We start from the raw sequence: 72,089 nt of genomic DNA, 5'->3' as shown, positions 1-72,089 counted from the left end.
CAAAATAAAAGAGAAACTAGAAATAAAACAGAAAAGAAAAATAAATAAAAGGTAAAAAGAAAGCAAAAGGAAAGAAAACCCCCCCGGCTCCCCAAGGGCCTTGGCCCAGCCGGCCGAATCGGTCCAGCGGCCCAGCACCTCCCCCCTCCCCTTGTCGTCTTCCCCCTCCTCGTCTGTTCAACCGACCGAGGGCGCACGCCCCTCGCCGTCCCCGCGGACCTGCTCGCCGCCCCACGCCGCCACATCGCCGAGGGGATAAGGACGCCAGCGACGGCCCCCCTGCCTCCTCCGAGAGATCTTTCCCCCCCCCCTTCCCCACGAGCTGCTGCTTGCCCTCGCCGCCTCTCCCATTCCCCACCGCATCCGAGCGCTGCCGTGGCCATGCCGGCGTAACACACGCGGTCCCCGACACCGCCTCGCCTCTCCTCCGAGCCAAGAAGGACCGCCTCGACCTCCTCTTCCTCCCCGACGAATCACCCGAGCAGGAGCGCCTCTGCATCATCCCCTACGTTGCCGTCTTCCTCCTCTTCTCCGACGAGCTTCGCCGTCGATTCCGCCGCACCGAGCCCTCCTCGAGCAGGCTTGAGCACATCTGCAGGAGCACTGTGAGCCTGCGCTTCTTTCCCCTCTCTCTCCCGAGCTTTCCGACGCCCGTAGCCCCGTTCCCGTAGCTCGCCCGAAGAACCTCGCCGCCGACGAGCTCGGCGCCGTGGCCATGGTCGCCTTCACCTGCGGCCGAGCGCCGCATCGTGCTCCTGGGGTTCCTAGTGGCCCAACGCGCGCGTCTGCTGCTCTCGCCGTGCCCCGTAGCCCCCTGTTCGCCACTCACCGGAAACCCACCACCACCTGCCTCGCCGCCGGCGACGTTACCGGCCGTCCCCAGCCACGCCACCACCTCCATTCGACGCGGTGTGGACTGGCCGTTCGAATGGGCCAAACCACAGCCCCGGGGATGCCCTGTGGGCGAAACCCGAAGCTCACCCGCGCCGCGCCGCCGCATTGGAGCTCGCCGGAGCCCCTCTCCGGTGCCCTGCCGACGTGGCCGGCCGGGCCCCACCCCTGGCTCACTGCCAGTGGCCCCCACGGGCCCCAGTTGACTGGGTTGACCCAGTCAACTGCTGACTGGGCAGCCCAGTGCCACTGACATGCGGGCCCCGCCGCAAAAATTAAAAAAAAGAAAGAAAAGAAAAAAGAAAAGTGTTTTATAAATAAAAATAATTAGATTAACTAATCTCTCACTGACATATGGGGCCCACCCCTCTAATTAGACTGTTAGTTTAGTTTAAATAAATATTAGACTAACAGAGGCTGACATGTGGGTCCCACTGGACCCACCTGTCTGGTTTGACTGGTCAGCCGACCTGTTGACCTGCTGACGTCAGCATTGCCTCATGCTGACGTCATAATTCATTTTTGCTTAATATAAATAATTCCAGAAATTCAAATAAACTTTGAAAATTCATATCTTTTAAACCGTAACTCGGATGAAAATGTTTTCTATATGAAAGTTGCTCAGAACGACGAGACGAATCCAAATACGCAGTCCGTTCGTCCACCACACCTCCCTAACATATCGAACTAGCAACTTTCCCCCTCCGGCCCGTTTGTCCGAAAACGCGAAACATCGGGAATACCTCCCGGATGTTCCCCCCCCTTCACCGGTACCACCTACTGTCGCGTTAGGACACCCCTAGCACCGCTCATTGTCATGTCACGCATCGTCGTGCTTATGTTTGCATTGTATTTACTGTTTCTTCCCCCTCTTCTCTCCGGTAGACTACGAGACCGACACTGCTGCTGCCCAGTTCGACTACGGAGTCGACGACCCCTCCTACTTGCCAGAGCAACCAGGCAAGCCCCCCCCCTTGATCACCAGATATCGCCTACTCTACTCTCTACTACTTGCATTAGAGTAGTGTAGTATGTTACTGCTTTCGATTAATCCTATTCTGTTGCATAGCCTGTCATTGTTGCTACAGCTGTTACCCTTACCTGCTATCCTACTGCTTAGTATAGGATGCTAGTGTCCATCAGTGGCCCTACACTCTTGTCCGTCTGCCATGCTATACTACTGGGCCGTGATCACTTTGGGAGGTGATCACGGGTATATGCTATATACATTTATACATGACACATGTGGTGACTAAAGCCGGGTCGGCTCGTTGAGTACCCGCAGGTGATTCTGATGAGGGGGCTGAAAGGACAGGTGGCTCCACCCCGGTAGAGGTGGGCCTGGGTTCCTGACGGCCCCCGACTGTTACTTTGTGGCGGAGCGACAGGGCAGGTTGAGACCACCCAGGAGAGAGGTGGGCCTGGCCCTGGTCGGCGTTCGCGGATAAACAACACGCTTAACGAGTTCTGGGTATTTGATCTGAGTCTGGCCATTTGGTCTATACGCACTAACCATCTACGTGGGAGTAGTTATGGGTATCCCGACGTCGTGGTATCAGCCGAAGCTCTTTTGACGTCAGCAACTGAGTGGCGCGCGCCGGATTGGACTGGAACGCCTCTAGGCTAGGTCTGCTTCCGGACACAGCCTAGAGGCGTTCCAGTCCAATCCGGCGCGCGCCACTCAGTTGCTGACGTCAAAAGAGCTTCGGCTGATACCACGACGTCGGGATACCCATAACTACTCCCACGTAGATGGTTAGTGCGTATAGACCAAATGGCCAGACTCAGATCAAATACCCAGAACTCGTTAAGCGTGTTGTTTATCCGCGAACGCCGACCAGGGCCAGGCCCACCTCTCTCCTGGGTGGTCTCAACCTGCCCTGTCGCTCCGCCACAAAGTAACAGTCGGGGGCCGTCAGGAACCCAGGCCCACCTCTACCGGGGTGGAGCCACCTGTCCTTTCAGCCCCCTCATCAGAATCACCTGCGGGTACTCAACGAGCCGACCCGGCTTTAGTCACCACATGTGTCATGTATAAATGTATATAGCATATACCCGTGATCACCTCCCAAAGTGATCACGGCCCAGTAGTATAGCATGGCAGACGGACAAGAGTGTAGGGCCACTGATGGACACTAGCATCCTATACTAAGCAGTAGGATAGCAGGTAAGGGTAACAGCTGTAGCAACAATGACAGGCTATGCAACAGAATAGGATTAATCGAAAGCAGTAACATACTACACTACTCTAATGCAAGTAGTAGAGAGTAGAGTAGGCGATATCTGGTGATCAAGGGGGGGGCTTGCCTGGTTGCTCTGGCAAATAGGAGGGGTCGTCGACTCCGTAGTCGAACTGGGCAGCAGCAGTGTCGGTCTTGTAGTCTACCGGAGAGAAGAGGGGGAAGAAACAGTAAATACAATGCAAACATAAGCACGACGATGCGTGACATGACAATGAGCGGTGCTAGGGGTGTCCTAACGCGACAGTAGGTGGTACCGGTGAAGGGGGGGAACATCCGGGAGGTATTCCCGATGTTTCGCGTTTTCGGACAGACGGGCCGGAGGGGGAAAGTTGCTAGTTCGATATGTTAGGGAGGTGTGGTGGACGAACGGACTGCGTATTTGGATTCGTCTCGTCGTTCTGAGCAACTTTCATATAGAAAACATTTTCATCCGAGTTACGGTTTAAAAGATATGAATTTTCAAAGTTTATTTGAATTTCTGGAATTATTTATATTAAGCAAAAATGAATTATGACGTCAGCATGAGGCAATGCTGACGTCAGCAGGTCAACAGGTCGGCTGACCAGTCAAACCAGACAGGTGGGTCCAGTGGGACCCACATGTCAGCCTCTGTTAGTCTAATATTTATTTAAACTAAACTAACAGTCTAATTAGAGGGGTGGGCCCCATATGCCAGTGAGAGATTAGTTAATCTAATTATTTTTATTTATAAAACACTTTTCTTTTTTTCTTTTCTTTTCTTTTTTTTTTAATTTTTGCGGCGGGGCCCGCATGTCAGTGGCACTGGGCTGCCCAGTCAGCAGTTGACTGGGTCAACCCAGTCAACTGGGGCCCGTGGGGGCCACTGGCAGTGAGCCAGGGGTGGGGCCCGGCCGGCCACGTCGGCAGGGCACCGGAGAGGGGCTCCGGCGAGCTCCAATGCGGCGGCGCGGCGCGGGTGAGCTTCGGGTTTCGCCCACAGGGCATCCCCGGGGCTGTGGTTTGGCCCATTCGAACGGCCAGTCCACACCGCGTCGAATGGAGGTGGTGGCGTGGTTGGGGACGGCCGGTAACGTCGCCGGCGGCGAGGCAGGTGGTGGTGGGTTTCCGGTGAGTGGCGAACAGGGGGCTACGGGGCACGGCGAGAGCAGCAGACGCGCGCGTTGGGCCACTAGGAACCCCAGGAGCACGATGCGGCGCTCGGCCGCAGGTGAAGGCGACCATGGCCACGGCGCCGAGCTCGTCGGCGGCGAGGTTCTTCGGGCGAGCTACGGGAACGGGGCTACGGGCGTCGGAAAGCTCGGGAGAGAGAGGGGAAAGAAGCGCAGGCTCACAGTGCTCCTGCAGATGTGCTCAAGCCTGCTCGAGGAGGGCTCGGTGCGGCGGAATCGACGGCGAAGCTCGTCGGAGAAGAGGAGGAAGACGGCAACGTAGGGGATGATGCAGAGGCGCTCCTGCTCGGGTGATTCGTCGGGGAGGAAGAGGAGGTCGAGGCGGTCCTTCTTGGCGCGGAGGAGAGGCGAGGCGGTGTCGGGGACCGCGTGTGTTACGCCGGCATGGCCACGGCAGCGCTCGGATGCGGTGGGGAATGGGAGAGGCGGCGAGGGCAAGCAGCAGCTCGTGGGGAAGGGGGGAAGATCTCTCGGAGGAGGCAGGGGGGCCGTCGCTGGCGTCCTTATCCCCTCGGCGATGTGGCGGCGTGGGGCGGCGAGCAGGTCCGGCGGGGACGGCGAGGGGCGTGCGCCCTCGGTCGATTTAACAGACGAGGAGGGGGGAAGACGACAAGGGGAGGGGGGAGGTGCTGGGCCGCTGGACCGATTCGGCCGGCTGGGCCAGTGGGCCAAGGCCCTTGGGGAGCCGGGGGGGTTTTCTTTCCTTTTGCTTTCTTTTTACCTTTTATTTATTTTTCTGTTCTGTTTTATTTCTAGTTCCTCTTTTATTTTGTTTTAGCAAAATACCAAAATGGCACCTAATTTGTTGTTACCAATTATGTCACAACCACAAAAAGTTTCATCCCAAAATAATATAGTTTAATATTTTACAAAATACAAAAGGCATTTAATTAATGGTTTTAGCTACTGATTTAATTAGTTTGGTGCATTTAAACATTTTATAAAGACTTGGTTCCTCCACCAATATTACATATGATTTATTTGTCACTTTTAGAACATTTTAGTTTTGACATTTGAAAAGTTTTATTGTTTGCTTGAATTTGAGTTTGAACTAACCCGAGGTTAACTAAAGTGATCATGGTGACATGGCATCGTTAGCAGAGTTTTACTGTAGCTTGATTATCCGGGCGTCACAAGTGATGATGTGCCATCTTCGGCCTTCATCCATGGCGACGATGACGAGATGATCGAGCATGGGATTTTCCCTTCAGTCATGGAGGAGAGCGATGATGTGCCATCTTCGGCCTTCATCCATGGTGACGGCGATGAGATGGTTGAGTATTTCACTTCGACCACGGCGACGTATGATGACTTGAGTGACTTTAGCCACCATATTGAGAGTGAGAGCGAGTTCACCACTAGCCCCATATATGATGTGTTGCCCCAATTCCCATGTGAGGAGAGCCACAACCCCCACCACTTAAGTGAGATGAGTGACTCCACCATATGTGAGTTTGAGTGCACCTATTTTGAGGGAGTGAGTGAACCACCACATAGAGAGAGTGTGATAGTTGATAGGGCATGTGAGGCCACTTCAATTTCTAACGACTGAACCTCTACCTCTATTGTGTCTTCTCATTTGGTGCTAGGTCCCATTTATGATGACACGCCGAACCTCGACGACTTCGTCCTCCCTTTGGAAAAGACGATGGCCATGGTGGAATATGATGCACCCCCCCCCCCACACAAGGTTCCATCAAGATGAAGATGACCACCATTTGGTCTTTGCCACCTCACCTACACCACATGAGTGGAATGAGAATGGTAACATAGGTGAAGGTGATGCTCTAGTCCCACTAGTGGACATTCTTGACATTGATTGCTTGCATGATGTTGATCAACCTATTTCCATGCTTCATGCTAGTGCGACTTCCTCATGTGATGATTTGTTGCCCATTTATGATGAGTATGATGATTCTCATGTGGAGTCTATTAGTTGTGATGCCATGTTACATAGGATTTCTTGTGACAATTCTCTAGGTCACATCATGTTTGACAATCCGCTTGACTTGTCATATGCTATGCATGAGATCAACCATATGTCATATTTGCAATCTCTTCATAGTGACTATGCATATGCCATTAAAATTAACCCAATTTGCACATATGGCATAGATGACAAGCCCATGGTTATTGGCATTTGTTTTTCTTGTGATGATATTGATATGCTCCCTTTGCAACATTTACCTCATATGCCATGCCATGACTACCTAGCTTCGGATATGCATTGTTTTGGATGTTGTCCATTTTCTCCATATGATGTTTACGATATTGCTCATGAGGAGACCCCCATAGTTTCCTCATACATTTTAGGAGATTTTGATTCATCCTATCCATTGCATGATCCCAATACTTGTACGCACCATATGTTTCCCATGAATAAACATGCTATTGATGTGCCATATAATTGTATGTTAAATTTGCATCCCCATCGTGTCATACACAATAACTATTCTTTCATGATGGATGACATGTTTTTATACCATGCATCAAATTTCTTTGAGCGATGCTTACCCTGTACTAACTCACACGAGAACATACACATCATGATGGATGATGTGTACATCTACCACGCACACAATTTCTTTGGTTTGTGTCTCTTTTGTGTAGGTACCCATGCTTACTTGTCAACCTCACAATCCCATGAGTTGACAACACGAGCTCTAGAGAGCAATGATGACTTGGGATCACATGGATTGCCTTCCCCACCGCTCTCTTCACGCGAAGTCTTCGCGCATTTCTTCTACATGGCCCTCACTTGGCTATGGTTATTGTCCATTACATATTATATGCCATCTTGCCATGTTCACTTTGCATGATATGCTCATTCCTATGCCTTTGCCATGCATTTGTGACCCATGCTTTGCATTACACACGATGATTGATTGTAGCGACTAGACCTCAAACAGTCTGTGCTGCTGTGCACCAGTGTCATCCCTGGATCAGTAATGCTGACACGCACAGTACAAATGGAGGATTTATAACAGAGTAGCAATCACACACTTATTACAACGAGTATCTCAAAAGAGAAATAAGTATGGCAAATATGGCTTAAGGCCATCTAAAACGATAACAGCGGAAGACTTGGAAGATAAGTGAGTCCATCAACTCCAACGGCATCACTGAGTATAAGACCACGACCTAAGGCACCTTACTCGTCGTCTGAAAAGTCTGCAACATGAAACGTTGCAGCCCGAAAACGGGTCAGCACATGGAATATGCTGGCAATGTAACACATAGAGAGTAATGAACATAATAATGCTATACTACATGCATATATGGCTGGTAGAAGGCTCTATGGTTACAGTTTTGCGAAAAGCCAATTTTTCCCTACTGCAAAGGAATAAATTTTATTTAACTATCATGGTGGTTGTTAAACATTGAGAATGGTTGACAGCATTCTCAATCCCAATTAAGTATCATCATCAAACCCAACAAAATTAATTAAAGTAACATGATGAGATTCACATGATAATCCAAGTACTAGATACTCAAGATGTCCATAACCGGGGACACGGCTAACCATGATTAGTTTATACACTCTGCAGAGGTTTGCGCACTTTTCCCCACAAGACTCGATCGCCTCCGCTTGATTCTCGCACTACATGATGTTTGAGAAACGGATGACCGAGACACAGTCTTTCAGAAACAATAACTCTTTACTCCGGGTGGAAAGTTACACCTACTTTCCCCTACATCTGCTAGCCCACCTCTTCAAGAGATCATGTAACCTACTCAACTATGCTAGAGCCCATAATAGCTTGTGGCTGCACACGGAAGTTTCTAGCATGAATAATCTCATGATCCCTTTGAGCCTGGGTGGCGGTCCAAAAGAAAAAGCAGGCAATCCTGGAATACCCAGGTACCTCAATCCACCCAGATGTGAGTTTTAGTTGCCACCTTAAGGTTAAACATTAATTAACAATCTCACATCTGTCATGGTAATACTCAAACCCAATCCACGTCTACGAGCATAGCATAGCAATATAAGCAAACGTAGAAGTAACTCCCAAAGGTTTGATAATAAACAGGGCAATAGGTACTACCTCAACTACTTCCCAATACCCACAATTTAATTAGATCCTAATCATGCAATGTTTGAGGATTGGTCTAATGCAATAAAACTGGGTAGTAAAATAAGTATGATCAAAGTGTTACTTGCCTTGCTGATGATCCATGAAACCTAGAGATTCGAAGTACCAAGCGGCGCACTCCGGGTACTCTATCGCAAACAAACAAGCATACAATAAGCACTCACTAATGCACAGGTAAAACTCAAATAAAAGATCCAACCAGAAAGTTCAACTTAAGAACTCCGGTTAGCAAAAAGAATCAAATCAAACGAAGCAACGAAAGTCAAACGGTGAAAGAAACAAGTTTCGTTTACTAATCTGGATCTAGGTAAAATTTTACAGTAGCGTAAACTTGTTTAAGTTGGTTAAACGGAAAGAGAATTTCGAGACAAAACTCTAGGCGCTTGAATCGCCTGATTCCGATAAACGAGCTAAAAGATATACCAGAATGAAAATCTGATCAGAAATCGCGATCTGGAATATCCAGAAAATCCGGCGAAAAAGAAAACTGACGAACAGTTAAACGAATGGACGTTCGTTAACTGCAACTAACCGACGAACACGTTCGTTAAAACGAACGGATCGGGCGAACGCTCACTAACTAACTAAACCGACAGAAAAAAACGATGTAAAAAAAATAAACCTAGGGTTCGGAAAAAAAATAAGCCGAGGCGGTTTTTAAAAAAACCGGACGGCGAATGGCGGCGGCGGCTAACCTCCGGCGAGGCTCGGGACGGGGCTCCGGCGGGGTCGTAGGGGTGCGGCGAGGGGCGGCGGGGTGCGGGCGTCATCGGGGAGGCGAGGGGCGTCGAGGGGCGGCGGGACGGCGGCTTCCCGTGGCGGCGGCGTCGGGCTCCTTCGGCGGCGGGGTCGGGCAGCTCCGGTGCGGCTCCTCTCGGCGGCGGCGGCTTCGGGTCGGGGGCGGGGTGAGGAGAGGGGCGGCAGGGTGCGGTATTTAAGAGGGGGAGGGGGTGCCGTGGGGGAGGGGGCGACGGGCGGCGGCGGGAGTCGTCCCCGATCGGGACTCGGCGGCGGCGGTCTCCAGGAGGGAGACGGCTCGCGGGGTGGGCTGGGCCGCGCGGCTGGGCTTCGGCCCAGTCGGCGCTCGCGCGTTTTTTTTTAATAATTTCTCCGAACCTAAAAAAATCATAGAAAAATAAATAAAAATCCAAAAATGCCAAAACAAATTTTCACCGTCTAATTAAAATAGTTAGGACGAGATGAACATTTTCTTGGCCCAAAAATGCAGTTTTGAAAACATGCAATTTTTTTCTAATGCAAATAAAATCCGAATAAAATCAAATATTTGATTTTAATATTTTTCCTCCAATAATTCAATTATTTTGGAGAAGTCATATTTTCTCCTCTCATTTATTTTAATACGAAATATTTTTCCGAGAGAAAAATAATTAAAACCAAAAATCCTCGTTTCATTATTTGATAAAAGTCAAATATGAAAACCGCGAAAAGTCCTCGTCTTTTTATCCTTAGTAGCAACGATACATACGTGTCGGTTCCCTTTCTGTCACTAGGATAAAGCACCGTAAGATCGAACCCATTACCGGGCACCTCTTCCCATTGCAAGATAAATAGATCAAGTTGGCCAAACAAAACCCAAATATCGGAGAAGAAATATGAGGCTATAAGAGATCATGCATATAAGAGATCAAAGAAACTCAAATAACTTTCATGGATATAAAAAGATATAACTGATCATAAACTCGAAGTTCATCAGATCCCAAAAAACACACCGCAAAAACAGTTACATCGTATGGATCTCCAAGAGACCATTGTATTAAGAATACAGCGAGAGAGAGGAAGCCATCTAGCTACTAACTACGGACCCAAAGGTCTACAAAGAACTACTCATGCATCATCGGAGAGGCACCAATGGAAGTGGTGAACCCCTCCGTGATGGTGTCTAGATTGGATCTGGTGGTTCTGGACTCTGCGACGGCTGGATGAATATTTCGTCGACTCCCCTAGGGTTTGTGGATTTTTGGGGTATTTATAGAGCAAAGAGGCAGTCCGGGGGGCACCCGAGGTGGGCACAACCCACCAGGGCGTGCCTGGGCCTCCTGGCGCGCCCTGGTGGGTTGTGCCCCCTCGGGGCACCCCTCAGGTGCAACCAGGGCCCATTGCCTTCCTTCTGGCCCATAAAAAATCATCATGGAGTTTCGTGGCATTTGGACTCCATTTGATATTGATTTCATGTGATGTAAAAAACATGGAAAAAACAACAACTGGCACTTGGCACTATGTCAATAGGTTAGTACCAAAAAATGATATAAAATGATTATAAAACATCCAAGATTGATAATAAAACAGCATGGAACAATCAAAATTATAGATACGTTGGAGATGTATCAGCATCCCCAAGCTTAACTCCTACTCGTCCTCGAGTAGGTAAGTGATAAAAACAGAATTTTTGTTGTGGAGTGTTGTTCATCAAGTCATATCATATTATTTTCTTTATAGCATGGACAATTGGACTTTTATGTGATTCAAAGCAATAGTCTAGTTTTGACATAATGATTTAGATACTCAAGCATATCAACAAGCAACCATGTCTTTCAAAATATCAATGCTAAAACAAGTTATCCCTAGCCCATCATGCTCAAACATTGATCCATTCATGAAACACACTCGAATATTAGCTACACCCAATACTTAAGTACAATCATATTGCCTCTTAGTTTGTGCTTTTGTAAGAGAAGATGGAGACTCGTAATAAAAATTGCATAAAGTAAAAGAAAGGCCCTTCGCAGAGGTAAGTAGGGATTTGTAGAGGTGCCAGAGCTCAAAGCAAAAAATTTGAGATAAAAATATTTTAGGAGGTGTATCCATCCCACCAACGAAAACGACGTAGAGCTATGAACACTTTCCATGCTATATATGCCATAGGCGGTTCCCAAACAGAAAATAAAGTTTATTCCTTTTTCCACCATACTTTCACTTTCCATGGCTAGCCGTATCCACGGGTGCCTTCCATACCAACACTTTCCAAGGAATTTATTATTTGACAACATAAAGTAAATTCATTTTTGCATTTCGGGACTGGGAATCCCTAAAACCTTTTCCTTACTCTCGTGTAATGACAAGTGAATAAACACTCATCGTGAGAATAACACATCCAGCATGGAAAATATTAGCCACCCGTTACCGTTCCGCGAGCGAAACAAATACACAAAAGAGAAGTTTATTTTGAAAATTAGAGATGGCACATGCAAATTTGCTTAGAACGGCAAAAGAATACCGCATATAGGTAGATATAGTGGACTCATGTGGCAAAACTGGTTTAAAGGATTTTGGGTGCAGAAGTAGAGATCATACTTAGTGCAAAATGAAGGCTAGCAAAAAGATTGAGAAGCGACCAACCAAGAAACGAATAATTTCGTAAAGCAAGCATTAAGCATAAGTAACACCAAATAATGCACCACAAGTAGGATATAATTGTCATTGCATGATTATTGACTTTCGTGCATGCATAGGGAATCACAAACCTTAACACCAATATTCTTACTAGAGCACAATTACTCATCAACATAACTCACATATCACATCATCATATCTCAAAACTATTACTAAGAATCAAGTTTATTTTGTCCAATGATCTTCATGAAATTTTTTACTTTATCCTTCTTGGATATCTATCACTTTGGGACTAATTTTTATGTGTTGCTTTTCATAAGCTCAAGCAAATATAAGTGAAGACCATGAGCATAACAAATTTTCTTTCTCTCAAAATAATTTAAGTGAAGCAAGAGAGAATTTCTTCAAAATTTTACTAACTCTCAAATAAATCTAAGTGAAGCAAGTGAGCATTTCTTCAAAAATACTAAGCACACCATGCTCAAAAAGATATAAGTGAAGCACTAGAGCAAGTCCTAGCTCATAAAAGATTTAAGTGAAGCATAGAGAGCAATTCTAACAAATCATGATATAATTTTGGCTCTCTCAAATAGGTGTGTCCAGCATGGATTGATGACTTAAAACACAAAATAAAGCAAGCAAAGACACATATCATACAAGACGCTCCAAGCAAAACACATATCATGTGACGAATAAAAATATAGCCTCGAGTAAAATGCCGATAGTTGTTGGAAGAAAGCGGGGATGCCACTCGGGGGCATCCCCAAGCTTAGTTGGTTGCTCATTTTTGGATAATAGCTTGGGATGCCGGGGCATCCCAAAGCTTAGGCTCTTACATCTTTCCTTCATCCATCGTAAGATAACCCAAAACTTGAAAACTTCAATCACACAAAACTCAGCAAAACCTTCGTGAGATCCGTTAGTATAAGAAAGCAAACCACTACTATAAGTGTTGTATCAAACCAATTCATATTTTGTTTTTGTATTATATCTACTGTATTCCAACTTTTCTATGACAAAAATTCATCAAAGAAAACCATAGAGCCATCAAAATAAGCACACAACACAAACAAAACAGAATCTGTCAAAACAGAACAGTCTGTAGTAATCTGACTTTGGCGAATACTTATGTAACTCAAAAACTTCTACCAAAATAGGACGACCTGGGTAATTTGTATATTAATCTTCTGCAAAAATAATTGGCATTTTATCACGTTCTGGTGATTTTTAACAATTGTTTTCGTGAGCATAAAGTTTCTGTCTTTTTCAGCAAGATTAAACAACTATCAACCAAAAAGATCCTATAGGTTTTACTTGGCACAAACACTAATTAAAACATAAAAAGCACAATCATACCAGTAGAATAATTGTGTAAACACTCAAGAACAGAAAGCAAAAAGCAAAACTAAATTTATTCATTGGGTTGCCTCCCAACAAGCGCTATAGTTTTACGCCCTTAGTTAGGCGTAAGGCAAAGATCTAAGTTTTATCATCTTTGGTTCGAGATCCATAAGATGCCCTCATGATTGATTCATAAGGTGGCCTGACTTTTGTTCTAGAAAAGGGACAATTGCATTTTTACCCCTAGTTGGTTCCTACCCATGGGTTTTGCCCTTACTTTTCGAGCTTGCTCAGTTTTGCCCTTACTTTTTCCGTCGAGGTCCCTCGAATGCCCTTTGACCGTTTGACCGAAACTTTGAAAATTCATAACTAATTCATATGAACTCGGAAAAATGCAAATAAGATATCAAAATGTTCAGATAAACATTACCTTTATGTGCATATTATTTGCATTCAGGACAAAAGCACCCTTTAAACTACCTGAGGTAATTAATGTTATTAACATTATCAATAATAAAAAGGTATAAATAATATATATTTTTCATGAATAAAAAATACATGAAAATGTAGGTGATGTTTTCTGAACATCCAGATATCTTATTTGCATTTTTCTGAGTTCGTATCATCTTGTTAAGAATGTTCTAATGACTTTGACCATTATTTGGAAACTTCATAACAAGTTGATACAAACTCAGAAAAATGCAAATAAGATATTAGGATGTTCAGAAAACATCACCTACATTTGCATGTAATTTTTATTCATGAAAAAATATTATTTATACCTTTTTATTTTTAATAATGTTAATAATATTAATTACCTCAGGTAGTTAAAGCTTGCTTTTGTCCTGAATGCAAATGATATGCACATAAAGGTAATGTTTATCTACACATTTTGATATCTTATTTGCATTTTTCCGAGTTCATACGAATTAGTTATGAATTTTCAAAGTTTTGGTCAAACGGTCAAAGGGCATTGGAGGGACCTCGACGGAAAAAGTAAGGGCAAAACTGAGCAAGCTCGAAAAGTAAGGGCAAAACCCGTGGGTAGGAACCAACTAGGGGTAAAAATGCAATTGTCCCTCTAGAAAAGTGTTCCATACCTTTCCTCAAAGGAAATTGGAACTTAATATTGCCTTCTTTCATAACAATCACGGCACCAATAGTGCGTAAAAACGGTCTACCAAGAATAATTGGACAAGACGGATTGCAATCAATATCAAGAACAATAAAATCTATGGGCACACATAATCCCTATTTGCAAGAATAAGAACATCATTAATTCTTCCCATAGGCTTTTTAATAGTAGAATCCGCCAAGTGCAAATTCAAAGAACATTCTTCAAGATTGGTAAGACCAAGCACATCACATAAATATTTCGGAATTGTAGAAACACTAGCACCCAAGTCACAGAAAGCAAAACACTCATAATTTTTAATCTTGACTTTGATAGTAGGTTCCCACTCATCATGCAATTTTCTAGGAATTGAAACTTCCAATTCCAACTTTTCTTTCAAAGCTTTCATCATAGCATCAACAATATGTTTAGTAAAAGCTTTGTTTTGTTCATAAGCATGGGGTGAATTTAGCATGGATTGCAACAAAGAAATACAATCAATCAAAGAGAAACTATCATAATTAAAGTCATTGTAATCCAAAATAGTGGGTGCATTACTAGTTAAATTTTTGACCTCTCCAAACCCACTTTCATCAATTTTCTCAACAAGATTTTCACCCTCCGAAATATTGGGACGCCTTCTACCTAAAGTTGACTCTTCTCCAGTCCATTTTTCATCATTCTTAACTTTAGTAAACAAGGAATCAATAGAAGAAACACCAATCATTTTAAGATCTTCATCACTTTTGTAAGATAATCACTAGAAAAAGCTTTCTCTAAAAATTCTCTTTTAGCTCTAAGCATAGCTGTTCATTTCTTACTTTCATCCATAGAAACATAAAGAGATTTAATTGATTCATCAACTTTAGGCACACAAATTTTCAACTTGAGATTTTCCACATCATGAGCAATTCTATCAACACTTCTAGATAAATCATCAATCTTACTCAACTTTTCTTCTATGGAAGTGTTGAAAACTTTTTGAGTGTTGATAAATTCTTTAATATTATTCTCAAGATCAGAGGTATTCCTATTATTATTGTAAGATTGATTTCCATAGGAATTACCATAACTATTAGAGGAATTACTAGGAAAAGGCCTAGGATTAAAATTTCCTCTATAAGCATTGTTGTTGAAATTATTGCGAGAAATAAAATTCACATCAATGGCATCACTATTTTGCTCAATCAAAGTAGACAAAGGCATATCATTAAAATCAATAGGAGCACTTTTGCTATCAACCAATTTCATAAGAGCATCAAGTTGATCACTCAAAGAAGAAATTTCTTCAACTGAATTAACTTTTTTACTAGTAGGAGCTCTTTCGGTATGCCATTGTGAATAATTTACCATGATATTATCAAGCAATTTGGTGGCTTCACCCAAAGTAATTTCCATAAAAGTTCCACCCACGGCGGAATCTAAAAGATTACAAGAAACAAAATTCAACCCCGCGTAAATTTTTTGTATGATCATCCAAAGATTTAACCCATGAGTTGGGCAATTCCTTAGCATCATTTTCATCCTTTCCCAAGATTGTGCAACATGCTCATGTTCAAGTTGCTTGAAATTCATGATCTGGGTTCTAAGGGAAATGATTTTTGCGGGAGGAAAATACTTAGTGATGAAAGCATCTTTGCACTTGTTCCAAGAATCGATACTATTGCGAGGCAAAGAAGAGAACCAAATTTTTGCAGAATCACGCAAAGAAAACGAAAATAATTTCATCTTGACCACATCATTGTCCACATCTTTTTTATTTTGCATATCGCATAATTCCATGAAGGTATTAAGATGGGACGCGGCATCCTCATTAGGAGTACCACAAAATTGGTCTTTCATAACAAGATTCAGCAAAGCAGTATTAATATCACAAGTCTCCGCACTAGTGGCGGGAGGAGCAAGTGGAGTGCCAATAAAATCATTGTTGTTGGTATTTGAGAAATCACATAGTTTGGTGTTCTCTTAAGTCATGATGACCACACAACAAGATCGCACTCAAAAACAGATCAGGCAAGAAAATGGCAAACGGAAAAAGAGAGGCGAATAAAACGGCAATTTTTTGCGAAGTGGGGGAGAGGAAAACGAGAGGCAAATGGCAAATAATGTAAATTGCGAGGAGATGAGATTTGTGATTAGGAACCTGATTATGTTGAAGATCCTCCCCGGCAACGGCGCCAGAAATTCCCTTGATGATGTTTGCTAAGACTACGTCGGTGTTTCCCTCAAGAGGAGAGGATGATGTAGCACAGCAACGGTAGGTATTTCCCTCAGTTCTGAAACCAAGGTATCGAACCATTAGGAGAACCAAGCAACAAAACGTAAACAACCCATGTACACAAATAACAGCCACTCGCAACCCGACGTGTTAAAAGGGTTGTCAATCCCTTCCGGGTAACGGCACCAAAAATGGCTAGTTGATGGGATAAAATTGTAATAGATTGAAGTAATAGATCGCAAATAAAATAAAGTGTAGCAAAGTATTTTTGTATTTTTTGGTTTAATATATCTAAATAAAAACACAAAGAAAAAGTAGATCACAAGGCAAATATATGAGAAAGAAGACCCGGGGGCCGTAGGTTTCACTAGTGGCTTCTCTCGAGAAAAATAGCAAACGGTGGGTAAATAAATTACTGTTGGGCAATTTATAGAACTTCAAATAATCATGACGATATCCAGGCAATGATCATTACATAGGCATCACGTCCAAGATTAGTAGACCGACTCCTGCCTGCATCTACTACTATTACTCCACACATCGACCGCTATCCAGCATGCATCTAGTGTATTAAGTTCACGGAAAAACAGAGTAATGCAATAAGAACGATGGCATGATGCAGACAAGATCCGTTTATCTATATGGCAGTAGATATAGATCTCGTCTTTTTATCCTTAGTAGCAACGATACATACGTGTCGGTTCCCTTTCTGTCACTGGGATCAAGCACCATAAGATCGAACCCACTACCGGGCACCTCTTTTCATTGCAAGATAAATAGCTCAAGTTGGCCAAAAAAACCAAATATCAGAGAAGAAATACGAGGCTATAAGAGATCATGCATATACGAGATCAAAGAAACTCAAATAACTTTCATGGATATAAAAGATATAACAGATCATAAACTCGAAGTTCATCAGATCCCAACAAACATACCGCAAAAAGAGTTACATCATATGGATCTCCAAGAGACCATTGTATTGAGAATTCAGCGAGACAGAGGAAGCCATCTAGCTACTAACTACGGACCCGAAGGTCTACAAAGAACTACTCACGCATCATCGGAGAGGCACCAATGGAAGTGGTGAACTGTTGGAAATATGCCCTAGAGGCAATAATAAATGGTTATTATTATATTTCTTTGTTCATGGTAATTGTCTATTGTTCATGCTATAATTGTGTTATCCGGAAATCGTAATACATGTGTGAATACATAGACCACAACGTGTCCCTAGTAAGCCTCTAGTTGACTAGCTCATTGATCAATGGATAGTCATGGTTTCCTGACTATGGACATTGGATGTCATTGATAACGGGATCACATCATTAGGAGAATGATGTGATGGACAGGACCCAATCCTAAGCATAGCATAAAAGATCATGTAGTTTCGTTTGCTAGAGCTTTTCCAATGTCAAGTATCTTTTCCTTAGACCATGAGATCGTGCAACTCCCGGATACCGTAGGAGTGCTTTGGGTGTGCCAAACGTCACAACATAACTGGGTGACTATAAAGGTGCACTACGGGTATCTCCGAAAGTGTCTGTTGGGTTGGCACGGATCGAGACTGGGATTTGTCACTCCGTATGACGGAGAGGTATCTCTGGGCCCACTCGGTAATGCATCATCATAATGAGCTCAATGTGACTAAGGCGTTAGTCACGGGATCATGCATTGCGGTACGAGTAAAGAGACTTGCCGGTAACGAGATTGAACAAGGTATTGGGATACCGACGATCGAATCTCGGGCAAGTAACATACCGATTGACAAAGGGAATTGTATACGGGATTGATTGAATCCTCGACATCGTGGTTCATCCGATGAGATCATCGTGGAACATGTGGGAGCCAACATGGGTATCTAGATCCCGCTGTTGGTTATTGACCGGAGAGGCGTCTCGGTCATGTCTGCATGTCTCCCGAACCCGTAGGGTCTACACACTTAAGGTTCGGTGACGCTAGGGTTGTAGAGATATGAGTATGCGGAAACCCGAAAGTTGTTCGGAGTCCCGGATGAGATCCCGGACGTCATGAGGAGTTCTGGAATGGTCCGGAGGTGAAGAATTATATATAGGAAGTCCAGTTTCGGCCACCGGGAAAGTTTCGGGGGTTATCGGTATTGTACCGGGACCACCGGAAGGGTCCCGGGGGTCCACCGGGTGGGGCCACCTGTCCCGGAGGGCCCCATGGGCTGAAGTGGGAAGGGAACCAGCCCGTAGTGGGCTGGGGCGCCCCCCATGGGCCTCCCCCCCGCGCCTAGGGTTGGAAACCCTAGGGTGGGGGGCGCCCCACTTGACTTGGGGGGTAAGTTACCCCCTGGCCGCCGCCCCCCCCCCCTCCAGATGGGTTCTGGCCGGCGCCCCCCCCTCCCAGGGGGCCTATATAAAGGGGGAGGGAGGGCAGTAGTATTACAACCTTGGGCGCCTCCCTCCTCCCCTGCTACACCTCTCCCTCTCGCAGAAGCTCGGCGAAGCCCTGCCGAGACCCGCTACATCCACCACCACGCCGTCGTGCTGCTGGATCTCCATCAACCTCTCCTTCCCCCTTGCTGGATCAAGAAGGAGGAGACGTCGCTGCACCGTACGTGTGTTGAACGCGGAGGTGCCGTCCGTTCGGCACTCGGTCATCGGTGATTTGGATCACGGCGAGTACGACTCCGTCATCCACGTTCATTGGAACGCTTCCGCTCGCGATCTACAAGGGTATGTAGATGCACTCCTTTCCCCTCGTTGCTAGTATACTCCATAGAGGGATCTTCGTGAGCGTTTTAAAATTATGCTACGATTTCCAATAGTGGCATCATGAGCCAGGCCTATGCGTAGTTACTATGCACGAGTAGAACACAAAGCAGTTGTGGGCGTTGATGTTGCCAATTCTTCTTGCCGCTACTAGTCTTGTCTTGTTTCGGCGGTATTGTGGGATGAAGCGGCCCGGACCGACCTTACACGTACGCTTACGTGAGACAGGTTCCACCGACTGACATGCACTAGTTGCATAAGGTGGCTAGCGGGTGTCTGTCTCTCCTACTTTAGTCGGAACGGACTCGATGAAAAGGGTCCTTATGAAGGGTAAATAGAAATTGGCAAATCACGTTGTGGTTTTACGTAGGTAAGAAACGTTCTTGCTAGAAACCTATACAAGCCACGTAAAAACTTGCAACAACAATTAGAGGACGTCTAACTTGTTTTTGCAGCAAGTGCTATGTGATGTGATATGGCCAGAAGATGTGATGAATGATATATGTGATGTATGAGATTGATCATATTCTTGTAATAGGAATCACGACTTGCATGTCGACGAGTATGACAACCGGCAGGAGCCATAGGAGTTGTCTTTATTATTTTGTATGACCTGCGTGTCATTAAATAACGCCATGTAAATTACTTTACTTTGTTGCTAAACGCGTTAACCATAGAAGTAGAAGTAATCATTGGCGTGACGACTTCATGAAGACACAATGATGGAGATCATGGTGTCATGCCGGTGACGAAGATGATCATGGTGCCCCGAAGATGGAGATCAAAGGAGCATAATGATATTGGCCATATCATGTCACTATTTGATTGCATGTGATGTTTATCATGTTTTGCATCTTATTTGCTTAGAACGACGGTAGTAAGTAAGATGATCCCTTATGATAATTTCAAGAAAAGTGTTCCCCCTAACTGTGCACCGTTGCGAAGGTTCGTTGTTTCGAAGCACCACGTGATGATCGGGTGTGATAGATTCTAACGTTCGAATACAACGGGTGTTGACGAGCCTAGCATGTACAGACGTGGCCTCGGAACACACGCAATACACTTAGGTTGACTTGACGAGCCTAGCATGTACAGACATGGCCTCGGAACACGGAGGACCGAAAGGTCGAGCATGAGTCGTATAGAAGATACGATCAACATGGAGATGTTCACCGATCTTGACTAGTCCGTCTCACGTGATGATCGGACACAGCCTAGTTAACTCGGATCATGTTTCACTTAGATGACTAGAGGGATGTCTATCTGAGTGGGAGTTCATTGAGTAATTTGATTAGATGAACTTAATTATCATGAACTTAGTCTAAAATCTTTACACTATGTCTTGTAGATCAAATGGCCCACGTTGTCCTCAATTTCAACGCGTTCCTAGAGAAAACCAAGCTGAAAGATGATGGCAGCAACTATACAGACTGGGTCCGGAACCTGAGGATCATCCTCATAGCAGCCAAGAAAGATTATGTCTTAGAAGCACCGCTAGGTGAAGCACCAATCCCAGAGAACCAAGACGTTATGAACGCTTGGCAGCAGCGTGCTGATGATTACTCCCTCGCTCAGTGCGGCATGCTTTACAGCTTAGAACCGGGTCTCCAAAAGCGTTTTGAGAAACATGGAGCATATGAGATGTTCGAGGAGCTGAAAATGGTTTTCCAAGCTCATGCCCAGGTCGAGAGATATGAAGTCTCCGACAAGTTCTTCAGCTGTAAAATGGAGGAGAATAGTTCTGTTAGTGAACACATACTCAGAATGTCTGGGTTGCACAACCGCTTGTCTCAGCTGCGAGTTAATCTCCCGGATGACGCGGTCATTGACAGAATCCTTCAGTCGCTTCCACCAAGCTACAAGAGCTTTGTGATGAACTTCAATATGCAGGGGATGGAAAAGACCATTCCTGAGGTATATTCAATGCTGAAATCAGCGGAGGTGGAGATCAGAAAAGAACATCAAGTGTTGATGGTGAATAAAACCACTAAGTTCAAGAAGGGCAAGGGTAAGAAGAACTTCAAGAAGGACGGCAAGGGAGTTGCTGCGCCGGTAAGCCAGTTACCGGGAAGAAGTCAAAGAATGGACCCAAGCCTGAGACTGAGTACTTTTATTGCAAGGGAAGTGGTCACTGGAAGCGGAACTGCCCCAAATACTTAGCGGACAAGAAGGCCGGCAACACCAAAGGTATATGTGATATACATGTAATTAATGTGTACCTTACCAGTACTCGTAGTAGCTCCTGGGTATTTGATACCGGTGCGGTTGCTCATATTTGTAACTCAAAACAGGAACTACGGAATAAACGGAGACTGGCGAAGGACGAGGTGACGATGCGCGTCGGGAATGGTTCCAAGGTCGATGTGATCGCCGTCGGCACGCTACCTCTGCATCTACCTACGGGATTAGTTTTAAACCTCAATAATTGTTATTTAGTGCCAGCTTTGAGCATGAACATTGTATCTGGATCTCGTTTAATTCGAGATGGCTACTCATTTAAATCCGAGAATAATGGTTGTTCTATTTATATGAGAGATATGTTTTATGGTCATGCCCCGCTGGTTAATGGTTTATTCTTGATGAATCTCGAACGTGATGTTACACATATTCATAGTGTGAATACCAAAAGATGTAAAGTTGATAACGATAGTCCCACATACTTGTGGCACTGCCGCCTTGGTCACATTGGTGTCAAGCGCATGAAGAAGCTCCATGCAGATGGACTTTTGGAGTCTCTTGATTACGAATCATTTGACACGTGCGAACCATGCCTCATGGGTAAGATGACCAAGACTCCGTTCTCCGGAACAATGAAGCGAGCAACCAACTTATTGGAAATCATACATACCGATGTGTGCGGTCCAATGAGTGTTGAGGCTCGCGGAGGATATCGTTATGTTCTCACTCTCACTGATGACTTAAGTAGATATGGGTATGTCTACCTAATGAAACACAAGTCTGAAACCTTTGAAAAGTTCAAGGAATTTCAGAGTGAGGTTGAGAATCAACATGACAGGAAAATAAAATTCTTACGATCAGATCGTGGTGGAGAATATTTAAGTCACGATTTTGGTACACACTTAAGGAAATGTGGAATAGTTTCACAACTCACGCCGCCTGGAACACCTCAGAGAAACGGTGTGTCCGAACGTCGTAATCGCACTCTATTGGATATGGTGCGATCTATGATGTCTCTTACCGATTTACCGCTCTCATTTTGGGGCTATGCTTTAGAGACTGCCGCATTCACTTTAAATAGGGCTCCGTCGAAATCCGTTGAGACGACACCGTATGAATTATGGTTTGGGAAGAAACCTAAGCTGTCGTTTCTAAAAGTTTGGGGATGCGATGCTTATGTCAAGAAACTTCAACCTGAAAAGCTCGAACCCAAGTCGGAAAAATGCATCTTCATAGGATACCCTAAGGAAACTATTGGGTATACCTTCTACCTCAGATCCGAAGGCAAGATCTTCGTTGCCAAGAACGAGTCCTTTCTGGAGAAGGAGTTTCTCTCGAAAAAATTGAGTGGGAGGAAACTGGAACTTGATGAGGTGATAGTGACCCCTTCCGAACCGGAAAGTAGCGCAGCGCGGGAAAATGTTCCTGTGGTGCCTACACCGACTGGGGAGGAAGTTAATGATGATGATCATGAAGCTTCGGATCAAGTTACTACTGAACTTCGTAGGTCCACAAGGACACGTTCCGCACCAGAGTGGTACGGCAACCCTGTCCTGAAAATCATGTTGCTAGACAACGGTGAACCTTCGAACTATGAAGAAGCGATGGCGGGCCCGGATTCCGACAAATGGCTAGAAGCCATGAAATCCGAGATAGGATCCATGTATGAAAACAAAGTATGGACTTTGACTGACTTGCCCGATGATCGGCGAGCCATAGAAAACAAATGGATCTTTAAGAAGAAGACGGACGCGGATGGTAATGTGACCATCTACAAAGCTCGACTTGTCGCTAAGGGTTATCGACAAGTTCAAGGGGTTGACTACGATGAGACTTTCTCACCCGTAGCGAAGCTGAAGTCCGTCCGAATCATGTTAGCAATTGCCGCATACTATGATTATGAGATATGGCAGATGGACGTCAAAATGGCATTCCTTAACGGCTTCCTTAAGGAAGAGTTGTATATGATGCAGCCGGAAGGTTTTGTCGATCCTAAGAATGCTAACAAAGTATGCAAGCTCCAGCGCTCAATCTATGGGCTGGTGCAAGCATCTCGGAGTTGGAACATTCGCTTTGATGAGATGATCAAAGCGTTTGGGTTTACACAGACTTATGGAGAAGCCTGTGTTTACAAGAAAGTGAGTGGGAGCTCTGTAGCATTTCTCATATTATATGTGGGTGACATACTATTGATGGGAAATGATATAGAATTTTTGGAAAGTATAAAGGCCTATTTGAATAAGTGTTTTTCAATGAAGGACCTTGGAGAAGCTGCTTATATATTAGGCATCAAGATCTATAGAGATAGATCAAGACGCCTCATTGGTCTTTCACAAAGTACATACCTTGACAAGATATTGAAGAAGTTCAATATGGATCAGTCCAAGAAGGGGTTCTTGCCTGTATTGCAAGGTGTGCAATTGAGCACGGCTCAATGCCCGACCACGGCAGAAGATAGAGAAAAGATGAGTGTCATCCCCTATGCCTCGGCCATAGGGTCTATTATGTATGCCATGCTGTGTACCAGACCTGATGTAAACCTTGCCATAAGTTTGATAGGAAGGTACAAAAGTAATCCCGGCATGGAACACTGGACAGCGGTCAAGAATATCCTGAAGTACCTGAAGAGGACTGAGGATATGGTTCTCGTTTATGGAGGTGACGAAGAGCTCGTCGTAAAGGGTTACGTCGACGCTAGCTTCGACACAGATCTGGATGACTCGAAGTCACAAACCGAATACGTGTATATTTTGAATGGAGGAGCAGTAAGCTGGTGCAGTTGCAAGCAAAGCGTCGTGGCGGGATCTACATGTGAAGCGGAGTACATGGCAGCCTCGGAGGCAGCACAGGAAGCAGTCTGGATGAAGGAGTTCATTACCGACCTAGGGGTGATTCCCAATGCGTCGGGCCCGATGACTCTCTTCTGTGACAACACTGGAGCTATTGCCCTTGCGAAGGAGCCCAGATTTCACAGGAAGACCAGGCATATCAAGCGTCGCTTCAACTCCATTCGTGAAAGTGTTCAAAATGGAGACATGGATATTTGTAAAGTACATACGGACCTGAATGTAGCAGATCCGTTGACTAAACCTCTCCCTAGAGCAAAACATGATCAACACCAGGACGCAATGGGTGTTCGATTCATCACAATGTAACTAGATTATTGACTCTAGTGCAAGTGGGAGACTGTTGGAAATATGCCCTAGAGGCAATAATAAATGGTTATTATTATATTTCTTTGTTCATGGTAATTGTCTATTGTTCATGCTATAATTGTGTTATCCGGAAATCGTAATACATGTGTGAATACATAGACCACAACGTGTCCCTAGTAAGCCTCTAGTTGACTAGCTCGTTGATCAATGGATAGTCATGGTTTCCTGACTATGGACATTGGATGTCATTGATAACGGGATCACATCATTAGGAGAATGATGTGATGGACAAGACCCAATCCTAAGCATAGCATAAAAGATCGTGTAGTTTCGTTTGCTAGAGCTTTTCCAATGTCAAGTATCTTTTCCTTAGACCATGAGATCGTGCAACTCCCGGATACCGTAGGAGTGCTTTGGGTGTGCCAAACGTCACAACGTAACTGGGTGACTATAAAGGTGCACTACGGGTATCTCCGAAAGTGTCTGTTGGGTTGACACGGATCGAGACTGGGATTTGTCACTCCGTATGACGGAGAGGTATCTCTGGGCCCACTCGGTAATGCATCATCATAATGAGCTCAATGTGACTAAGGCGTTAGTCATGGGATCATGCATTGCGGTACGAGTAAAGAGACTTGCCGGTAACGAGATTGAACAAGGTATTGGGATACCGACGATCGAATCTCGGGCAAGTAACATACCGATTGACAAAGGGAATTGTATACGGGATTGATTGAATCCTCGACATCGTGGTTCATCTGATGAGATCATCGTGGAACATGTGGGAGCCAACATGGGTATCCAGATCCCGCTGTTGGTTATTGACCGGAGAGGCGTCTCGGTCATGTCTGCATGTCTCCCGAACCCGTAGGGTCTACACACTTAAGGTTCGGTGACGCTAGGGTTGTAGAGATATGAGTATGCGAAAACCCGAAAGTTGTTCGGAGTCCCGGATGAGATCCTGGACGTCATGAGGAGTTCTGGAATGGTCAGGAGGTGAAGAATTATATATAGGAAGTCCAGTTTCGGCCACCGGGAAAGTTTCGGGGGTTATCGGTATTGTACCGGGACCACCGGAAGGGTCCCGGGGGTCCACCGGGTGGGGCCACCTGTCCCGGAGGGCCCCATGGGCTGAAGTGGGAAGGGAACTAGCCCGTAGTGGGCTGGGGCGCCCCCCATGGGCCTCCCCCCGCGCCTAGGGTTGGAAACCCTAGGGTGGGGGGCGCCCCACTTGACTTGGGGGTAAGTTACCCCCTGGCCGCCGCCCCCCCCCCCCCTCCAGATGGGTTCTGGCCGGCGCCCCCCCTCCTAGGGGCCTATATAAAGGGGGGAGGGAGGGCAGTAGTATTACAGCCTTGGGCGCCTCCCTCCTCCCCTGCTACACCTCTCCCTCTCGCAGAAGCTCGGCGAAGCCTTGCCGAGACCCGCTACATCCACCACCACGCCGTCGTGCTGCTGGATCTCCATCAACCTCTCCTTCCCCCTTGCTGGATCAAGAAGGAGGAGACGTCGCTGCACCGTACGTGTGTTGAACGCGGAGGTGCCGTCCGTTCGGCACTCGGTCATCGGTGATTTGGATCACGGCGAGTACGACTCCGTCATCCACGTTCATTGGAACGCTTCCGCTCGCGATCTACAAGGGTATGTAGATGCACTCCTTTCCCCTCGTTGCTAGTATACTCCATAGATGGATCTTCGTGAGCGTAGGAAAATTTTAAAATTATGCTACGATTTCTAACATGAACCCCTCCGTGATGGTGTCTAGATTGGATCTGGTGGTTTTGGACTCTGCGGCGGCTGGATGAATATTTCGTCGACTCCCCTAGGGTTTGTGGATTTCTGGGGTATTTATAGAGCAAAGAGGTGGTCCATGGGGCACCCGAGGTGGGCACAAACCACCAGGGCGCGCCTGGACCTCCTGGCGCGCTCTGGTGGGTTGTGCCCCCCTCGGGGCACCCCCGGGTGCAACTAGGGCCCATTGCCTTCCTTCCGGACCATAAAAAACCATCGTGGAGTTTTGTGGCATTTGGACTCCGTTTGATATTGATTTCCTGCGATGTAAAAAACATGGAAAAAACAGCAACTGGCACTTGGCACTATGTCAATAGGTTAGTACCAAAAAAATGATATAAAATGACTATAAAATGATTATAAAACATCCAAGATTGATAATAAAACAGCATGGAACAATCAAAAATTATAGATACGTTGGAGACGTATTAATCACCGCCCACAACTCTTTGTGTTCTACTCGTGCATATCATCTACGCATAGACTTGGCTCGGATGCCCCTGTTGGGAAACATTGCATGGAAAAAAATTCTACGCACACGCAATGATCTATCCATGGAGAAGCATAGCAACGAGGGGGAGAGTGTGTTTACGTACCCTCGTAGACCGTAAGCGGAAGCGTTTCACAACGCGGTCGATGTAGTCAAACTTCTTCTCACGTCAACCGATCAAGTACCAAACGCACGACACCTCCGCGTTCTGCACACGTTCAACTCGGTGACGTCCCTCGCCTTCTTGATCCAACAAGTTGTCTAGGTAGTGGATGAGTTCCGTCGGCACGATGGCGTGGTGACGGTGATGGTGAAGTGATCCTCACAGGGCTTCGCCTAAGCACTACGAAAATATGACCGGGGGTGTAAACGGTGGAGGGGCACGCCGCACACGGCTAACAATTGATCTGGTGTGTGCTAGGGCCGCCCCCACCACATATATATAGGTAGGAGGGGGAGGGGAGGCAGCCAGGAGGTGCCCAAGTAGGCCGAATCCTACTTGGGGTCTCCCCATGGCCAACGCCCCCTGCCATATTTGTCGGAGGGGGGAGGAAAGAGGAGGGGAAGAAAGGGAAGGGGGAGGCCGAATCCCCCCTTTCCTTTCCCTTCCCCTCTTTCCTTCTCCCCCTAGTTCGGCCCATATGGGGGGCGCACCAGCCCCTTGTGGCTGGTGTATTTCCCCTCTTGGCCCATATCTTTTGTCGGGGCTGCCCGGAACCCCTTCCGGTGCCCCGATATATACCCGGTACCCCAGGAACACTTCCAGTGTCTGAATACCATTGTCCTATGTATCAATCTTTACCTCTCAACCATTTAGAGGCTCCTCATCATGTCCGTGATCTCATCCGAGACTGCGATCAACATTCGATCACCAAATCATATAACTCATATAATACTATATCGTCATCGAATGTTAAGCATGCGGACCCTACGGGTTCGAGAACTATGTAGACATGATCGAGACACCTCTCTGGTCAATAACCAATAGCGGAACCTGGATGCCCATATTGATTCCTACATATTCTATGAAGATCTTTATCGGTCGATCCGTTATGACAACATACGTAATTCCCTTTGTCCATCGGTATGTTACTTGCCCGAGATTCGATCGTCGGTATCTTCATACCTAGTTCAAGCTCGTCACCGACAAGTCTCTTTACTCGTTCCGTAATACATCACCTCATGACTAACTCCTTAGTCGTTTGCTTGCAAGCTTATGATGTGTATTACCGAGAGGGCCCAAAGATACCTCTCCGATACTCGGAGTGACAAATCCTAATCTCGATCTATGCCAACTCAACAAACACCTTCGGAGATCCATGTAGAGCATCTTTATAATCACTCAGTTACGTTGTGACGTTTGATAGCACATAAGGCATTCCTCCGGTATCCGGAAGTTGCATAATCTCATAGTCAAAAGAATATGTATTTGACATGAAGCAATAGCAATAAAACTGAACGGTCATAATGCTAGGCTAACGGATGGGTCTTGTCCATCACATCATTCTTCTAATGATGTGATCCCATTATCAAATGACAACTCATATCTATGGTTAGGAAACCTTAACCATCTTTGATCAACGAGCTAGTCTAGTAGAGGCTTACTAGGGACACGGTATTTCGTTTATGTATTAACACATGTATTTAAGTTTCTGATCAATGCAATTATAGCATGAATAATAAACCTTTACCATGATTAAGGAAATATAATAATAACCATTTTATTATTGCCTCTAGGGAATATTTCCATCACCCAAGCCACCCGAGCCAAACTGCCGGACTTCCAACAAGTATCGGATGGCCGGACCCTTACGAGCCACCAAACGTCCCGTAGCTGTCGAACGTCCGACACCTGTGTGCGTGCTGTGTGTTGGGCCGAAGCCCATGTACCCTTTCGTGACCCTAGACTATGTATACTCCTCCTCCTCCCTCTTTTTAGGGTTAGCATTGGTTTAGCTTATACTAGAGATAGAGCTTTTCTCATCCATTTGGTTCTCCTCCTTTGAGAGACCGCGACCTCTACGGAGAAGATCCACCAAGTGGATTCAAGACCACTCACGAGAAGATCCTCAAGACCTCCTCACGGAGAAGAACTACCGCCTCTTGTATCGTCCTTTCTTGTGTTTGGATCTTGTATTACTCTTTATGTTCATGGATCTAGCACATGTGTGATTGTTCTCATTGATTCGGGTGTTTTTACCTCGTGTTTTCCCCTCGTTTCTTCGTGGGATCCCCTCCATTTCGTGAAAGATCGGCCCTAGGGTTTCTACCCTAAATCATCATGCTTCACTTATATTATTTTGAGAGTCTCTAAACAGCATGGTAATTTGCTTAGGTTGTGAATTTAGTCCTAATATGATGGGCATCCAAGAGGGATATAATAAAAACTTTCATACAAAGAGCATTGAATACTATGAGAAGTTTGATTCCTTATGATTGTTTTGAGATATAAGGATGGTGATATTAGAGTCATGCTAGTGACTAATTGTGGATTGGTAGAAATACTTATGTTAATGTTTGTGATTCCCCTAGCATGCACGTATGGTGAACCGTTATGGGATGAAGTCAGAGCATGATTTATTTTTTGATTGTCTTCCCTATGAGTGGCGTTCGGGAACGAGCGATGGTCTGTTCCTACCAATCTATCCCCCTAGGAACATGCGTGTAGTACTTCATTTCGATAGCTCATAAATTTTTGCAATATGTGAGTTCTTTATGACTAATGTTGAGTTCATGCATTATACACACTCTCACCCTTCCACCATTGCTAGCCTCTCTAGTACCGCACAAATCTTGTCGGTGCATTACACCCACCATACACCTTCCTCAAAATAGCCACCATACCTACCTATTATGGCATTTACATAGCCATTCCGAAATATATTGCCATGCAACTTCCACCGTTCCATTTTATTATGACACGCACCATCATTGTCATATTGCTTTGCATGATCGTAAGATAGCTAGCATGGTGTTTTCATGGCTTGTCCATTTTTTGATGTCATTGCTACGCTAGATCATTGCACATCCCGGTACATCGCCGAAGGCATTCATATAGAGTCATATTTTGTTCAAGCATCGAGTTGTAATTCTTGAGTTGTAAGTAAATAAAAGTGTGATGATCATCATTAGTAGAGCATTGTCCCATGTGAGGAAAGGATGATGGAAGCTATGATTCCCTCACAAGTTGGGATGAGTCTCCGGACTTTATAGAAAAAGGCCAAAGAAGCCCAAATAAAATAAAAGAGGCCAAAGAATCCCAAATAAAAAAAGAGAAAAAATGAGAGAAAAAGAGAGAAGGAACAATGTTACTATCCTTTTTCCACACTTGTGCTTCAAAGTAGCACCATGATCTTCATGGTAGAGAGTCTCCTATGTTGTCACTTTGATATACTAGTGGGAATTTTTCATTATAAGAACTTGGCTTGTATATTCCAATGATGGGCTTCCTCAAATTGCCCTAGGTCTTCGTGGGCAAGCAAGTTGGATGCACACCCACTTAGTTTCTTTTTGAGCTTTCATGCACTTATAGCTCAAGTGCATCCGTAGCATGGCAATCCCTACTCACTCCCATTGATATCTATTGATGGGCATCTTCTCCTTTTTGTCTTCTCCAAAACCACCACTTTTCGTATTACGTGAAAGTTGAAAAAGTTTGAGAACAACAAAAGTATGAAACAATTGCTTGTCTTGTCATCAGGGTTGTGCATGATAAAATACTTCGTGTGATGAAGATGGAGCATAGCCAGACTATATGATTTTGCAGGGATAACTTTCTTTTGCCATGTTATTTTGAGAAGACATGATTTTTTTATTAGTGCTTGAAGTATTATTATTTTTATGTTAATATTAAACTTTTGTTTTGAATCTTATGGATCTGAATATTCATGCCAAAATAAAGAAGATTACATGGATAAATATGTTAGGTAGCATTCCACATCAAAAATTCTATTTTTATTATTTACCTACTCGAGGACGAGCAGGAATTAAACTTGGGGATGCTTGATATGTCTACAACGTATCTATAATTTTTTATTATTCCATGCTATTATATTATCTATTTTGGATGTTTTATATGCATTAATATGATATTTTATATTATTATTGGGACTAACCTATTAACCTAGAGCCCAGTGTGAGTTTCTGTTTTTTCCTTGTTTTTGAGTTCTACAGAAAAGGAATATCAAACGGAGCCCAAACGGAATAAAACTTTACGATGATTTTTCTTGGACCAGAAGACATCCACGGAGCTAGGAGAGGGGGTCATAAGATCTCCAAGGAGGCCACAAGCCTGCTAGGCGCGCCCTGAGGGCTTGTGGGCCCCTCAGGACTCCTCCAACCCTAATTCTTGCACTATAAACTCCCAAATATTCCCAAACCACCAGAAGCGTCCACCAAAATACTTTTCCGCCGCCGCAAGCCTCTGTTCCCGTGAGTTCCCATCTTGGGGCCTTTTCCGGCATCCTGCCAGAGGGGGATTCGATCACGGAGGGCATCTATCAACTCTATTGCCCTTCCGATGAAGCGTGAGTAGTTTACCACAGACCTATGGTTCCATAGCTAGTAGCTAGATGGCTTATTCTCTCTCTTTGATCTTTAATACAATGTTCTCCTCGATGTTCTTGGAGTTCTATCCGATGTAGTATTCTTTTACGGTGTGTTTGTCGAGATCGGATGAATTGTGGATTTATGGTCAGATTATCTATGAATATTATTTGATTCTTTTCTGAACTCTTTTATGCATGATTAAATATCTTTGTATTTCTCTTCGAATTATCGGTTCGGTTTGGCCAACTAGATTGGTATTTCTTGCAATGGGAGAGGTGCTTAGTTTTGGGTTCAATCTTGCGGTGTCCTCACCCAGTGACAAAGTAGGGGTAGCGAGGCACGTATTGTATTGTTGCCGTCAAGGGTAAAAAGATGGGGTTTTCATCATATTGCTTGAGTTTATCCCTCTACATCATGTCATCTTACTTAAGGCGTTACTCTATTCTTATGAACTTAATACTCTAGATACATGCTGGATAGCGGTCGATGTGTGGAGTAATAGTAGTAGATGCAGGCAGGAGTCGGTCTACTTGACACGGACGTGATGCCTATATTCATAATCATTGCCTTGGATATCGTCATAACTTTGCGCTTTTCTATCAATTGCTCAACAGTAATTTGTTTACCCACTGTATGTTTTCCTTTAAGAGAGAAGCCTCTAGTGAAACCTATGGCACCCGGGTCTATTTTCCATCATATATTTTCAGATCTATAAACCAAAAAACCCAAAAATACCGTGCTGCAATTTATTTAGATTTACTTTAATTTGCTCTTTTATTTATCTTTTATACATATCTCTATTAGATCTCACTCTTGTTCGAGACCGTGAAGGGATTGACAACCCCTTTTTCGAGTTGAGTGCAAGTGTTTGTTAGTTTGTGCAGGTGCATAGATTGGAGACTTTCTTGTGCCTCCTACTGGATTGACACATTGGTTCTTAACTGAGGGAAATACTTATCTCTACTTTGCTGCATCACCTTTTCCTCTTTAAGGGAAAAATCAACGCAAGCTCAAGAAGTAGCAGTCCTCGGCGTTGCTTAATCTGAAACGTTGCTAACAAAAGAGACAAGGTGTATATGTTGTATATGTATATGTCATCCATTTTTATTTCCCTCAACTGTTGTACATGTGACACATTTATAAGTGAGTAACTTCCACAAGAAGTAAAAGGCATGAAAATATTGCAACTTAGTTTGCATGTATTAGTGAAGCTCTTATTCATATAAAAAGATTGACAATGCTCATCATTAAACCATCCCATTGTTGGTTAGTAAGCGTTAATAGTTTCATAATTATATTCTACAACATGCTTAAATAAGCAAACATGCAACAAGTCATTCAACACAGAATCGTCACCAAGATTAGAGGTCATATCAAATGATTAAACATTGGCAAAATTATTTTCAAATGTATTTGATCCAAATCTGATTTATTCCCTGATACACATAGTTCTGTTGCATCCACAATTAGTTCAATGGGTCCACTCAATTTTTTTGGCATTTCAGTTGTTTGATCACATGACTCATTCATAATAGTAAAAAAATTCTCTAAAATAGGTGTTATGCTCAAGTGAACAGGTAACTCAACACATGATGTATTCAAGTCAACTAGGCATTCATCATCCTCATGTGAAGTTATGCCATCAATACCTTTAGCGTTACCTTGTCGAAATGACTCAGATGATGTAGGTAGAGATGATGGTAATGTACCATAGACTTGAGGCGATGGTGCACTCACAATCTAAGGTGTTGCCGCTGTAGCAGGTGCGCGAGGGAGGATACAACCAGTGTTGGTGAGCATGAACTGGAATAGTAGTTGTCATAGTCTCCCAACGCATCTTCCTGCATCCGTCTCTCAAAGGTACAAGCATGAACATACATACCAGTAATGCAACGCAGAATATAATGAAATCTTGCGTGAATGTCATCCTCAGATTCATCTATGTCACAATGATGCATATAAGATTTGAACTCCTGGAAGTAAGCATTAACAGTGTTACTGCCTTGTTTTAATTGTTCCAATTTGCAAAGCAATTCAGGACGATAGTAAGGAGGAAAAATTGTTGTCTCGTTACAGCTTTCAAATCTTTCCAAGTTGTGGGTTGGTTATGAATGTTTTTCTTACAATGTACACTCCACCAAATAGAAGCAAAACCAGTAAATGCTCCAGTGGCAGCTCGTACTCTCTCAAGTTCAGAAAAATAATGGTGACTAAAAACTTGTTCCACTTCAAGCTCCCAAGCTAGATAAATAGCAGAATTAAATCTACCCTCAAATGACGGTAAAGAGATAACCTGACCATGTGCTTGTGTGTGTTTTCCCACCTCCCGTGATGGTGAAGATGTATCCGTCATCCAAGAACTTCTATCTCTGGAACCTGTCATGATTAGTAGAAATAAGAAACAAAATTCGAGAATAATGTTCCTATGAACTACTGGGATATGGTGGTAGAGCGCTCACGGTAAAGCAAATATCAATATCTTACAAGTTCTTACCATGCAGCAGGTGGTGACAGGCAACCAACGGTGTCAAATAACTCCGAAGATTGAGTAAAGCGATTGCTAGGGGAACATATGTATACACGGTGTAGAAATATGTGGAGCTTGGAAAGCTTAAATATATGGTAGCAAAAGATTAGCAATAATCAATTCAGAGATGCAATGGTGAATAAACGCTTAACAACGGTATTGTGCTGGTCCTAGTCTAGACCGGACTAGAGACGCGAGCCTAGAACACTAATGAGGTCACGGTGTAGCACAACTAGCATCAATCAAGGATATGAAGTAGCTCTGAACAGCAAGATATAAGTGAAGATCACAATGGCGGTAAAGATAATGATGAGAAATAACTGCCAAGCAGGATATACCAACAACTCTCTCTCCAACTTTTCTCTGAAAAATTTAGTGCCAACTTTATGATAATTTTTCGCAAGACTGGCACTGACTCAAGCTTTCAAACACAAAAAGAATCGCTCAATTCCGAGTTGATATGAGGAGTCAAAAAATTCTAAAAACTGGCCTGAAAACTGGAACAGCCGTGTTCACAAACTTCGGAGGGTAAAAAGACCTATTTAGAAGAAGATTTTGCGGTATCAAATATTAAACAAGCTACTGCAACTATTTAGACACGGCTCGTCGCTAGCTTTAATTTGAGTACTCGTGGAGCCAAAACAGACTTCGTATGAGGAAGATATGCCTGTTTTACTGAAGAGTGCACAAAACAGATTCCAATCCTAATTCAGCTACGAGATTGAGTTAGATAGATCCGATTTTTTTTCTCTGACTTTCTTTATTGCTTTTTTTCTCTATCTCTTTTGTTTTTCTCTCTCTCTCTTTCCAAAACAAACTATATAAGATGCATATTGGATCAAGCGAAGATGTGAACAACCTCAACTATAATTATGACAATGAAGGGCGGGTAGCACGTGGTGGAAATTGATGGATGGGACAGTGGACAGCGGAAGGGATAACGATGCAGCAGCGGCATGACTAATGTGAACAGAACTCGAAACGCTAAACGAACTAGACACTAAGACCAGCAACTCGACACGAGGATGCAACCGATAATTCAATAATGCAAACAATGAAAAGAAAATTGCAAAGTCTCATACTGGCTTGGGCAAAGGATGAATAGATCTAATTTTTTTGTGGCTTTTTCTTGGACAACAGGTAAGTAAATAAATCTAATCTAGGGAAAACTGAAAATTCTCACCGAGCAACCTAAAAACTGACACCACTTGACAGAGGCGAGGGTGTCCCAATCTTTTAATGAGATGATAACTATCGATTCAGTGGAGTCGACTTTGATGATCCGACTACAAACGTGCATGGCGTTGCACCTTAGCAATCGCTAAACCAATCTCCTGAGGTTACTGACGATGTCGGAAACACAATCAGCCTGACCACGAAGGTCTATTCCTGCATGCAATCGAAGAACAAGCAAGAATATGATAATGCAATCTGAATATTGCAAATATAGGTGAAGTATTTATAAAGGTGGGGATCCAAAAACGGTCTTGGTCTGCTCGTTGGACACAATCGAAGTACATGAAGTTGCAATGGCTAACTTTTAACTAAACAAATCCCAAGGAAAAAGCTACTAGATGGACCTACTTATATAGGAGCAAGGGGTGGCGGCCAAGGAGGTGGGAGGACGTCCCAAGGCGGCCTAAAACTAAACCTAGGTAGTGTAGGGCTCATGGGCCCAAATAGAGGTGATGCAACACCTTTGGACTTGTAGTTTGACTCGGATTCTATTGCAGCGTCATATTGTTTCATCAATATCTCAATGCTCCGAACGAATTTGAAGGTGAATCCAATTGGGTTGGAAAGTGCACAAAATCTACTTTTCAACAAAAACAGAATCACCCAAGTCGGAGTCCGGATAGAAGAGATATTGACGTTTTGAGTCAGGTATGTTTGTGCAGTCTGAATCTGAGTCCAGAACGTGAGAGACTTGGACTCTATCTTCTCTTGTGCTAAAAGTGACGTGAGAGAACTTTTTCTTGAACAACACCTAAACGTCTCCTTTTTCCTTATCTTCATATGTGGATTCTATAAGTGTCCGATAGTTCTGCAATTGGGCATGAAACAAACAGAGGTGAAGTATTTTTGTTTCGTATAGCATAAATAAATTATTGCATAACTTTTATCAGAAATCACCTCAAATAAATACACGTATGCAATATTTGTGATCATATTCAAGGTAGCCATGCCCTCATCAAAATAAATCCTAAACGATGAACTATTTTCCAGAGGCAAAATACGAACTTTATACAGATCATTTTTAAAAAAATTCAAATAAAACCAAATTTTAATCCAAATACTTTTGGCATTATTTTCTTCTGACTTTTTGAGGTGTCATGTTACCTCCTCTCATACTTTTTGATTAAAGTATTTGTCAGGGATTTTTGAAAGGAATCTAAACATGCCATAGTTTGAAGTGAACTCAAATTCAAACAGAAAATTCAAATGCCTCTGAAAATTTCAAATTCCACTACAATTCAAACAAAATGCAATAGATGCTTAACTATAATTGTAAAACATTCCAAATTGAAAATTTGGGATGTTTAATATGAGGACGAAACTAGCACAAAGCATAAAATGGAAGGCAGAAAGCTGGTATCAAACAATCGAAATGAACTATTCAGGTTTGTAGCACCTGGCAAATATTTATACACTACACAATAACCGAGAGTATCCTTTTTTCTCGAGGAATCAACTGAGAGTATCTTTACTCAACTATTTGAAGTGTCCGGCCACTAGATGTACAGTTAAGACTCCTAGCTCTATATGTACTGTCCTAAATGAACATACTTACACATCTTTGAAGAAATATTATCGCATTTTAGTCGAACATTGGCCTAAGTTCGAAAAATTCAGTAGTTACAACCACATAGAAACTATGGACATAGCCCAATATCCAAGCAATTCACATCCATATCCACCATTTCATGAGCCAAGATAGGTGACATTCATGGCAAATCAACCTAAATCTTGGGAGCATGTACTGGAGTAAACAGAACTAGATTTGTGCTACACTATTTATTTATTTATTTATTTATTTATTTTGCAGTGTAAATAGGAAGTACAACATACGCAGTTTGACAGTCTCGACTAACTTATCTTCCTGGGTTCTGACAAGAGAATAGTACTAGAAGAAAACGTGGTTGTGGACCTAACCAAAAGAGACCACCCTGGTGGACATCCTAGTTTTACTTCAATTCATCTTACCACTAGAGACTGGTGGAATAGTGTTTGAATGCCCTGGTGAAATAGCCTTACCCAAAGGCTCAACTAGAAAACATACATAATTCTTCTCCTTTTCAGTGAAGACATTAATCGAAAGTTAACATGTTTTAACAAAACCGTGCAAAAGCTGTTGGACAAATACAACCACACTAGACATAAAGTTTATTTTGAAACAGTTGTTCCAAACACTCTTCTAGCAGATAAGATTTGAAGCTTTACAAATAACTTTACCAGATGCAATCGGCCATCCTAACTAAGACCCCGAGAGATGGCGAGCACAGACTAGTCTATGAAGAAAATGATACTATGTTACCAACATTTGTAATCGACGATAGTCAATACAGAGGTCAATATTTTTCCCTTCAATTCAATGCAATAGCTACACGAGGTGTGGTCTGCTCAAACCAAAATAGTAACTGAATGTTTATTTCAAGGTGGTGCAAGGAGCAGTTGGTCGACCGCCGGCAGAAGGTGCAGGGAGGGAGGAAGGGAAGAAAGAGATGACAACAGGGGGCGAGATACCTTGCTCCGTTGGTTGACCACTACGCCAAGCCCAGCCAGGGGTTCGCTTTCAGGACCTCGCGCCAGTGTCGGCGAGGTCGTGGGGGGAGTGACCACTATGACAAAGCCCGGGGCCTCGCACCGGCGTCTTCGGCCAGCTCCTCGCGCCTGCGCCGCCGCCTCCCAGGTCCTCACGATCGCCCCTTCCTCTCGCGACCGCTATGACCAAGCACAATCGAGTGCACCCCAGGTCCTCGCGCGCCGCCGTCGCCTCCCTCTCGCGAGATGGGTCAGGCGAAATTTGAGGGATTGACCTATCAATTTGAGGGTGTCAACCAAACAGCCCCGTCGTTCCCAAATCCGCGCTCCGAACGTCCGCTGATCATTGGGTCTTGGGTGCGTCGGCCCGCACTGTGACCGGGCGCTGCTTAAATTTTGTCCTCGGGGTTTACCCATTTTAACGCGCGCGCAACCGGTATAGTGGCTCCAGCGGGTGCGCAAAAACCGCGCGCACGGCATATCTAGTTCAGCGCGTGGGCCGAAACTCCATCGCGCGCCGCTTATTTGTTGCGCCCGCTCCCGCGCGCTGGACTCTCGGGCGCTCGCTCGCAACTCACCCCCTCCAGCCGCGGCGGCGCCGCCGCCCGCGCCATCCGGCGACCGTTCCGGCGCTTTCACGGCCTATCCCCGCGCCGCGGAGGCTTCCTCCGCCCCCCTCTAGTCACCGCCGCCCCTCGCGCGCGTCCGTCCTCCGAGAACAGCGCCCGGGCGCTCGCTGCCACTCGGAGCCCGCAAGGTGTTCGATAAAACGCCTGCAAGGAATTTGGTGCATGTTGATTGTAGTTTTTATAGCATAGTATTGAACATTGTAGATGAGTTCGTCGTATAATTCTTCCGAAGAAGAATTTGATATGGAAGAGGAGGAGGATCTTGCAATGATCCTAGCTATGCACATCAATAAAAAATCGAAGCACGGTGCTTCGGTTATGGGTCGGTAGAAAATTTGGAGGGATAGGGTTGATGCGCCGAATGCTGAAGACGTCGCAAGGCTATTGGAGATGAACAAAGCTTGCGGCTTTCTTGGTATGCTTGGCTCAATAAATTGCATGCATTGGAGTTGGAAGAATTATCCAAAGGCATGGCATGGGCAATTCCACGGCCAAAAAAAGAGTTCCACTATAATCCTTGAAGCGGTGGCCGATCAAGAGACTTGGATTTGGCATGCATTCTTTGGAATGACTGGATCTTTGAATGACATCAATGTTGTCAACCGGTCACCACTGATGAATAAGATTGCAAATGATGATTTGCCACCGGTGCAGTTTGTAGCAAATGGCCGTACATACAACTATGGCTATTATCTAGCGGATGTCATCTATCCAAAGTGGCAAACCTTTATGAAGCCGTTGAAAAAGCCGGAAGGTAAGAAAAATCTTGATTTTCACAATGCTCAGGCGACGGCTAGAAAAGATGTGGAGAGAGCTTTTGGGATTTTGCAAGCCCAATTTGCTATTGTGAGAGGACCGACTAGATTTTGGGATAAAAAATGCTTTGGTACATCTTGCACGCTTGTGTGATCATGCATAACATGATCATCGAGAATGAGCGTGGCCAAGATGTACACTACTCTCAGTATGAGCTCTTGGGACATCGCGTGCGAGTGCGACGGAGGGCTGAAAGAAGGGTAGCCCGTTTTGTTGCCTCCTATCATGCCATTCGACGTCCCGCAGCACATAATGATTTTCAGAAGGATCTTATTGAGGAGTGGTGGGCATGGAATGGACGACAAAGAGCATCATGATTTGTGCGTTCGATATTGTATTGTTGAACTATTTGTTCTGTTTATTGCACTATTTGCTGTATTGGACGATAAACTGTTTGTTTGAGTTGTAATAATGAAATTGAGCTATTTATTTTGATTTATTTTTGTTTGTGTTTGATTTTTTTCTTCTGTTTTGAAATGCATATGTTGTTTGTGCGAGAGTCGCATGCGCTGCATTTTTGCGCACTGCTGGAGCTGCGCGCACGCTACTGGAGCCAGCGTTGCCCGCCGCGTCAAATCAAGCAATGAGCACGCGGCAAAGTAATTTTTAGCATGCAGCGCGTGCTGTTGGAGATGCTCTCAGGGGAGACTAATGTGCCCCAGGACTCCAATCCAACTTGGGAAGGGTCATTTATATACAAATAATCCCCATATCCCCATCTGTTGCTTTCACCCGTAAGCCCTTCCCGGATAACAAAAAGTGGAAGGTGAAGCAGCCATGGCGACCATCACGGCGCCTCCCTGCTCCTCCTCTCCATCGTGTATGTTCCTCACCCGCAGCTATTGCTGCTCGAGGTCGGCGCCAAGAGCGGCCATCCGCTCATCTGCGGTGGCGGCGGCCCGGCAGACGCTCTCCTCCGGATGGGACCTGTCCGGGCTGTCGGGAGCGCGACCGGCAGCTAGAAAAGTCCGTCTCGAGGAGTTGGACACCAGCGACATGCTTCTCCGCCAGCGAATCATCTTTCTCGGCTCCCCGGTTAGCTTCCTTCTTTACTTCTTGCCCAAATCCCACTTTCTGGTATGTGGTTCTTGCATTCCAGGTCAAGTTTCTCGTGATAAATGCTTAAAAGCAGGAAATTCCATGTGTTTTGAAGTATTTTTTTAGGTAGAGAGATCCTCTAGTCTTTCCCCATAAAATAAATCTTGTGTTTAATAAGTCAAGATAAATAGAATGATTGCTGGAAATTTTGAGTGGTATTGAAAAGAATGGCAGTACAATTGAATTTAACCAGTAAATCATTTCAACCTGAACATACACAGTAGGTTTGTTTCATTTATGCATTCTAACATTTTACCTTGGGGATTCTGCCATTTTATGTGCATATGGTAGAAGTTCATCACATGTCTACGTTGTGTGACCTTTATTGGCTGTCGTCATGGTTATTCCAGTTGTTGTAATCATCATTAGTTCTTTCTAATAGGCATCAAAATGGTAAATGGAATATATTTTTGTATTTTTTGCTGCACTGTGGACAAGCTTTGTCCAGCATAAGTCATGTGATCATATGAGTGATGTTTATTGATGGATTAGATGTTACCTTGTTGCACCATATGCAAAACATTACATGCTTGCAATAATTTTGAGTCACCTGTTACCATTGTTGTCAACTGATGATAATTGGGAAATCTAATATAAACAGGGGTTATTTCCTTGGGATATTCTTTTTTGTGTACATCCTTTCCCCTTTTCATCTTCCTTACCACAAACAGATCTGAAATAGAACTACTTATTTGAGGATGATTATCATATATCTGGTCCAATTCCACGGTTGGTTTAAACAGCATACCCGCGGTAGAATAATTTTTAGTTGGAACTCGCCACTACCATGATAGGACATGGGACATGTGTTCTTGATATTACGGAGTGGGATGGTGTCAAAAGTCAAAGCTAATAATACCACCATTCAATTTGTCTCAGTTATCAAATTATGCTTGGTCTGCAAGCTATTGTTTCCTGTGCACATGTTAAAACTTAAAGTACTTATGTCAATCCCCTAAAATGGAGTTTAAACCAGATATTTATGCATCTGTTTCTTCGAATGCCCTGTGCTGATTGCTGAGCAGGTGGATGATTTGAATGCGGATCTTATCACTAGTCAACTCTTACTATTGGATGCAAAGGACCACACAAAGGATATCAAGTTGTTTATTAATTCACCTGGAGGCTCCATTACTGCAGGTTGGCACTCTTAATCTTACTGTAAAAACTATTCCTGGCACTATTTGTTGAAAATAATTTAACAACATTTCAATTTTAATGATCTTGTCATGTAAAAATTCAAACTTTTCATATCAAATTTGGATTTTTTTGAGGTAAAGGTTGGCTCGTTCATTCAGATAAAAGATTCAGAGAGTACAATATCCTGAATACAACTAGGAATACACTGCCGGTAAATCGAATAAGCAGCAAGCTCACTCGATCAAATTTGGATATTTGATGCATACAATGTAGTTTGTCTCTTTCTTGATTTGGTTGTGGGTCGTTGTCACTTGATGACGTCAGAATTTACAAGGGATAGGGCATGCTAACTGGATCATAATTTAGTGAGACTAGAAAAAACCGACATCTTATATCTAATTGGAAAAATCGTGGGTGGTCATGCATTCATGCGATGATATCATTATTCACCCAAGCAGGGGGTATAGTTTGGATGTCTTTGGTTTGAGGTCAAGGGGGATTAGTTGCGGCCATTTAGGTAGGTTCCCATGGATGGGCCAAGCCCCCTTTTTAGTTTGGTTGGGAAGATAAGAGTTGGACACAATTAACCCTCTGTTTTGTTGAAGGGGTGAGGACGTATAAGGGTCTGTTTGATTGTAGTGCAAGGATGGATAAGTTGGGGCCATCCAGATTTTTGTGGATGGGATGAACCGATTCTCTTGTTTGGTTGCATGAGTGGTATGAGCCAATTTTTTGTTTGGTTGGAGCAATGACAGTTAGTTAGGATGAGCCTAAATTTTGTTTGGTTTGAGCGATGAGGATGGACATTGGGTTGTCTGCAATGATTAATTTTAATTAGAGAGCTTCGGATGTATAAGACCTGACAATATGGTCGATATGCCCTTTACTTTGGGGGTTGTAAGCGTAACTCATCGGAGGACGAGGCCGGTGGTGACTGGTGACGGGTAGGCGCCATGTCCGGTGGCTGGAGCAGAGATTGGGAAATCAGAGAATTAGACTAAGTCTGGAAAGCATATAGAGGACTTATGAAGCTTAGCAGAGGATAGGTGTCCTGGGTGATATGAAAAATTGTGTGCGCGTGGTATATGTATAGCATAATGGAGACTCAAAGTGTGAGATGCATCCCTAGTAATGTATAGAGCATTGTCATGAATGGTATGCATATGGTGCACACAAGGGATGGAATCATGCGAACTACATTCATGTTCATGGCATGGCGTATGGGATGAATTGCACGCATTTTGCAAAGGTAGCATAGCAATATCATCGCAAGAGAAGCAAAATCCAATAACCATCATCTCGTCATTTATGCCATAAGTGCAAATGGGATTTATTTCTATGGGGCATGCATAGTTACTATGTTGAGATTGAAATGATGCAATATGGGAGATCTCACTCATAGCATATGACAAGTTTAACGGTGAAGTGTTGGTGGCTGAACTGGGGTGGGAGGGAGGGGGGACGTGTGCACGGGGTTTGGGGGCCGTGGGCACGGGGTCCCATGCGCACGGTACAGGGCCGTGGGCACGGGGTGTCCAGAGACTTTTCGGGGGGCCGTGCGCACGGGGTCAGGGGCCCGTGGGCACGGGGGTGGTGGAAATTTCGCGATTTTGGGGCTCAGATTTGAGGGGAAAAAGAAAAATTGGGGGTGGATTTCGTGGTGGGGAGGTGGGGAAAGCCAAGATCTACTTGCCAAACCACAAAATCATGGATCAAACACAACAAAATCTCACAAGAACCAACAAATTGCAAAAATTTTGGGGGGCTATTTTTGGTGGGTATTTTCGAATTGGGACAAAATCAAACAAAATTAGGCTAGAAAACGGTGTGCGTGTGTGTGTGTGTGGGGGGGGGGGCTCCAAATTCGTGATCGACGTGGCTCTAGATACCAAGATGTTGTAGGGTGGAACCCTAATTGATGATATTTCACGAATTGGAGGGGGATCCACGAAGAACACGGGGAACACGGGGAAGAACACAAAGAAATCACAAGAGGAACACTCAAGAACAAGCCCAATCACACATCCACTAGACTCACAAACATAAGAGATTCACAAGGTACAAGAAAAATCAAAGGGAGACAAGATACATGGTAAAGTTCATCCCAAACCCAAGAGGAGATGAGGTCTTGATGATCTAGATAGATCCTTCCCTAGATGGGGTCTTGATATCCACTAGGGATCTTCTCCTAGGAGGTGTTGATATCCATGGGAGAGGGTAGATAGGAGTAAAGCTCCACTAGATCATATCATGTACTTTGCTAACCCTAGCAAATGGTCTAGGGACGGAATATATAGGTGGCTGGAGGTGAGGGACGAAGTGGAGGGGCAAAAGGGGCATTCCCCGGCCAACTCGCAGGAGGGCCCGTGCGCACGGGCTAAGTGGACCCCGTGGGCACGGGGGTCCCGTGTGCATGTTACATGCCAGCAGCTACGACGAGGGCCCGTGTGCACGGGGTCCAAGGGGGCCGTGCGCACGGGGTGTCCAGAGAGGCTCTGGATAGCTCGTGCGCACGGGGTCCGGGGAGGCCGTGCACACGGGGTCGCCTGGGCACTTCTTCCAGTTGCCGGCCTCCTTCCGTGTAGCCTTCTCATTCCTCCTCTTGTACTTGGTGAGGCTCATCGGCTCCCTCGATGTGGTCAACCTCGATGATGGTGTACATGTCCTCTTGAGCTTGGACGACTCCTCAGTGAATGTGTAGCTCCGCTCACACCTATGTATGCACACGAGAGATGGGTCAAGTAGCATACCATCCTTCAAGGGTACAAGTGGACGTGAGTATGATTCACCTTTATATGCATGAAGTAGATGTAGCACGTGTCACTTGGCGAAGGGGCTCTGGACATGGTGATGTCCGTAGGATGCTCCGTATCAGGGTGGCCCGATCTTCATGAATTGGAGATGGATGTAAGGAAGAAAAACACAAACAAACAAAGATGATTCACTCAACAAGGATAAGATTCACACTCAAGTTGAGTTCTTTGCCAGAAAGAACATCTTGTAGTGCTGCAGAACTAGCTGTTGGAGGGGTGTGTAATGTTCCCTGTGGTGTTGCATTTTGACCACTACCCTGTGCTACTTCAGGAGTACTGGGGAGGGTTAGTTCTTGGGGCTGGGAATGTTGTGATGAACTGGGACAGAGATGTTTGTAAATCTCCCAGGGTCTTGGAAGTTAGTGTTGACATGCTCTCTGAAATCCAAGAACTCCTGCCTATCATCCTCTCTATTGGACTGCAAAGTTTGCACATCAAGCTGAAGGGACTGCAACTCCAATTGAGAAGTATCTGTGGAACTTGCTGGGCCTCCCATAGTGAGTACACCCTAAAGCTGTGGGGGTTTACGCTCTGGCAGAGAACTGAGCACCTCACAACTGAAGAAATCAGCGAAACAAAGGAGGAATTTTACCACAGCAAAAGCTACAACCCGATCTTGCTGTTGCCGATCCCGCCGCCGTGCTACGCCGCCGCCTGCGCCCGCCGCCTAGGTACACCGGATCTAGGTGCCGCCTCCCAAACCTGCACCTGAATGAGTTGCCGCCATCTGCGCCACCAAGAACACACCGTCGCCGAGATTTGGGAGGGAGGGGAAGGATTTTACAGCTCCTCCAACTTCTCCTCGGCACCCAGATCCAACCACCGCCAAGGACTAAACCAAGATATGATTACCAATTGGCAGACCCGAGTAGAACGGATGAACTAAGTTCACACATTCAGGCTAAGTTTGCATTATCATGGCACTTTCAGAGGAAGGATTTGAGGTTACAAGCGCGTTACAAGAGGAACTAGCCAACCGGGAACACTGGCGGCGGAAGGGGGAAACCCTAGAAATGTCTCGATGATCTCCAAGTCTCTAGAGGGGGGCTTTATAGCCCTATAAATTGGTAAGAGCATGGGGAGTGGCAATGAGGGGTGTGTTTAGTTGAGGAACCAAGTGGAACGGAATGTAATGGTTCCATTCCTCTAGAATGGGTCGGTTCCGTTCCTGCGTTTGGTAGAAGCAATTAGACGGAATGGAATGGTTACGTTTTATTGTTTGGTACGAGAGACGGAATGGAATGTATTTGGTGTATATTATCACTCGTATGCTTGTGCTTATAACAATTTGATGAACTTTGACATCTAATGACGCATACGGTCGAAATCATCAACTGCAAATTGCTCAAAAAAAATCCTATAAACATTGAATTGAATTTCAAAATTGCAAGATTAAGCAGCAATGCAGCATGCACATACGCTGGAGCAAAAATCGCTCGGAATCAACCTAGAGCGGCCGCACAACAGCTCTTCTTGGCACTGAGCGGCCGGCGCAGACATACAATGGTGTTCATACACGCGCATACAGATGGAGCGGGTGCTACTGCTTGCCGAGGTCCCAATTGGCAGACCATCGAACGCCCACGCCGGCTACCCCTTTTGGCCACTGTGCCTCTCTTCCATGCGAGCCGCCGCCGCCATAATTCCTTCTCACTCCTCCCTGTCTCTCTCTTACCTCGAGCCGCTGTTGTCGCTAGGAGCGTCGCTGCTAGCCCGCCGCCGCTGTGGGTGGGAGCGCCGCAGCTCCTTCCGTCCCGCTGCCACCATACACGGGAGAGGGAGAGAGGTGAGACTGCCCGGCGGCGTCCTAGATCGAGAGCGCGAGACAGACGAGGGGTGGCGGCGCTGAGAAGGAAAGGGTTTGGGGGTGAGTGACAGTCGCGGGAGGGGTGAGAGCGAGCCGTTCCATGTCGTCCGGCCGATTTGGAGGTATGACTTCGTTCCGCATATTCAGCGAATATGCTGTTCCATGGAACGAGTGGGTTCCGGCTCCTTAGATGGACCAAACACGGGAACGGGCCCTCGGGATGGAACCGACCCATTACATTCCACCCGATGACACAAAGCAAACACACCCGAGAGGGTCAACAAGTGCATGAGAGTATGTGCAATAGGCAATCTCAAGTGCAAGATAATCCAAGCATAATGTGCATAGGGTGTGGTGAAAGTATTGTTACACTTAACACAAATGAAAGAGCAATTGTTCAACATACGTGAGGCAACCAAGTGAATCATGTACTCCCTCCGGTCCATATTCATTGTTGTTGATTTAGTACAAAGTTGTACTTGATTTAGTACAACCATAATTAATATAGATCAAGGGGAGTGGCAATCAAGAGTGCATAGCATGTGAGAAAAAAAACATTGTTGCAATCAAACATATGGTAAGTGCATGGAATCAATAAGTTTGATGCAACACACAAGGTATATATATCAAGAAACATGGAAAAGTGGCAATGACAAATCAAAGCAAAAATTGCTATCATGTGTGCAAGCAATGTGGTCGAAGATGACCAATATGTGTCATGGTACAAACAACACATGTAGTATGATCCACAATAGCCGTGCTCAATGTATTGGGATTCTCGAAAGAGAAGGATGTCACCTTGAATGCTTGTCCTTGTGTGTTCTTCCCAATGTCGATGCACAAGCAAATATGTTGTAGAAGCGTGTCGGTGGAGGGTGTATGTGGCCCGCTCTCAAGAGCTTCGATGGTCACCTCATGGTGAGTAGGAGTTGTCGAGTGTTCCAAGGTTCCTACACATGCACACAACAAAGCAAAGAATGTATGCGCATGGTAGATAAACACATCATCCATCACGATGTGTCGCTTCTCTTGCACATAACCATTAGGATCAAAAGTGCATAAATAATTTGATGCAACAATGTTTATATTTATGGCACTAGGTATATTGTGCAAAGAAGGACAACAAGCATGCTTCACATGAAAAATGTCAAAAGCTCCAATTATATGTGAGAATGCTATGGGGGCATTCTCATATGCAAGATTAATAGCATGGTTGCACTCAATACATAGAAACAGGATAGAGACAACTAAAAGGGACATATGACAACATTCGATAACAATCATGTCCAAAGCATGGAAATAGGTGCCATCGACCGCATGAAAAGAGCAAGTATTAATCATGTCATGTGAGCAAATAGTGGGCATAAGTAATGCACTTGACATATCACAAGCTCTAAAGCAAATCATGGCAAAATCATCGTCATCGTATTGGCGAGATGTCCTATGAAAAGAACAGTTGGTCAACATGACTCTCCCAATACAATCAACATCAATAGCATGGATGAAGGATGGGACATGGTAATAACAAGTAATATCTCCACCAAGCTTGCAAATACACATACAAGCAATAGAGGGGTATATCATGTATAATGCAAATCATGGGTCACAAAGGCATGGCAACGAAATGAAATGATCAAAGCATGCCATGTGAACATGGTAAATGAGCACAAGATATGTACTGGACAATAGCCGAAGAGGTGCGTGAAATCCTTGCGTGAAGAGAAATGGTGGAGAATAAGCACTCCATGGTGATGCACAACTTGGTTGCTCTCTAGAGCTCTTTTTGTCAACTCGTGCGCTTGCGAGGTTGACGAGGAAGTGTGGTACCTACACAACATTGAAAAAGAAACAATGTGTGCACGTGGTATATGTACACATCATCCATCATGATGTGTATGTGCATGCGAGAGCAGTGTTGGAGCTATGTGCAATGCTGAGGGGGCCGCTGCCCCCCAGCTGTAGCATATTTACCGAAGGAAGGAAATAAGAGCCTTAAATTAAAAAGATTGTTGTCATTTGCCCCCCCCCCAAAGGTGCATATTTTCTCTTTGCCCCCCCTTTGATTCTCTTCTAGCTCTGCCACTGCGTGAGGGTTAGAACAAACGATGGAATTCTCAAAGAAATTTGATGCACGGTAGAAGAATGTCATCCATCATGCATTGATAGTTATTATGCTTAACATGATTGGACGCAAAGGGTAGCAAGTATATGGTGCATCAATATTAATATTTGTATCATTCATATCAAAGTCAAGCATATTGTGCACACAAATATGGGGAGCATGCAGTGCATAGGATGAATCAAATCTCCTAACATGTATGAGGAAACTATGGGGGCTTCCTCATGAGCAATAGTATAGGCATGGTTGCAATCAAGACAAGTGCTATATGGAGAAATTGAACAACATCAAAACTATGCATATTCAAAGCAAGGCGGTCATGGTATGGGATATGTGAAGAATTGCGCAAATTATGTAAAGGGAGCATGGCAATATTAGCACAACATATGCAAATACCACTAACCAAGAATTTGTCATCTATGCCATATTCACATATCAAGTTCATTTTAATGGAAATGACATAGTCACTACTAAATGAGCTCAAAGATTTGATATCGGAAATCTCATTCATAGCATATGACAAGGATTGTGGAGTTGCAAACATGATATCACATACGAAATTATCACAAGATATCCTATGAAGCATGGCATCACAACTTCTAGTCATCACATACTTATGATCACGCTCATCATGAACGGGTGGCAAATCAAAGCATGTAAAAGGCATAATAGCATGCGACATAGCAAGAGGGGCATTAATATCATGCGAGCAATCCATGTCCGGTAATGGGACAAGAGCATCACCATCACCTATATTATTACCTTTGGAGGTCCAATCATGTGGTGTAGGTGTGGCGGAACGGACCATCTTGTGGTCATCATCGTCGCAGGAGCACGATGGTGCATCACAGAAAAACAAGATTGCGACAGTGGCGGCCTTGTGCAATGGCTGTTGTGCGTCCCCTAGCGGCGGCCGGGGAGTGACACTGTGGCCGAGGTACAGGACGGGGAGACTAGGGCAACGGCCCCGACAAGGAGGGTGGTGGAATGATGTGCCCGGGCATAGCTTCAAGTTGGTTGCGAGAATGCACATATGTGCCGGTGTTGGTGGCATGTGGCTAGGCCATGACATCGGTGAAGGACAATTTGTTGTTGACTTGCGAGGTGTTTGATCCCGCAGTTGATGGCTTTCAACGGTGGTGTGTCGGTGTCCCTGGGATGGACGTTCGGCCCGAGGGCGGACACTTGTCGTCTGCTCGACAAGGTTTCCGTTTGTTGATAGGGACGGAGTGCAACAACGCTCCCCCATCAACATCATGCTTGACGGCATCTGCCTCTGTACATATGGAGGATGCCGGGGCAACGGTCCCGGAAATGTGGTGGATGTTACACGTCAGCTCACGACGTTGTGGCGTGACAGTGGTCAGATTAGCGCCGCGACATGGGTGCCCCCCGACGGCAGGGGCCGTCTTTTTTGGTGGGAAGACGTCCCACCCATCAGCTAGCGCAACTATGCCGTATGCAGTGGAGTACTGGCAAGGGTGACTGTCAAGAGACCCGTCATCAAGATGTTGGTTGAAACACCGCTTCATATCCGGGGTGAAAACTCTTGTTCTGGCCTTTACTGGTTGGGCTCAACAGCAACGAACTTGGGTCGTTACTTTGTTGAAGGCGTTGCCTCCTTGTCTGATTTATTGGCATTTAGTGCTTGGTCTCGGCAACCAGGATGAAAATCCTTGTCCTGACAATGTCGGATGTGGCGACGACGGTGCAAGGACGTGTACCCTTCTTGAAGGCGCTGCTACGGAAGAAGTCGACTTAGTAATAGATGTTTTATTCATTTTTCTTGTAATGGTTATGTTGTAGTTGTCTTAGGTTTGTACTCTACTTAATAATTAATAACAATGGCTGTTTGCATCGCAGTGATGCAGAGACTACAAAAAAGAAGTGTAGCCACGGCCTGATTCCGGTGCCATCGCTTTGGACCCCATCTCAACGATGGTGGTGAGAAAGAGGAGACATATGCTTCATGTGCTTTTAAGGTGAGGCTTAAGCTTCACTTGCTATCACGTGAAGATGCTGGTGATGGTAGCAACCTCATATGGCTCTCCCCATCATGAATTTTTGTAGAATATTCCTCTTCTGGCCGCACCATCCACTTGATTCTCCCAACCAAACAGGTGGATGCGGGTCAAAACCATGGATGGCCCCAGCCCACCCTGGCTTATCCCTCAAACGAAACACACCCTAAGTTCTTGTGATGACCTTTTTTCTAAACTAGGAAAAAGGCCCGTGTGTTACAACGGGAGAATATCACAGACTCTAGCCCTGATAATAGTGTCTCAAGACCTTCACTCCTCAGTGACGCGAGCTTCTATCTGGCAGTGCCCAGGAGAGGAACGCTTCAGTGACAAGCGATAACTGGATCGCTAATGAAGACGTGGTGGCATATTGCACACTACACACATCTTGTACATGTTCTCCACAAGATGATGGCGCAACACCCGCCCATCTGCTGCTCCCGCCATAGCCAACCGACACATCTTACTCCTGCTGGCACGACCACCAACCAGAGGGAAGGTGTGGGAAAAATTATTGTCATCTTCATGGTCCACCAAGCACATCTTGTATAAATGTAGCAAAAGGTTAGAGTAGTATTACTGGGAAATTTACTCCCCTTTCATGAACCCATATAGATATAAGTCGATAAAAAACCAAAAATTATGTGTCATGATTTGTAAGCAAATAGCAAGTGGTAGATCATATATGCACTTATTTTAAATGTGTGAGTATATTAGGATGAGTGACACATACACTTATAAATATATTGCATTTGCCTTTTGGACCTTATATAATACTCAACGAGTGACTCTACATTCTAAATATGTCTATATACATCCGTATGTAATTCATATTGAAATCTCTAGAAAGACTTATATTTAGAAACAGAGGGATTATATGGGAGCATGAGTTGGCAATCAGTCCATCCTTTTAGTATGCATTTTATCGTCCCATCCGCGTTCCTGAAAGTAAAGATATTAGTACGTAGTATGTACATATATTGATTTCCATTGGTGAATGGTTTTAGCTCAAGCGCGTGGACACATCCTGACCTCTTCCAGAGAAGACTTATCTCTTCACATCGATACACTTAGACGGCCAACCTTATTCTCTTCTAGGCAGCCACCGCTCTATCTGCTCCTTGTTCGTCAAAGCGGCCGCTGGCCGACGTCGAGCGTGTGGCAGGCTGGAGGAGCCTGGGTGTGCTCGGCCTCTGGGTCCACGCCCGCGACCCCGTGTTCATGCGGTCGGTCGGAGGTCGTGCAGACTGCAGCAACTGCGCTGCTCCTGCTCGTTTGAATGTTTGATTCCATGCACCCCCGTGTGTGGAGTGCACGGGTCGCCGGCTTCTTCGAGACGCTCTGGGGCGCCGGCACCGAGGGTCTCGCCACGATGTTCGGGGAGCGGGCCTGGCTTCGGACGCGCCGCCGGCAGTCAGTTCGGGGCCGCCGAGAGGAGCGGCGGCTAGCTCGGCGCCGCGCTTCCCATAGCTCTGGACGCTGGACTCTCGGCCTGCCGTTGTTGTCGTCTGGTTTTCCGCATCCATGGCAATGGAGCGCATGTTCCCGCTCCTCCTCTCTTCACTTCCCCGGCGGTGCCGATTCAGAAGCCAATGTCCCCCATCGAGACCCCCATACATCTCACCCTATGCATGTTCTGGCGAGGTGGTTGCCTCCGTTCCTCCAAGCTTATCGTCTTGTTTGTCTCCTCGCTTGCGTCGCCATCGGCGTCAACCGAGATTCATCCTTACTTTTTAATAGCCCCAAGACATCCCACAATTCCTTTCAACTATGGAAATCCATAGTTCCTTCCTTTAATACCGTGAAAGACAGCCCACAATTCCGTTTAGCCTCAAGTCTGTTCCCATTCTCCTTTTTAGGACGCCCTGCTGATATTGCAGGGAAGCTGCGGTCCTATAAACTGGTAGAATCCTGTCTAAAGCAGCGAGGTGGGATAATTGAACATGTAATATAGATGGCTCAGCTGGTTGCTGCAGCTCTCGACGACAATTGAGGTCCCGAGTTCGAACCCTGATGTTGGCGATTTTTTTGCGTGCCTGCGAAAAGGCCCATCCGTGGCCCATTAGAAAAGATCGACAGTGCAACAATTTGAGGGCCCAGTGGCGCGCGATGTACGAAAAAGGTGGGACGGATGGACGGACGAAAACGCGGACGAAATTACGGTGGTAAGAAGCAATAGCCCTTTTATTAGTAGGTATAGATATAGATGTGCTGAGATTACCCTTATACATTGTCAGGAGCAAAATGAAAATCTTTAAACCAGCAGCCAGGCAACCATAGCCACTGCTGTTGAAATAGAACACTGCAAGCTTGCAACGAATTTCCAATCAAAGATGACAACATAGGTGAAGTATAAAATTTGTAGCACGCCTATTTGCTCTTAGCCTTCCAATCAATAACTGCCACCTCATCACTATGGTTTTCTCATCACCAAGTCATTTAGTCTCTCACGTAGCAGTAACACAAGCTCCTGCCACCTCTCTATCGTGGCAAACTGGCAACATCCAAGCCATGGTGTCAATACACCTGTATCAACTCAGGATATTTTTATCAACTCCATTGCCCCAGCTGACCATTTCTTTCATGGGCACCAACTTGCGGATAAAGAAATAATCTTATCGATCAACTCTTTCCCTATATGTGAGTAAAAATACATTGCAATTTGCATCATCGCTGCCCCTTCCCCCTTCCCCCTTCCGATTCATCCGTCAGTCAGCTGATGTCAGCATCCACCATATCCTGCATGTCTTGCAAGTGGCTGATGGCTCACATTTATTGCTGGATGCATCATCCTTTGACTATCCTTCCTTTTGCTCCCAGGAAATTCAAGTACAGAAACAACTAATCAGTCAGTACACACAGGTTCTGCCATAGTAGTACATGGCGTGATCACCGCCAGCTGATGGTCTCTATTGGGCGTACTTTGGCGCTGGCTCGAGGATGTCTCCAAGGCCTCGTCGAAGTGGCCATCACTAGCTGCAGAGGTGCCAAGATGCCAATACATTTAAAGCATGTCCTGAAACATCAGAGCGCATGACTTGTTTACCAGAATGTCAAGTGCAGTTGCTGAACAGCATCACAACTTTTAGGCTGTTTTTAGAAAGCTCAGCGTCTCCGCACGGTTCCTTGAAGCTAACCGTTTCGACTTATTTGATCGAAATCTTGCTAGCTCACTGAGCTTTCTTTATCTGTTTAGTTCAGCTTGTCTTAGCCTACCTTCTGTACATGGATTTTTTTTCTAGTTCAAAGTTTCTTGGCCTTCCTTTTGTATGACGTTAGAGTGTCTTAGCCTGCCTTAACAGTTAAACCGACTGAAATTACAACTCGTTGATAACTTCTGTAACCATTTCCCAAATTTCTGTCTTTTCTAATTGATGTTGTATGCTCTAGTATAACTTCTGCCACATCAATTACCAGGAATGGGGATTTATGATGCCATGAAATTTTGCAAGGCTGATATCTCAACTGTTTGCTTTGGATTGGCGGCTTCCATGGGTGCATTTTTGTTAGCTGCTGGGACAAAGGGAAAGAGATTTTGCATGCCAAATGCGAGAATTATGATCCATCAGCCATCAGGGGGAGCTGGTGGGAAGGTAGGATTTCATAATATAGTTCATTTTTGCAAATAGTTAGTGATGGAATCATGAATTAGCTTGCTAAAAAACCATATGTAAGTTTTTTGATTAATGGATGTAGTATCGTATTATCAAACAGCTTATGTTGAAGTCTGGAAACTAAAATGGCCCAGTACCGATTGAACTAACAAACCTTATTTCTGATACAGTACCTTGACTGTTTCGTGAGGTGTCAAATTTGTGGGGGCATAATCCGTGCATTCCTTATGTGCTTTGAATATGTAATGAAGTTTAAAAAATATACACTACAATGTGATGTGACTGAGGCAAACAAGTGTGATTTCAAAGTTAAATTCTTCGAGGTAGATGTGCCAAGAAGAAAATTATGATCAGTTTGTGTGATATAGAGGGCTATGATCAAAGTTAAACTCTTCGAGGCAGCAGCTTGGTCTGCAAGTGCTCCTCGGCCACAACGCTGCCGCTCCACGTAGCGGTCTCCTCTTCTTCGAGGCTGTCAGAGCAGAATAAGTGTTAGTCATTCACGATTAATACATAAAATATCAAACAAGAGGCAAAGTACTTACGCGATGCAGACCTGGCCAAACGGGCCGGCCCGGCACGGCATGCACGGCCTGTGCTAATCGTGCCTAGCCCGGCACGGCCCACCGTGGCACGTTTAATAGCCGGGCCGTGCCGTGCCGGCCCACGGGCGCTGCTCCTTGGCCCAGGCACGACCTGATTAGTAAACGGGCCGGCCTGATGGCCCGTTTAGCACGCTGGGCTGTACATTTTCAACCTGTTGGGCTAGTTTTTTGGCCTAGTGGGCTATATTTTAGGTATACATATGTAAAAAAATTCTGAAAATTATATAAAAAATTAAACGGGCCGTGCCGTGCCGGCCCGCGTGCCCCGGCTCCAGGCCCAGGCACGGCCCAAGGCGTGCCGGGCACGGCCCGTTTAGCCCGTGCCGTGCCTGGCCCATGGCGGGCCATGCCGGCGTGCTTGCGGGCTGGCCTGTTTGGCCCGGCCCGTTTGGCCAGCTATAGCGCGATGCCTTGGGCGGGTTAAAGCCCAACCTCTACCTCCTTTTCAGAGTGGAGGAGGGCTTTGTCGGCCTGGCACAGCCCGCAGGCTCACCTCCGGCCGCCGTAGAGTGGCTTTGCAGGGACGCTTGGCGGATGGGGACAGCCTCCATGGGTTCCTCAATGCGGATCCCACAGTAGGCTTCCTTTTGTGTGCATTGATAGGAGGGGCCGCCTTCCCTTCGCCAGTCGCGCTAGCGGTAGTTTTCCTCGTAGACTATTCATGACGCCGCCTTCCTAGCACCACTGTTGGACTCGGCTTCACCGCCGCCGGCGCCAGCACAGCTTGATGCATGACCGGGGTGGTGCAACATAGCACGAGTCGGCAGTGGAGGGTTAGAGGCAAGACCTTTGAAAGTCCAAGGGAGTAAAAACCAAGTCAAAGTTTGATGGAGGAAGCAAAAATCAATCGAAGGGAAAAATACTTGGTTGTGGCGGTGGATTGGCTGTGTTGAACCCATGACGTCCCTCGTCGAGCTCGTAGAGGTGGCCGTGGTCCTCCTTGGGGATCTCCAGGAAGTTAGCGATCCTAGCTTTGACGGCCTCCTTGTCCGTAGGAGTGCTGATCATTGTATTAGGGTCTTCCTAACTAGGATATTTTGGTATGCAGTCGTACCTGACCCTTAGGGGCCGGATTCGGCGATGCAGAAATGTCATTAGGAGTGTATACACGGTCACTCCCTCTTTTAGCCGCTTGATCTTGAGGAGTACCTTGGTCGCTGGCTTCTCGGCAAGCAGTCCCTTGGCTTCGAAGGAGTCATGGTGAACTCTGGCAGACTTGGAGTCCCGTTGGCGATGTAGAACCAGGTGGCCCGCCAATTCTTCACCGACTTGTTCACAGTATACTCCAAAATACTCTATCTTGATGTCTGTCCTGTCCCCTAGATCCAACCGGATCTGGAAGATAGCGCCATCAGAGACGTTCGTCTTGTCCACTTGGAGCTGCGGCTTCACGCAGGCACGCCAAAAGTTGAAGTGGGGGCGGATGCTGATGAGGCACTTGCAAGACGTGATGAAGATCGCCACATGGAGGATCGAGCTGAGGTTGAGATTGTGCAGCTCCAACACGTTGAAGAAGGGCAGCCCCCGCAAGTTGTGCACGGGCTACGAATGGTCATAGACGGCGGCGGCGGTGGAGAAGCCGCCTCGTCAGGGCGAGGTGCCGAAGCAACAATTCCCCGTGCAGAGTGCCATAGGGCCAAAATCGCCAGCGACAGAAGCCTGGTGGAGGTCAACATCGTGGATGCTCACCGTGGACTCCTTGAAGTTCGACGCCATGAAGTCCAGAAGGTCGAGTGTCTCCCATGGGATAACTTCCTCCTTGTAGTCCCAAAGCGGCTCCTCCTTGATCTGGAACTTGAATTGCTCCTTGCCCTTGCTGCAGTGCATCCGAGCGGAGCAAGAGTTGGGTGGCGAGAGCGCGGGATTTGGTGGAAGCCAAAATTTCGAAGCTTGCTAATGCAGTGCGAGGAAGACCCAGGCAAGAGCAATGGAGCGCGGTAAAAGGTAAAAATCCCCTCTTTGTTATCCATGACCAAAGACATTGAAGCGTCTGTCACCGATTGTTTGCCATGTGCCCCACTATTTCTCCGAAACATCCCATGACGTGCGAAGATCGAGGAGGTTAATGGGCATGCATGGCAACCGCTGACGTCACACACAACTGGCACGTCTCTTGGTGCTCCTTTGACCAACATTGACTTGTTTCAATTAGACCTGGTGACTCTTAGAGCTCCCGTTTGCTTGGAACGGGCTTAGACCAGTTCAATCTATTCAAGCCCGACCCTGGGGTGTCACGCGCCGTCGTTCGCTTTGATTGAACTTGGACTAACGGAGCACCTTTGGCGGGGACATAGATGCCAGTGCATCACCCTGACGACAATTAGTTCGCCAGAGCAACAACTCTGATAAAACGCAGATTTCAAAGTTGAGCTCTAATAGCTATGCAAATTTCAGGGCACCCTAATGGTGGTTAAATCGCCAGAGCCTCGCTCCGATGACGTCAAACTTTCGGAGCGTAGCTCTAAAGGTACGAGAATAGCTCTGCCTGTTCGGAAAACCATTGGTGGCAACCCACCAAGGGTTCTACAACAGTCTTGGAAAGCTCTCCTGTGAAGGGAATCCATAGTGTCTGCTCCCCTACGAGCGAAAGGTTAGACGACAACAAATTTGACCAAGAAGCATTTTGACTTCAATTTTGGTTAGGATGAGAGTTCTTAGGTTATCCCTCCCATAGGCTCTTGCTAGCAACATGATCGACTCCTACGCTAGATACCTTGCAGGAGTTCTGTCTGAATTCATGGCGTGCTCAGGATAATTGGTGAGAATAAAGTCAGACGATTAACTTGTTACTCACATAACGGCCGCGGGCTTCTTCGTCTGAGGATAGAGGTTGCTTAGACCTATGAATTACTAATCATCTTATTTCATGAACTTCTTGAGCTCATCAAGGCTAGTCTGCCGATCGACGACAAGGCGCAGGCGCGCTTAGTCCGAAAACGATTCTAAACCTCAGTTTAGATGAAGTATCAACAACTGAGATCTTGAAGAGCTTTGGGGCTACTGACAATTCCATGCCCCAGAGGACAGAAGAAGCCCAACAACCACAGGGTGCCCCAACTTTATTCCTTGGACTCCTCTGGCAATACAGGGCGCATCGCCACCTTGGTGGGCAAGACAAGAACTTTGCTACGTATCTAGCCAGTTCTTCTGTATTTAGGCATATACTAACCGACTTGGGAATCCTATCAACCTAGCCACGACATATAAGGCGTGGCAGTTAACCCCCCCCCCCCCTGCGGATAGGTATCTCTTACACTACGTCTTAGGACAGAATCATCTATGACAAAGCCCGTATATGATCTCGCGATCTAACCCTTCGTAGATACAAACCCTAGTTCTCATACGAGGCGAGATCATCAATACAGACAAGCAAGAATTATAATATTACCTCGACCGAAGGGCCTGAACTTGGGTAAATCTTCCTCGTGTGCACCATCCGGATCTCCGACACTTGCGCTACCCTTAGATGGATATTGTCAAGAAAATACCAGGACAAGATCGGACATTGACAACGCTAGGTGTTGTGTTACCTCTTGGGCGCATTGGCTCGCAGCCGGATCCGGCTGGTGGGTCCAATAGTTTGAGGCTGCTTTGTTGGCGTCATCTAGCAAAGATGATGGAGTTGAGCGACTTGTGTGGCAATGATGGTGGTGACGAGCGGAATTGGGTCGCGGTATGACCTTTGTCGTTGATCGCTTGTCGGTCTTCTGGGTTGTCTGTGCAATGTTTTTGTCGTGTGGCGGTGAAGTCAGAGCTACAGGTGTTGCGGGCAACATTGCGGCAACGATGCCTCGAGAAAGGCGGTTTTCTTGTATGACGATCTCTAGCACAAAGTTTGCAGTTTTCTGATACGAGGCTCATCGTCGAAGTCGGAGCTGCCTTGTCCTCGACGTGTTTGAGTCCTATCACTAGCGTTTGTGGCCTGTTGAATGTTTTTTCTTAGTATGGCTTCACACGGTTGTTGTTGTCGGTAACAAAGTTTGAGTCACTTGCTCGAGGAGTGATGACGATGTGTGCTATCTTAGTGGTATTTCTATCCTTGATGGTGTGTATGTGTTGTTTCTGTTGTGTGCTCAGTCGGCTGATGGTGTCCTTGAGACTGTCATGTTCCGTGACGCTCAGCGAGGGCGGGTGTATCGGTTTTAGCCTTGTTTTGGTAATTAACTACGGTCATCTCCATGTACACCTCAACATCTCCCCAAGCCCCAAGTAGACCTAGCATGAGAGCTCATGCATGTGCCATTGCACATCAACTCAATCGAGCTTGGCATGAATATCCATTGGACTTGGTTACTACCTCATCGTGGAACCACATGTGTCTTTAGGTACGTGGACGACCCCCGCCAAGGATCTAAGGAACCTCGCGAAGTCCGAGAAGAGGAGCTAGAAGGGCACATGGAAGGAGGGGCCCAACAACTGGAAGAAGAAGCGACGCACAGACGACCCCGTGCGCACGACCCCTCTGGACCCCGTGCGCACGAGCTATCCAGAGACTTTCTGGATACCCCGTGCGCACGGCCCCCCTAGACCCCATGCGCATAGGCACCCGCTGGAGCTGCTGACCTCCCTGTGCGCACGGGCCTGTACTGTGCGCACGGGACCCCGTGTCCACGGGGGTACTTTAGCTCGTGCGCATGGGCCTGCCCGTGAGCTGAACGGGGAATGCCCCTTTTACCCTTCCACTTTGTCCCTCACCTCCAGCCACCTATATATTCCGTACCTAGGTCATTTGTTAGGGTTAGCAAAGGATATGATATAATTTAGAGAGAGCTTTGCTCATCTACCTCTTCCTTGGATCAAGACCTCCTAAGGGAGAAGGATCCCCATCATAGGATCATCAAGACCTCCTATGGGAGAAGGATCTCTCTAGATCATCAAGACCTCATGTCCTCTTGGATTTGGGATGAACCTTACCATGTATCCTTGTTCCCTTTGATTGTTCATGTACCTCATGGATCTTATGTGTTTGTTAATCTAGTGGATGTGTGATTGGGCTTGTTCTTGAGTGTTCCTCTTGTGATTTCTCCACGTTCTTCCCCGTGTTCTTCGTGGATTTCCCCTCCAATTCGTGAAAGATCAGCAATTAGGGTCTCCACCCTACATCATCTTGGATCAGAGCTTAGGTTCTCGCAAATTTGGAGTCTCCCTCCTTCATTTTATAGCCTAATTTTGTTTGTTTTGTCCCAATTCAAAAATCCCCACCAAAAATAGTCTCACCAATATTTTTGCCATTTGTTGGTTCTTGTGAGATTTTGTTGTGTTTGATCCATGATTTTGTTGTTTGGCAAGTAGATCTTGGCCTTCCCCATCTCCCTACCACGAAATTCACCCCAAATTTTCTTTTCCCCTTCAAATCTGTGGTTCAAATCGTAAAATTTCAGCCACCCCTGTGCCCACGGCCTCCCGACCCCATGCGCACGGCCCCCGAAAAGTCTCTGGACACCCCGTGCGCACGACCCCCCCCCCCCCCCCCCCCCCCCAAGAATCAGTTGCCACCGCTTCATCGTTTCGGTCATAACTTTCACATCCAGAGTCCGATTTCGTGTTCTTTAGCTCGTTGCGTAGCTATTGACATCTACCTTCAATCTAGATAGGTTCCACCACCATTTGACTCCCATCAAAATTTTGCCATTTTGCCATCTTTGTTCCCTTTCCGCATACACCACCCACCATACTCTTCGACCACCTTAACCCAATTTTGACCCATTTTGTTGGCAACTCCCACTTGACCCTAATATTGAGTGACGATTAGTTCGCCCTGGGAGCAGCTCCCAGCGACCGTTTCTGGTCGTTCGCCAGGGTAGGGTGTCAGGGCGACCCTGAGACCCATAAGGCCCGTTTAAGTGTTTTTTCTAAACTGCCACGTTAAACTTTGAAACAAAAATATGTCGAGTGATCTAGATATTTTCGGCCATGCTAAACTTTTAAACTGCCATCCTTCATATAAAAAATGCCATATGAACAAAAAAAATGCACAAATTTATAAAAATGCCATGCTCTGAATAAATATTGAAAATTGCCGTGCTACTTTATAAAACTGACATCCTCTAGAGAAAATATTTTATCTGGATAAGCCCCCAAAAAAACCTGCCATGCAATAAAAAAAATGCCATCCTCTCAACATTAAAAACATCATCCTCTTGAAATTAAAAATGACATCCTCTTTATAATAAAAATGACATGCTCTAAAAAATAAGTATGCCCCTTGTTAATAAGAAAACTGCCATATTATTAGTAATAAAAATGCCATGCTCTTAATCATAAAAATGTCATGTTACTAATTATTAAAATGCCATGCTCTTAATAAAAATTTTCATGGGTGCATTGAAAAAGACATGGAAATTACCATGCTACATATAATAAAAATGCACATGGCAAGTTTAGGGGGAAAAATCACCTCTAAAAATAAAGGATTTTTGTTCTTTCAAACAATGGGAAATTTCGGGATTTTTTTTTCTTTTTCAAATAAAAAATGAATATAAAAACAAAATAACTCGAATACATAAAAGGTGTTTGAGCGCAAAGTGTTCACAGACACCTCTGTAGCCCAACTAGTGAGTGCGCGTAGCTATACTGTAGGAGGGCATGAGTTCGATCCGCACTTTTTTTGAAGAAAAAAATAAAATAAAAAGGTCGTTCGCCAGCAGAGTAGTTGCAGCGAACTCTTTTAGGGAGCTGACGTGGTGTCAAATTTGCGCCAAGATCCGTGTGGCCAAATCAGATGGCAGGAAGGGCGTTCGCCAAATAGCATTTCCATTAATACAAACTCATTGAAATAAATAAATAGATTTCAGTGTAAACTTGTCTCCAGAAAGTAAATTGAAGTTTTTCATAACCATGCATTACTTTTTGAAGACGATGCACTAGAACCCCACCTAGATGTAGGATGTGCAATATACTTGATAAATACACCCGGAAGCACCTAAATTTATCATTTGGTACTCCATATAGACCGCCGGAGAGGCTCAATACAAACATACACTACGCATTACATTGATTATTATCCTTTATTAGTGTGCACATGTTATAATCCAATTTGCTTCTGGCTAAGATTAGTGAAACAGTTTCATATTAGCCAGTGGTTGGTCTTATGCTGGACGCACATGCAGGTTCCTTAGACCAGTGGTTAGTGATCTACTATCCTGGTAAAGTATGGAGAGTATCGATAATATGCTATCTTTATTCATCATTCAAGTTGTTCGTTGTTCCTCAAATGATGTTTTATTTTGTAAGTTCTGAGATGGGAGGCCTAGTGTGAGCAACGTATAGCTCACTTGAGATGAAATTGGTGGAAAAACTGAGACTCGAAAGTATTAGTTACAACGTGCCATTATACTTCCTAGTATCTGAACAAGGCTGCCAGATGGCCTACGTTTTAGAAATCAGGATGGGGTATCTTCATTTCTGACTAGCATGCAAGTGCTATCCTGGCAGGTGATCCTGATCTGCAAGTTCACAGCCATTCTTTCTTCAAAAGTGTAATATGTTGATTCACGCATGTGGCAGGCCACAGAGATGGGATTGCAGATAACAGAAATGCTCTATGAGAAGATAAAGATCAACAAGATAATGTCAAGGATCACTGGAAAGCCTGAAGAGCAGGTAGTCCTTCAGAACTTGTTGCCCATGCTTTTGCCTATCCAACAGCAACAGAAAACTGCATTGTGCTGATTGCTGTTTCTTGTAGATTGACGAGGACACGAAGTTTGACTGTTTCATGAGTCCTTGGGAGGCCAAGGATTATGGAATAATTGACAGCATTATAGATGAGGGGAAACTTGGATTGGTAGCTCCTGTATCGGGAGCTGTTCCACCCCCAAAATCACGTGTGTGGTACTTGTGGAACGCTTCAGGACCAACTAGAAAAATAATGAAAAATCTACCTTCAGAGGAAAAGCTCATTCGAAATGGCAATGGCAGTGTAAGTGGAGCTGATGGAATGCTGAAGGAGGCCTCATCAACTTGAGATATGTCTTACAGCATCAACATGGGTTTAGGATCAAAGATGTGGCTTGCTATACAGGCCAGAGCATACAATGTGCAATTTTCAGGGTGCAGGTCTGTATGCCTTGCCGGTACTCGAAGATTGGCTGTAGTGCTGTTTGTTTGCTGTATTGTATTATTTTTCCTGTATACGGTTGATTTATTGATCTTGCAGTGCAACCATCATTTCGCAGGAGAATATAGCATCCCTTGCTTATTTTGTGCCCTTGATGTATACTTGTTTTTGTCATGGGGTACACGTGCATCTTTGGCAGATCCAGTAAACCGCGGTACCGCAAATTTTGTTTAATGGCTACTGTAAAACCATTTTGCGGTACAGCGGAAGGCATGGCAGAGCGGATCCTTCTTACCATGCTGCATAATTTACACATAGTAGATAAACATAGTTCCTGCCACCATAGTTCACTGGAAGTTCATCGCACAAACATAAATATAGTACATAACCTAATCTAAACTGCTCTAGTCCTTGACATGGAGACGAAACTCCATTGTGGAGTTGGAGAGAAAGAAGGCGAGCTTGAACTCCTTATTGCCTCGAGCCATGCGGCGGCACCTTCTTTGGCCGTGACTGCCTCATTCGCCTCGGCAAGCTCACGCTCCACCTTGCGGAAGTGCTTGGTGGTCGGCCAAAGGATGTCATCGAGGCAGTTGAACTCCCTCTGACCGCCATTGCAGGAGAGGGCGCATCACTCCCTCGCCTGCACGCGGCGCCATTCCTCGATCGGGGGGCGATGAAGCTCTCGGCCTCATTGTTGTGGCAGGCTTGCTTGTGCGGCAGCGAGGCGCTGAGGCCCTCTCGGGCGTGGTCTTCCTCTCTTGCACGTGGGCCGGATGAAGCTCTTGGCCTCGTTGTTGTGGTGGGCTCGCTTGTGCGGTGGCGAGCCGCCGCGGCCCCCTCGGCCACCACGCCGGCGTCCTTCGCTCGACATCGAGGCGGTCGAAGAGGGGCTGTGCGTGCGGAAATCGCCGGCCGAATTTGGTGGATTTGGCGCCAAAGGGAGGGAGGGAGAGATGTAGGGTGGAAACCCTAGGGCCGATCTTTCACGATTTGGAGAGGATCCTACGAAGAACACGAGGGGAAAACACGAGAGAAAGACACTCAAATCAACGAGAACAATCACACATGTGCTAAATCCATGAACATAAAGAGTGATACAAGATCCAAACGCAACAAAGGACGATACAAGAGGCGGTAGTTCTTCTCCGTGAGGAGGTCTTGAGGGGTCTTCCCGTGAGGGGTCTTGAATCCACTTGGGGGATCTTCTCCGTAGAGGCCGCGGTCTCCGAAGGAAAAAGTATCAAGTGGATGAGCAAAGCTCTATCTCCAAAAATAAGCTATCACATTGCTAACCCTAGAAAGGTGGAGATGGAGTCGTTTATATAGGCTAGGGGGACGAAGGGGTACACGAGCTTCGGCCGAAAACGCACATGCAAGTGGTTGTCCGGATGATCCGATGGTGGCCCAGAAGATTAGGGTGTCAGGAGTCTGGATGATCCGGGCAGCCGTCCGGATTGTCTGGATGTGTCACAGCCGTCGAGGGGGGTCCGGATGACCGGGAGTTGGTCCAGACGTCTGGGTGGTTCCGGATGGTCCGGGCGTCGATCCGGATCGCCCGGCTTCGTGAGGAGGCTTGCTGGTCTCGGGTGCCACTTATCCGGATCGTTTGGGCCGGGTGCGGATGGTCCGGGCTGAGGCGGGATCATCCGGACGACGGTCCGGATTGTCCGGGCAAGTGCAAACTTGGCAGTTTTCTTCTCCGTCTTCGCGTATGTCTTCCTGCTTCGATCCTTCTTGCTCCTTAGCTTCTCCATGGCTAACTCCTTGGTACCTGAGTATGTATAGTGTCTCCGTTTGAGGTAGTGGCCATGTCTCATGTGCATCGAAGGGGGACTGCGAGAGGAGAGATGTCACCTCGGGTTCGAGAGCTCTTGCACGTGCACGAGTCATAGGTCCACTTGGCACTTGGTGAGACGATGATAGGTCCATGGGGATGACCTTGGGATGCTCCGCATCATCTCCCCCCCCCCTTGGGAAAGATCCGACCTCAGGTCGAAATCCTCATCGCCATGGTAGGGAGAGAGATCCTTGACGTTGAAGATATCGCTCACGTTGTACTTGTCACGTGGGATGTCGATCTTGTAGGCGTTGTTGTTGTAGCGTTTGAACACCTTGAAGGGTTCATCGACTCGAGGTAGAAGCTTTGACTTGCGTTCATTGGGGAAGCGATCCTTGCGAAGGTGTAGCCACACAAGATCTCCAATATGGAGTACCATAGTTTGCTTGTGGATGTTGAGCTTGGTCGCGAGGCGTTGTACTTGGTGCTCGATGGTGTGCCTTATATCTTCATGCACCTTCTTGAGATAGCTCGCTCTAGTGCTTGCGTCCATGTTGGTGCGCTCTTGTAGTGGTAGAAGTAGAATGTCCAATGGGGACAACGGATTGAAGCCGTAGACGACCTCGAACGGGGACTTGCCGGTAGTAGAGCGTCGTGCTCAATTGTAGGCGTACTCGGCGATGGGTAAACACTCTTCCGACTCCTGGATGTTCTTCTTGATCAACACGCGTAGGAGAGTAGATAGTGTCCGGTTTGTGACCTCCGTTTGTGGATGGTATGCCGAAGAGAACAAAAGCTTAATTCCGAGCTCGACGCATAAGGTCTTCCAAAAGTAGCTAAGGAACTTGACGTCGCGGTCCGATACGATAGTCTTGGGCACTCCATGTAGATGCAAGATTTCCCTAAAAAAAGATTTGCAACATGTGAAACATCGTCTATCTTGTTGCATGGGATGAAATGAGCCATTTTAGAGAATCGGTCCACAACAACAAACACGGAATCTTTGCCATTTCGAGTTCTAGGCAAACCAAGCACAAAGTCCATACTAATATCTTCCCATGGGTGATATGGAATAGGAAGTGGCATATATAGACCATGTGATTGAGCTTTAGACTTAGCTTTGCGACATGTAGAGCATCGGTTGGCGAAGCGTGAGACGTCGCGGAACATCTTGGGACAAAAGTAGTTCTTGGAGAGCGTGGCAAATGTCTTGTCGCGTCCAAAGTGTCCCATAAGTCCTCCTCCATGAGATTATTGCAAAAGTAACAAACGAAGAGAAGACTCGGGGATACATAATTTGTTAGCTCTCATAAGATAATCATCTTTGATGTAATATCGTTCCAAAGATGTATGCGTCAAACATTTGGCATAAGGGATAGCAAAAGTAGGATCATGCGCATATGTCTTGTATGTGCTCAAAGCCAATGACATTCAATTCAAGTTGGGTAACAAGCATGCATCTACGGGAAAGCGCATCCACCACAACATTCTCTTTGCCTTTGAAATACTTGATGACATAAGGGAAAGACTCAATGAATTCACTCCACTTAGCATGAATCTTGTTCAACTTATTTTGACCCTTAAGATACTTAAGTGTTTCATGATCCATGTGAAGAATGAACTCATGAGGGCAGAGATAATGCTCCCAAACATGCAAGACTCTTACTAAGGCATACAGTTCTTTGTCATAGATGGGGTAGTTAAGTTGTGCTCCGGAAAGTTTTTCACTAAAGTAAGCAATTGGATGCTTCTCTTGCATCAACACACCTCCTATGCTGTAGCCACCAGCGTCGCAATGTATCTCAAATGGTTTATCAAAGTTGGGTAATGCAAGCAAAGGGGCATGTGTAAGCAAATTCTTAAGCTCATTGAATGCGGTATCTTGAGATGGTCCCCAAACAAATGGTGCATTTTTCTTACTCAAGGCATGCAAAGGTAAAGCAATGGTGCTAAAATCCTTCACAAAACGACGATAAAATCCAGCTAAACCAAGAAAACTACGCACTTGTTGCAAGTTTGTTGGTTGGGGCCAAGTTTTAATAGCTTCAATCTTAGATTCATCTACATGAACACCCTTAGAAGAGACAACGAAACCGAACAAAACTAGCATATCAACACCAAAAAGGCATTTGTCCATATTAGCATAAAGGTGCTCTTTTCTAAGAGTTTGCAAAACGGTTCTAAGATGGGTGACATGATATTTGAGAGATTTGCTAAAAACAAGAATATCGTCAAAATAGACCACAACAAATATGCCAATGTAAGGGCGAAGAACAAAATGCATCACACGCATCAAGGTGCCGGGTGCTTCGGATAAACCCATTGCATGACCAACCATTCATACAAGCCAAACTTGGTTTTAAAAGCGGTTTTCCATTCATCACCTTCTTGGATGCGTATTTGATAGTAGCCACTTTTAAGATCAATTTTAGAGAAAATAGTGGCTCCACTAAGTCCGTCTAGCATGTCATCAAGGCAAGGAATAGGATATCTATAGCGGACGGTGATATCATTAGGACGACAATCGGAACACATGTGATATGTACCATCTTTCTTGGGAACAAGGATTACCGGTACGGCACATGGACTTAAACTTTCACGCACATGCCCATTGTCAATGAGTTGTTATACTTGCCGGTTAATCTCCTTGGTTTCCTCGGGGTTGACGCGGTAGGGAGCCTTGTTAGGAAGAGGTGCTCGGGGTATGAGGTCGATGCGGTGTTCGATGCCTCGTAGTGGAGGTAGTCCCGGAGGTAGCTCATCGGGAAAAACATCCTTGAATTCCTGCAATAGAGAATATAACACTAAAGGTAGATGGTGAGAGGTGTTAGTTTTAGGTGCCCCGTCCTTGCACAATAGGACATAGTGCATAACACTTGATGGGTTCTCACACACTTCTCTCATCTCACTTTTGGTAGCGAATAGCACTAAGTTTTTCTTGTCACTCATCGTGGAGGCACTCAATTTGGGCTTGTGGCGCTCACTCTCTTTTGGGTGGTTCGCTCTCTCACTATTCTCTCCATGATGGTTGGTTGCTTGCTTGTCGGCGATCACTTGACTTAGTGACATAGGTCATAGCACGTACTCCTTTCCCTTCATCTTGAAGCTATAGTGATTGGTTCGCCCGTGGTGGATAACGCCGCGGTCGAATTGCCAAGGTCGTCCAAGTAGGAGGTGGCATACGGATCTAGGAACCACGTCGCATTCCAAAGTGCCTTCATATGCTCCGATCTTGAAGGAAACTTGAACCATGTGCTCCACTTGAATAGTGCCGGAGTCGCTAAGCCATTGGACCTTGTAGGGATGAGGGTGCTTCATCTTGACCAATTGTAGCTTGGAACATAGCTCTTCACTTGCCAAGTTATGGCAACTTCTTCCGTCGATGATGACCTTCACGGACCTTCCATTGATGCCCGCCTTTGTGTGGAAGATATGGCATCTTTGGTCTTCGTCTTGTTGGTGTTGAAGTGTCAAGACCTTGGAGACAACAAGAGCGGGGCTCGAATCATTGTCACAATGGCCTTGGTCATCTTCATCTTCGTTCACTTGCCGGTGCATAGCCACATGCTCAAGGGCTTCCATTTCCCCTTCACTCATGGAGTTGTATGTGCCATCGTCATTGAGGATCATGGTGCATTTATTGGTACACTCAAAGGACTTGTGGCCTCGGCCGCCGCATGTGAAGCATTTGATGGAACTTGTCTTGATGGTCTCATCCGGTGGAGTTGTAGATGATGAAGCTGTCGGCTTGAAGTTGCTCGTAGTAGGAGGATGACTTGAGGTTGTCGACGTTTTCTTGTAACTTGACTTGTCGCCGGTGCTTGTAGAAGGTTTGGTTGAGGTAGAAGTTGGTGGAGTCGTTGAAGCTTGGTTGTAGGGGTCGTAGCTCTTGGAAGAGTACTTGGCATACTTGAAGTCATCTTACACTTGTCGCTCCGCTTTGGTAGCTTGATGCACTAGCTCGATGAGGTTGGAGTAAGGTTGTAAGTCAGCGATTTTCTTGATAGGATGATTGAGTCCATTCAAGAAATGTGCCATAGTTTGCTCATCATCTTCCGTGACATTGACTCGTATGGCAATCTCCATTTCCTTGTAGTATTCTTCAATGCTCTTTGTTCCTTGCTTGAGGAGTTGTAGTCACTTGAAGAGGTCGCGGTTGTAGTATGTTGGCACAAAGCGCGCTCTGATGACATCCTTCATTTGATCCCAAGTTGTGATTGGTGGTTCACCTCTTGCTTCTCAGCGCTCAATGACTTGCTCCCACTAAACGAGGACATAGTCTTGGAACTCAAGGGATGCCATGGCGATCTTCCTCTCTTCCTCATAGTTGTGCAAACGAAAGATCTTGTCAACCCTCAATGCCCATGAAAGGTACTCTTCGGGGTCATTGATTCTGGAGAACTTGGGCATGGTGAACTTGAGCTTGCCATAGCATTGCTCTTCATTGTGTTGGGGTCGGGGCTGATGATGCCCTTGACGCGGAGGATTGTTGCCCTCTAGTTGCTCTTGGCGTGGAGGATTTACATTGTCTTTGTGCTCTTGACGAACTTGTGGTTCTTGTCTAGCTTGTGTAGGATCTCGTGGAACTTGTCGGTGCAATCGTGCTTGATAGTTCCTCTCTTGAACTTCGTCGCAAAGTGCTTCTTCTTGCTCACGAGTATGCCAGTTGCGTGCGGCGATGGCGCGACTTGTGTCTCAGAGGGCACATTGCGCCTCAAGTGCTTGAGCTTCACGCCGTTGTTGTTGTTGACGTTGTGCTTCGGCATCTTGTGCGTCTTGGTGTTGGCGCGCCCGCTCTTCCTCTTGGCGGCGTAAGCGTTGCCTTTCTTATGCTTGCTCGAGGGTAGCTCGATTTTGACGATGCTGATGTTCTTGCTCTACAAGTTGCTCTTGAGGATCGGTGCCATGTAGAGGATTGCGGTTTGCTTGACGGTCGTGGTGTGCGGCTCGACGAAGAGTGTTCGATGTCGGTGTACTTGAGTCAGAGATGGTGTCGGAGGAATGTAGACTTGAGTGACTTCATCTTGAATATCACGAAGAGGTAGAAGACCGGTTGACCAACAAGGCACGAATCTCGTCCATTCTTGTGTTGCTTTCTTGTTTTTGTTCGTCAAGCTTGTTGTTGAAGTAGTCTCTTGTACATTGCTTGAAATGTCGCAAGTCGGTGGCGAGATTGTCAATGCGGTCGATCAAGGCTTGTTGTTCTTGATGCAAAGCCTTTCTGCGCCGAAGAGGTGGTTCTTGGTGACGTAGGTATTTGGGTCCTAGTCTTGCTCGATGAAGAGTGGGTTGGTAGAAGTAGTTGGCCTATCCAACATTTCAAGTAAATGTGTGAGTGGGAGAAAGAAAAGAACTATACCAAATGTACCTTGACCGATGTTGAGAACGGATCAAAGATCACTCAATGATGTAACAAGGAAATAACACAATTGGTACCGTATCTCGTCAATCTCTCACACCTACACAAATAAAGCCTTTTGTGGATCTTGGTGAGGATGGTGGCATATAATTTGATGCGAATGTTAGCAAGACTCAATAATGTTGAAAAAGATTTGCAAATTCACAAATGCAACAAGTAGACCAATAGCAATATGTGGCACACGAAGACACACCCACGAAAAGATAGATGTGAAGGAAATATGCCCTAGAGGCAATAATAAAGTTATTATTTATTTCATTATTTCATGATAAATGTTTATTATTCATGCTAGAATTGTATTAACCGGAAACTTAGTACATGTGTGGATACATAGACAAACAGAGTGTCACTAGTATGCCTCTACTTGACTAGCTCGTTGAATCAAAGATGGTTAAGTTTCCTAGCCATAGACATGAGTTGTCATTTGATTAACGGGATCACATCATTAGAGAATGATGTGACTGACTTGACCCATTCCGTTAGCTTAGCACTTGATCGTTTAGTATATTGCTATTGCTTTCTTCATGACTTATACATGTTCCTATGACTATGAGATTATGCAACTCCCGAATACCAGAGGAACACTTTGTGTGCTACCAAACGTCACAACGTAACTGGATGATTATAAAGGTGCTCTACAGGTGTGACACCCCCGATTCAATCATACACTAATCATGCACGCAAACGTGTACGATCAAGATCAGGGACTCACGGGAAGATATCACAACACAACTCTAAAAACATAAATAAGTCATACAAGCATCATAATACAAGCCAGGGGCCTCCAGTGCTCGATCATAGACGAGTCAGCGGAAGCAACAATATCTGAGTACAGACATAAGTAAACAAGTTTGCCTTAAGAAGGGAGCACAAACTGGGATACAGATCGAAAGAGGCGCAGGCCTCCTGCCTGGGATCCTACTAACTACTCCTGGTCATCGTCAGCGGCCTGAACGTAGTAGTAGGCACCTCCCACGTAGTAGGAGTCGTCGTCGATGGTGGCGTCTGGCTCCTGGGCTCTAGCATCTGGTTGCGACAACCAGGTAGAAGGGAAAGGGGGAAAAGAGGGAGAAAAGCAACCGTGAGTACTCATCCAAAGTACTCGCAAGCAAGGATCTACACTACATATGCATGGGTATATGTGTAAAGAGGCAATATCGATGGACTGAACTGCAGAATGCCAGAATAAGAGGGGGATAGCTAGTCCTATCAAAGACTAAGCTTCTGGCAGCCTCCATCTTGCAGCATGTAGAAGAGAGTAGATTGAAGTTCTCCAAGTAGCATCGCATAGATTAATCCTACCCGACGATCCTCTCCTCGTCGACCTGTGAGAGAGCGATCACCGGGTTGTATCTGGCACTTGGAAGGGTGTGTTTTATTAAGTATCCGGTTATAGTTGTCATAAGGTCAAGGTACAACTCCAAGTCGTCCTGTTACCGAAGATCACGACTATTCGAATAGATAAACTTCCCTGCAGGGGTGCACCACATAACCCAACACGCTCGATCCCATTTGGCCGGACACACTTTCCTGGGTCATGCCCGGCCTCGGTAGATCAACACGTCGCAGCCCCACCTAGGCACAACAGAGAGGTCAGCATGCCGGTCTAAATCCTATGGCGCAGGGGTCTGGGTCCATCGCCCATTGCACACCTGCACGTTGCGAATGCGGCCGGAAGCGGATCTAGCCCCCTTAATACAAGCGCGAGCTTACGGTCCAATGCGGCGCGCGCCGCTCAGTCGCTGACGTCACGAAGGCTTCGGCTGATACCACGACGTCGAGTGCCCATAACTTTCCCACGTAGTTGGTTAGTGCGTATAGACCAAATGGCCAGACTCAGATCAAATACCAAGAACTCGTTAAGCGTGTTATTTTGAAGTAACCGCGGACGCCGACCAGGGCCAGGCCCACCTCTCACCTAGGTAGTCTCAACCTGTCTGTCGCTCCGCCACAAAGATCCACACAGAGGGCCGTTGGGACAAAGGTCCTTTCAGCCCCCAATCCGTCAATCACTCGTGAGTGCTCCACGAGCCGACCCGACTTTAGTCACCACATGAATCATGTATAAAGTATATAGTGTAAACCAGTGATCACCTCCCGAGTGATCACGGCCCGATAGTATAGCATGGCAGACGGACAAGAATGTAGGGCCACTGATGGAATACTAGCATCCTATACTAAGCATTTAGGATTGCAGGTATAGGTAACAACAGTAGTAGCAAGGACAGGCTATGCATCAGGATAGGATAAACGGAAAGCAGTAACAGGCTACACTACTCTAATGCAAGCAGTATAGAGAAGAATAGGCGATATCTGGTGATCAAGGGGGGGGGGGCTTGCCTGGTTGCTCTGGCAAGAAGGGGTCGTCAACACCGTAGTCGTACTGGGTAGCAGCGGCGTCGGTCTTGGTGTCTAACGGCAGAAGAGGGGGAAGAAACAATAAATATAATGCAAACATAAGCATGACGACGGAAGACATGACAATGCGCGGTGCTAGGTGTGCCCTAACGCGGTAGGAGGTGATACCGGCGAAGGGGGGGAACATCCGGGAAAGTATTCCCGGTGTTTCGCGTTTTCGGA

General features: G+C 45.6%; 1 protein-coding gene and 1 long non-coding RNA gene across 2 annotated transcripts; one reads left to right on the top strand and one right to left on the bottom strand.

Moving 5' to 3' along the window:
• Nucleotides 1-35,266: 35,266 nt before the first annotated feature.
• On the bottom strand, nt 35,267-38,010 carry LOC123078302 (uncharacterized). Its single transcript, XR_006437324.1, has 2 exons — nt 37,572-38,010; nt 35,267-35,871 (listed from the first exon to the last, which is right to left on the bottom strand). It is a non-coding gene; the product is annotated as an uncharacterized lncRNA (long non-coding RNA).
• A 1,728-nt stretch (nt 38,011-39,738) lies between these two features.
• On the top strand, nt 39,739-62,451 carry LOC123078301 (ATP-dependent Clp protease proteolytic subunit 3, chloroplastic). Its single transcript, XM_044500760.1, has 5 exons — nt 39,739-40,069; nt 41,158-41,272; nt 53,450-53,625; nt 61,758-61,853; nt 61,939-62,451. Exons 1-5 carry the CDS (start codon nt 39,812-39,814, stop codon nt 62,215-62,217), a joined length of 924 nt encoding a protein of 307 aa, XP_044356695.1. The 5' UTR covers nt 39,739-39,811; the 3' UTR covers nt 62,218-62,451.
• Nucleotides 62,452-72,089: the final 9,638 nt, after the last annotated feature.

Source organism: Triticum aestivum, chromosome 3D (genome assembly GCF_018294505.1).
Source record: "Triticum aestivum cultivar Chinese Spring chromosome 3D, IWGSC CS RefSeq v2.1, whole genome shotgun sequence".
NCBI lineage: Eukaryota > Viridiplantae > Streptophyta > Magnoliopsida > Poales > Poaceae > Triticum > Triticum aestivum.
The sequence above is the reverse complement of the archived record's forward strand: the minus strand, read 5'-3'. Positions and strand labels throughout refer to the sequence as shown.

What these genes read in the sequence shown, in the direction of transcription:
- LOC123078301 (XM_044500760.1), top strand. Translation starts at nt 39,812, where the DNA reads ATGGCGACCATCACGGCGCCTCCCTGCTCCTCCTCTCCATCGTGTATG. An exon ending in TCATCTTTCTCGGCTCCCCG is followed by an intron (nt 40,070 to 41,157) that starts GTTAGCTTCCTT and finishes ATTGCTGAGCAG; the next exon opens with GTGGATGATTTGAATGCGGA. An exon ending in CAGGGGGAGCTGGTGGGAAG is followed by an intron (nt 53,626 to 61,757) that starts GTAGGATTTCAT and finishes CGCATGTGGCAG; the next exon opens with GCCACAGAGATGGGATTGCA.